General features: G+C 38.2%; 1 protein-coding gene across 3 annotated transcripts; it reads left to right on the plus strand.

Moving 5' to 3' along the window:
• The first annotated feature begins 1,583 nt into the window (after nucleotides 1-1,583).
• On the plus strand, nucleotides 1,584-48,436 carry MARCHF5 (membrane associated ring-CH-type finger 5). Of its 3 annotated transcripts, XM_081157531.1 has the most exons (7): nucleotides 1,744-2,104; nucleotides 16,340-16,542; nucleotides 22,671-22,748; nucleotides 36,694-36,824; nucleotides 44,794-44,977; nucleotides 45,104-45,270; nucleotides 45,708-47,221. In XM_081157531.1, the coding sequence occupies exons 1-7, from the start codon at nucleotides 2,070-2,072 to the stop codon at nucleotides 45,822-45,824; spliced, it is 915 nt and encodes a 304-aa protein (XP_081013657.1). In that variant the 5' UTR covers nucleotides 1,744-2,069; the 3' UTR covers nucleotides 45,825-47,221. The 3 variants fall into 3 exon arrangements, with proteins under 3 accessions (XP_081013655.1, XP_081013657.1, XP_081013656.1); XM_081157529.1 differs by lacking the exon at nucleotides 22,671-22,748 and having other exon boundaries at nucleotides 1,584-2,104; nucleotides 45,708-48,436; XM_081157530.1 differs by lacking the exons at nucleotides 1,744-2,104; nucleotides 16,340-16,542; nucleotides 22,671-22,748 and adding an exon at nucleotides 31,672-31,772 and having other exon boundaries at nucleotides 45,708-48,436.
• The last annotated feature ends 2,631 nt before the right edge of the window (nucleotides 48,437-51,067 follow it).

Raw genomic sequence — 51,067 nt, forward strand, 5'->3', positions numbered from 1 at the left:
ATAAAACTAAATGAAGTGTGCGCTGGCCTATTTAATTGGTAAGCTAGGATCAAATTCTATTTTTTGAGTGGAATGCATATATCCGTCTCCTGTGGCTGACAACTGCTTAAGAGAAAAATACACAGTGAGGGAAGGCGTACACCGTAGGCGACGCAAGAAATAGGAATTTAAAATATCAAACACCCTGATTAAATTACATACTTAGTCCTGGGACTGTGTCTCAGTTCATAAAAAAAAGGTGAAACCTGGCCAGCGTGGGCAGTGGTGGAGCATCGACCTAGGATCCAGGAGATCGCGGTTGGATTCCCCGTCAGGGCACATGCCCGGTTGGGGGCTCGATCCCCAGCAGGGGGCGTGCCGGAGGCAGCCGATCAATGACTCATCATTTACGTTTCTCTCTCTCCCTCTCCTTTCCTCTCTCTGAAATCAATAAAGATATATTTTTTAAAATAAAATATGGCAAGTGCAGATCTGCAGTTTAAAAAAGAAAAAGGCGAAGCACTAATTGTAAGTCATGTAAATTCCCAAAGCCTTTGATAAAAGCACCTTTCAGAAATTGGAGGCCTCATAAACTTCTGGTCACAAATTACATCTCCCCCCACCCCACCCCCCCGCAATGTACACTCTAGTTCAAAACATATTCAGGAAGGGTAACTTTAAACACAGAATTAAAAGCCGATTGTAAAATTCTACACAAAAGGGGGCTTAAAACACACTTTTTAATTTAAAGAAAAATGCAGTATCTTGCAGCAGAAATTAGGCGTAATCAAGGGAAAACTACCAGGCGTCCACCAATCGCGGCAGCAGGAACGCCACACGTCGTCCAAAGGACGCCTTCGTTTTAGCCAGCAGCCCTCTCCTCCCGCCAAAGCTGTCCCCAGAGCGTCAGGTAATAACCCAATCGGGGACTTACGAGTTCCCCCTTTTGGTCACCCCCACCCGACACGCACACACATCCACCTGCGTGGAGGTGTCAAGGCGACTGGAAATGGTTAACAGTGCCCAGCAGCGGCGAGGGAAACAAACGCCCCTGACAACCCACAGCTGAGTAAGCAAGAGCTGTTTATTCACGAGCGTGTTCCCTTTGGAGGCTGTCGGCCAGCCCCTGAAAGCCCGGGCACATCTGAGGAGGTTCGCAGGGAGGGAGAGATCATCTTCTCTCCCCACACCCACACCCAAGCACACACTCGCTCGGGTGGGAACCGGCGGGTCCGGGCGGCGGCTGCCCACCCGCCCCACACGAATAACATCAGCACTAGAGCATCCGACCCCTTGCGGGGGTTGTGTAACTCCCCCAAATGAGCTCAGACGCGGCAAGGGCTGGCCCCAGCGCCGAGGGCTTCAGAAGTCACTTGTGCCACCCCAACCCCTGCCACGATGACCGACGCAGCGGCCGGGGCTGGAGACCCGAGAAACGGCCCTTGAGTCCCCTCCCCTCACCTGGCTCGGTCCCACCTGAGGGCAAGAGCTGAGGAGGAAAGAAACGGGCTGGGAGGGCTGACCTTGTTGCTACTGACAGCGGAGCGGCACATCCTGCTGCTTCCTGGAAAGCGGCCCAAGGCACATTTTTCCCCCCGGGAGGAAGGAAACGGGAGGGCGCCGCCCGGGCGGCGACGGGCGCGGCGGCGGTGGTCCGCGCGGGCTGTGCAGCCTTTGGAGGGGACGGTCCGAGGACTACATCTCCCAGGCTGCTCTGGGCCGCCCCGCGTCGTGACCCCGGTGCGCACGGAGGCGGTGACTCTTACCTCACAGAGGTAGCTCCTCCGCCGGCAGCAACTCGGCGCCCGCGGTCCATGGACCGGAACCTCGGGCCCACGGGCAGGAACCCGGGCCGCGATCGTCGCCTCCCCGCCCCAGGCTCCTCCTCCTCGCTTCCCGCCGCCTCCTCCGGACGCCCGCAGGCCGCGCACCGCCGCTGCCGGGCTCCTGGAGCTGCCCCGAGAGGCTGGGTGGCGGGTTCGCGGCTGCCGCGGGACTGAGGCCTACTCCGCCGCCTCTCAGTGCTATTGTCCCTCTGCCCGGCCCTGACCGCGTCCACCGGAGAGGCGAGTGCTCCGGCTCCGCGGAAGATGCCGGACCAAGCGCTACAGCAGATGCTGGACAGGTATGGGCAGCTTTGGGGGGCGCGCGAGCCGCGGCTAGTCGCCCGGCCCTGCCCGCGCCGGCCTCGAGGCTCCTCGTCGGCGGAGCCGGGCGGGCGGGGAGGAGTTCCACGGCCGGGGGCCGGGTGAGGGGCAGAAAGTTTGGAGTCGGCACTTAGGGGAGGCCGGAGCCGGCGGCCTGGGTGCGCGGACCTAAAGCGAAACTTAATGAAGGAGTGGCGTCTAGTATTGTTGGAACGCTGTTTTTGAAATGGGAGGGACTCGCTTTTACCCACAGAATTAGTTTCTTTTTCTGCTTTTTTACTCTCCTCCTCCCCTCCCCCCAAACTGTGTTGTAACGTGTTTGTCAGCGATGTCACTGGCAAGAAGAACCAGACTGCCTTTCAAGGGAAGGATCTTCCTACCATTAACTTTAAGACTCTTTCCAAAAACCAAGGATAAGCAGTCTTTTGGAAAGCCTGATAGGCTGACTTCATCGCTCCTTTCCCCTCAACCCATCCCCACCCCCACACTGTAAGGTCAAGAGTATCCGCAAGGGAGCTTTAACGGTCAGACTGAAGGAGAGGTTATGGAAAACAGCCACGTGAGCCCAACACGGAACACTTACGGTATTTTACGGTTCGCTGAGTTCACGAGGAAGTTTCATCTCGATGTGGGGGCCACTTGCCCGTCCCTGGGGGGGCTCCAGTCCGTAAAACTTTTAGTGAAATCGGATGCATCGCCCTCTGCTGTTCAAATTCTAGTCCTTGCGTTCTACCTAGAGTTTTTAGAGCCTTAATCCGCAATTTCCCACTAGCCGGGTCTTAACTTCCTGGCATGGCCAGTGGTACAGGCTAATGCATAATGTTTCTGGTTGCTTACAACTCTCGGTGGACCACTTGCCGCCGAGTTCAGCAAGTAGTACTGCTCTCTGTGCTGAGCAGAGGTCCAGTTGTGTAAGGTGTTAAGTGAGAGGCCTCCCTTAGCTGAGATTATACCCCAGGTAAGCCCTGTTTGGATCTGCTACATCCAGAACACAAATCGCCCAAGAGTGCATCTCCTCCCAGAGCGAGACATTTCCTTTGGAGCTTAGATTTTTGAGACATCTAAATTAGTAGAAACCATGTTGCCAACTTTTTTCAGTTGGGATGACCCAGTGATTCATCCAGCTGCCCATGAATGAGGTCAGTATTCAGGTCAAGTGGTATTGACAACTCCTTTTTTTTCTGTAAGTAAGTAATCCACAAGTTCCAGGAAGGCAGAAACTTAGTCGTCATGATTTATTTTGGATCCTAGAACAGCCTTATTGTACTCTGCAGGTCATCAATAAATATTTGTTTTATAAACAAGTGCATGACTTTTTTAATCTTTTCCCCCAGCTGTCCAGGGGGTCTGATAATTTACCAGGTTTTGTTTGTTTTACAATTTAGAAAATGGCAAATTGCATAGGACTACTAAAATATGCCCAGAGGAGACCACAGCCGATTCCAATCAGATGATACACCATTCTGGTGCAGGGTATTTTGTAATTAAATATTTTTTTCCACCGAGGGCCTGCTACTTTCACTTTTCTGTGGGTGACTTTTAGAAAAGTTTGTGTGTCCAAAAGCTGACCTGGTTTTCATATGCTCTTTGGAGATTTCCATAAAAGTAAAAAGCCAAGGGATGCTAGTGAGGCATTTAAAATTCTCAACAGAAACTTGGAAATTCTGGCTGCATTTATAAAGCAGGTGAATGTAATACTGGCTTACCCTCATCTTTACCTTTTTGACATACCTCAAAGTAGATTCTTAAGATGGCATTCAAAGGCCTTTATTATCTGTTATTAATGAGTAGTTAGCAACCTGCCTCCAAATGAGAATCATCTGGGGAGCATTTTAAAGGATGGATGGATGGCTCAAGACCAATTAGATCATAAACTTCTGGAGGATGGGTCCTGAGCATTTATATTTTCAAAAGCTTTCCAGATGTTTCTGATGTGGTTGAAAAACACTACCTTAAACCCTAAAGGATTATTTCATGATAAGAGGTAGTACAGTTTAGTAAGAAAAGCTTGGGCTAATATAGAGACGGAAATCTTGAAATTCTCATTTTTCCACTTAATAGCTATGAGACTTTGGAGTTAAGGTCTGAGGCTATACATCCTCATAAAATGGGAATGTACTTTCTCATAGGATTATATCAAATGAGAACAGGTATAAGCACTTTATAAAACAATAAAATGTTATATATTAGACACACAGAAGTTACTTAAGATTCTAATGTAACAAACCAGTGTGGCAATTTTCTCCCCATTTCTCATAGTTACTATATTAATCTGGGCTGGCCCAATATGCAAGTTAAACACAAAGATACTTGATGGGGTTCATTTGAGGAATACTGACAGGCCCAACAGATTAAAATGTCAGCCTGTTGGGGCCCATAATTCTTGCTATGACTTTGGCTTCCCCCCAGCTTGGTCTTCGGATGGCAGTTTCTAAACATGTCCATATGTTGACTTCTTCAATGCAGGTTTTATTCTTGAGAAAACTAAGGAAATATATATAACTTTTGCCTCATATTGTTCTTTTGCCTCTAGGTTAAAAGTTAGGTGTTTATAGTGAATTAAACATTTGAATTTACTTAATAAATTTTGAGTGCCTACATATGCTTAGTATTCTAGGCCCTTGGTATGTGGTAGTGAACATGACCAAAAAATGCTCCTGTGGAGCTTAAATTCTAATGAGGTTTGTGTTCCATAAACTGTCAAATAAAATGAAGGTGGTGTTTAGTTGTAACATGAATGGTAGGTTTATTTTATACCACTTAGTCTTTCAGGGGTTTTAAACTAATGGCAACTTATATCTGAAGTTGAATTGCCATGTTTTTTGTGACAACTAAATTTAGTTTAGCAATTGCAGTATTTGTAGGTAGAGTGTGTGTGTGTGTGTGTGTGTGTGTGTAGATATTTTGCTTTTTTTTTGCCTTTCATTTTTATAAACAATAAGCAACTGTTTATGTAAGCTTATCTGAGCCTTTTAAATTGAGGATAGTGTGAAAAGGGGTGATTTTTAGTGTCGTGAATGATTTGGAGTTACAAATCATTGCCCTGAAAAAACATTTATAAACTCAGACCCTTTATATTAAGCTCTCTGAACCTTGGTCAGTTTTTCTTTCCTTCATTGCCACACTTTTTGAAGGAGGCATCTGTCATATGTTACTCTATCACCATCTGCTTTGTTTTATATTTCTCAAAATTAGAATTAAATGTAAAGAGAATACAAAGAATATGGTAGCAAACTGCAGGGATGGACCTCAGGTTGGAGATCTGGGCCTGCTTAGAAATGCTTCTGGAAACTTGACTTTGGTGTCCCCTGTCTCACAGTAAACACTCAGGAATGTGTTGCTGTTGTTTTGCATCACTGACTTGCACCTGGTGAGTAAGCAGGGTGTGTGGCCAGTGTCCCCAGAACAGTCAGATGAAGGAAAAGCCAGGAGAATAATCTGCTCCTTACCTGCCTCCTGCAGTACAAAGTGAATTAGAGTCTTCACTCTGTGAACGTGTTATCAACCACAGATGTACATTCCTTTGGAGAATATTCTGGTAGGATTGTGTGCCTATATTGTCTTGATTTATATAACCATCTTAGTTTCCATTAAAACAATTTCTCACTTTCTTTGTCAGTTTACGTCTTTTCCTCAGTCACCTCTATCCTATTTTGACAATTATAGAGCAATACCTGGAATTAAATCATTTAGTTACATTTGCTTCCATCTGTATGTAAAAAGTAGAAACTTTACAAAGTCCCCTTTGATCATTATCCCCAGTCCCACATCATCTCCCATCCCCACTGCACTGTCAGAAACAGGTTTATAGTCTTCCAGTCTTCTTTGTTTGCTTATATACCATATGTAATAAATAGTTTTGTTTTTGTTTCTAAAATTTAAATAAATCTACGCTTGCTTTTTAAATCTTGTTTTGAACCCTGTGTCATACAGCAATTAAAGAGAATATATATGTGTATGTGTGTGTGTGTGTGTGTGCGTGTGTGTGTGTGTATATATATATATATATATATATAATATTCATCTTAACATACCGCTCTTTCTTTTTAATTCATTCCTGTTTATGACATTTAGGTTTTTATTTTCTCTTTATTATCTCTCTTTATAATTTGACTTTCATTCCCCTTTCTTGTCCTTAACTCTACTAAAAGTATACTAAAGGTCAACAATAATTTCTTAATCAGTAAACCTAATGACTTTTTTTCTTGATCCTCATGTCCTTGACATATATGTAATGAAGATGAAACTGATCCACTACCCCCTAACTTCTTTAAACTGTGTTCTGTTATACTATATTACTTATCTTTTGCTTTTTTGTTCCTTATATATCATCTTTTTACTCCCTTCGATCACTTAAGTGTGGTTCAATCCTCAGCACTTATCTTTGAAAAGTCTACCACTTACTATCTCATTTTCACCTCTATTTGAGTGACTTTCAGATGTCTGTGTTTATTCCTGATCTCTCAGCATTTTAGTGTCTCATTTCTAGCTGCTTTGTAGACGTTTCCACTTGTGTATACTTGGTATTACTAGCACCTTAACCTATCTAATCTACTGATATTTCCCTGCCTTTTTACTTATCTTGACTTCCCAATGTTTGGTCTTTGATAAGACCATTCTTCTAGTCCACCAGCCATGAAACCTAAGTCTTTTTTCTTTTTTGCATCTTTCCCTTCAAATCCACTTGCTTATCAAATATTATGGATTCTACTTTCTCTGACTCTAGTTTTTCTCTTCTACTTTGACTTACAGAGTGGTACCAGAATAAGCCATGGCACAGTTATAATCATGTAATTTCCATACTTTAAAAATTGCCAGTCTTTACATTCACTGTAGGATAAAATCTAAACTTTCAGGACTCCAGTGAAGGGGTTTAGATCTACTAATAATCCAGCCCCAACCTCCTCTTCTGCATTACACCTCATTGTCCTTTGAATATATTCTGCTCTTTTATCTCCTTATTTTTGCTTTAGATTACTTCTTCCCTTTTAGCACCTGGCTAACTCTTACCCATCTTTATAATTAAGCTCATATGTCATCATGAAGCATTGCACAACTCCTTCAGACAGAGTGAGTTACTCCTTCTTGTGTTTCCACACAACCTTTTATGCATTCATTCTAGTATATCACATTGTATTATAAATTTTTGAGTGCACCTACTCTGTGTCTCAGACCCTTGTACACTCACCCTTTACCACCACCACCACCACCACCACCACCATGCACATTCAAGTGGAAGTTCATCGAAAACAAATTATTCCCTGTCCCATTTCTCCACAAGGACCTAGTACATTGGAAACATTGTTGAATCACAATGTCTTTTTCTCATTATTTAGGCCATATCTTGCTCAGAATAATCTTACAGACACCGTTTGAACCATCGTCTCATTTGCTCAGAACTGTCTGTGTTTTCTTGTTGCTTATTAAGCTGAAGTTCAAATTCTCGATCCTGGCCTTCAGAACCCTCTGTAATCACATTTATTGTGTTTGCTATTATGTTTAAGACACTGCGTATATGGCTGGCACCAGCTACCTTTTTTTTTTTTTTTTTTAAATATATCTTTTTTTATTTCGGAGAGAGAGAGAGATAGAAACATCAATGATGAGAGAGTCATTGATTGGCTGCAGCCTGCAACCCGGGCATGTGCCTGACCGGGAATCGAACCCTGATCTCCTGGATCCTAGGTTGATGCTCAGCTGCTGAGCCACGCCCGGCTGGGCACCAGCTACCTTTTTAAAGTGTTGCTTCTCTTTAAGAATGAGTACATAAGAAAAAAAATGAGTACATAAGTACATGTCTTTTGCCCAAGCCAAACTGATTTGTTCATTGTCCTAAGAACACAAGTTTTTCTTTTCAGCATTTTGTCTTTCAAAGTTCTATCTATTCTTCAAGACCCAGTTTAGATTCTGCCTCATTTATAAAACTTTTCTGGCCATTTTAGCCAGAAATATTTTTTACTTCTTATCCAGACTCATGTAGCAATTCTTTATTTGCCATACATGCCTCCCAACTCTTTACATACCATAATTTATAAGATGATGAGAGATGATAATATTTATACGGCCTATTGGAGTACATTAGAAGGGATTTAGATCTCTGGTGAAAGTTTCTTATGACTGCTTAAAAGTACCCTAGCAAAAATGAAATACAGCATTTCTTGTACTGGCTATAGTTTCCTAAGAAATGAGAAATGGAAATTTTTATCAGAGTACACTAAACATATGGCAGCATGGTGCATTTAAAAACACCCAGTGAATCAGGGCCTAGGTTGCATTAGTGCCCCTCTGCTTAACTGAAGCCTTGGGCAGATTACCTTTCTCGGCTTTTGTTTCCTTATTTAAGATGGAAATAATTATGCTTGCTAAGTTTATGAAGATCAGAGACAAAGGGCATGGGCATGAATATATGCTCAGTAAGTGACTGCTTTCATTGTGATGTATTTCTCTTCAGCTTTGCCCTTTGGTAACGTGTCATGATTGTGGTTATATCTCTTTGATGGGTCCAGATACTTTAAATTCCATCCCACTTGAGTGACAGACATAGAGATTTTTAGTCTTGTTGGTATAGTTTCTACTCCAGAATACATGGGATATGATGCTTTTTTAAACACATATATTTTTTATCGATTTCTGTTGATTTTTAGAGAAAGAGGAGGGAGAGGAAAGGAGATAGAAACATTGATAAAAGAGAAACATCAACAGCGAGCTATCAGCTGCCTCATGCATGCCCCCTGCTGGGGATCGAGCCCAGAACCTGGGCATGTGCCCCAACCAGGACTCAAACCGGTGACCTGGTGCATGGGATGATGCTCAACCACTGAGCTACACCAGCTGGGTGGAATATGTTGCTTTTAATCCTGACACAAAGCAAGCAGTCTGCAGTTTTTTCCATTGTCGAATGGGGCCTTCCTTGCATTAACCAGAGTATGGATCTCTAAGCTTATTCTGAATTAAAGAGTGCTTGTTCTCTTCCGTAAGACAGCCATGCATATACATTAAGGAACCATATATAATACAACATCAGCAATTTAAAGCTTGTTACATTGCTCTCTTTCCTATATCTTTGAATTTTTCAGTTCTGTTACACTCCAGTTTTCATCAGTGATTTCTAGGGCAGGAGTCTGATCTCTCAGATTTTTCTAATCCAAGGTAAACACCTGTCATTTGGGTCTGCAAAGATAGGCTTTACTGCCATCTGTTTTATTAGGTTCCCTATCTTGCTTAATTTATGTTCCAGTGAGAAACTATTTTATCGATACGTTTCCTCCCCTTCCCCCCCCCACATACTTTTTAAATAATTAACTTCATTAATCATATAAAGAGTGGATGACACAAATGAACCCTTTGAAGTGAGGTTATCTTGTTATATCTATGTCTTAAAACCTCTCTACTTCAACCAGTTTGGTCTTCTCATTGTCCATGACCATATGTTCATTTCCATCTCTAAACTTGTTTATGCTGCATTTCTTACTTCAGTTACCCTTATTCTTTATTCCCCAATCCAGCTTCAATTCTCATCTGTAATTCCTTTTGATGAAACCTCAGCGATTTCATACTGTTTCTTACTGTCATCATCACATTTCTATATTAAAGATAGTCTCTAGGATTAAAGATGGTAGTGGACTGAGTAGAAGCTACACTGATACTCTCCCGGCACCAAACTGGAATTACAACTAAAATAGAGAAAAACCACCCTGAATAATCAACTGCAACTGAGTATGAGCTGGAGGGCATCCTCATAACCAAGGAGGAAAAGTGGAAACCGCATAGAGACTGGTAGGAAGTGCGGAGGCACAAGAGGGCTGGCTGGGCTCCCACAGGCAGCATCTGAAGGTCCAGAAGGATTATCTCAGCTGTGGGGGATTCCCACTGAAGACTCTAGGGCCTAAACCCCAGGCTGGGCTTCCCAGACAAGAGCACCAGAACTGAGAAAGGTGCTCACATAAAATCTGGCTGTGAAAAGCAGCCGGGTTTCTGTCAGGGAGAGACGGCTGGAAATGTAGGCACCCTCTTAAAGAGCCAACACACAGAGTTTCGTGTGCAGCCACTCACCTTGGGCTACAGCAAAAGGAGGGCAGAGTGGACTGGAGCTGTGTGAGGAGAATCTAGGGTTGTGGGCTCTGGAGATGGAGCTCAGAGGGCACCCCTCTGGATTCCTGTGCCAAGACATACCCCCATACTGCAGAGGCAGATATCTGCCTTCCAAGCAGCTTTTGCCTGAGGGGGAAGCAATTGTACCATCCTGCTGGAAAACCTCTTGCCCTACCCAGAGGAGTGTCTACAGCCTGAGGCTCATTAAGAGACTGATAACAATCAGCTGCCCCACCCTGTGGAGTTTTTACAGCCTGAGGCTCATTGAGAGAATCTGATTAATCAGCCTGAAGGCAGAGGCAGACCTCAGAGTGCTTTGAGTCTTTACCTGATCTGCTTCTCGACCCAGGCCTTGGAAAAACAGACTTTATCCTGCATCTTGGTCTTGTCCAACCCCTAGACCCAGCAGAAGAGACCTCAAGTCGAGGGTTATTGATAGCTTCAAATAGGGTACTCAGGGCCAGTCACAAACTGCATCTGACATTGGCCTGCACCGGAGACCCTCCAAAAAGACTGAGAGTCCTAGCAGGTCTACCTAATACATAGAAACAAACCCAGTGAGCCAAAATGAGGAAACAAAAAAACAAGCCCCAAATGAAAGAACAAGAGAAATCTCCAGAAAAAGAGCTAAATAAAATGGAGATAAGCAGTCTGTCAGATACAGAGTTCAGGATACTGATTGTAAGGATGCTCAACAGCATGAAAAAAGATACGGAAACATTGGAAGGAATAAACAGCAGATTAGAGGAAGCAGAGGATCAGATCAGTGAATTAGAAGACAGGGTAGAAAAAAAGAGATCCAAAAATAAAATAAAATAAAAAACAGGAGGACATTTTAAAGGAGCTGTGGGACAACTTGAAACGTAACAATATTCGCATTATAGGAGTGCCAGAAGAAGTTGAAAGTAAGCAAGGGTTAGAGAACCTGTTTGAAGAAATAGTGGCAGAAAACTTCCCTAAGAAAGTCACACAAGTTCAGGAAGCACACACAGTCCCAAGCAAGAAGAATCCAAAGAGACCCATGTCCAGACACAGAATTCAAGACAAAGAAAGAATATTAAAGGCAGCAAGAGAAAAGCAATCTGTTACCTACAAAGGAGATCCCATAAGGCTGTCAGATGACTTCTCATCAGAAACTCTACAGGCCAGAAGGGAATGGCATGAAGTATTCAGGGTAATACAAAACATGGATCTGAAACCAAGAACTACTCTATCCAGCAAGATTTACATTCACGATAGATGGTGAAATAAAGAGCTTCCCAGACAAAAAAAAAAAGCTAAAGGAGTTTATCACCACCAAAGCAGCATTGCAGGAAATGTTAAAGAAACTGCTGTAATTAGAAGTAGAAATAGAAAGAGAAACATAGGCATAAAGAAGTAACATGGCAATAGATAAGTATCTGTATCAATAATAACCTTAAATGTAAATGGATTAAATGCTCCAATAAAGAGACATAAGGTGGCTGAATGGATAAGAAAACATGACCTAAATATATGCTTTCTACAAGAGACCCACCTCAAAACAAAAGACACACAGGGTGAGGGTGAAGGGATGGAAAAAAAATTTCCATGAAAATGAAAAAAAAAAGCTGAGGTAGCAATACTCATATTGGACAAAATAGACTTCAAAATGAAGACCATAACTAGAGACAAGAAAAGTCACTACATAATACCAAAGGGATTGATACGACAAGAGGATATAAACCTGCTAAACATATATGCACCCAATATAGGAGCACCTAAATTAAAAAAAAAAAACAAAAAACGTCTAGAGGACTTTAAGGGAGAGATTGACAACAAGACATTCATACTAGGGGTTTTCAACACCCCGCTGATTTCACTGGATAGGTCTTCCAGACAAAAATTCAACAAGGAAACAGTGACCCTAAATGACACATTAGATTAGATGGATTTAATTGACATTTACAGAACATTCCACCCCAAAGCTGCAGAATGTACATTGTTCTCAAGTGCACATCAGTAGATGAGTGCATAAAAAAGCAGTGGTACACTTACAGCATAGAATACTATGCAGCTGTAAAAAAGAAGGATCACTTATCCTTTGGGATAGCATGGAGGGAACTGTAGAGTACTGTGCTTGGTGAAATAAGCCAATCAGAGAAAGACAAGTACCACATGATTCACTCATATGTGGAATGTAATAAACTGATGAGCAGAATAGATCCAGAGACATAGAAGCATGGAACAGACTGAGGGATCTCAGGGGGAAGGAGGGGGTGGGGGAATGGGTGGGGAGAGATTAATCAAAGGATTTATATGTCTGTAAGCATAACCCATGGACACAGACGTTGTGGGGAAGGCCTGGGAGTGGGGTGGATGCGGGGTGGAGGGGATCAATGGGGGGAAAGGGGACATCTGTAATACTTTCAACAATAAAGATATATATTTTTTAAAATATATATCTTTATTGATTTCAGAGTGAGGAAAGGAGAGGGAGAGAGAGAGACAGAAACATCAATGATGAGAGAGTCATTGATCAAGCCCACAACTGGGCATGTGCCCTGACCGGGAATCGAACCCTGATCTCCTGGATCCCAGGTTGACGCTGAACCGCTGAGTCACGCCCGACCAGGCTTAAAAAATTTTTTAAAAATAAAATATAGTCTCTAACATTTTTTCTTGGTACTTAATGTTTTATGTGGTGGTTTTTAATGTATGCGTATATTGGTTCTTTGTGGCATCAAATAATGAATGTACTTATAGGTACTCAAACTGATTTAGGAGATCTTGGGTAATCTTAGATTTAAGGCAAACTAGCAATTCTTTGAACTGTTTATAAATTTTACTATTAGGAAAGATATTTAACTGGAAAAAGGTTATATTTAAATCATGTAGAATCAAGTGACTGATCTTATATAGAGTAGCTTGTTATACATGCAGTTTAGTGATGTGACCAATACCAGTAATACGGCATATTTATTTTAAGGAATAAGTAATATTCTTTAGATTTGTCTAGTTTAGTTCTGTTCTCTTGTCTTCACAATATAATAGTATTTTGTTCTTTGATCACTGAGCCAACCATAGTAATTTCCAGATCTCCCTTTACATTGTAAACTAATGTGCCCCAACTTGGCTGGTAGGAAGATGTGTAAATAGTGTGTACATCAGCAAGAAGGAGTCATTTAGAAAAGCTAGTGGAAGGACAATGAAGATGGAAGAAAATGAATTGAGAGGGTTTGAATGAATATCTTAAGCAGTGGTGGCCTGTTGAAAAAATGGGGAGCTGGGGAGGTAGGAAACCAGGACTTCTCTACTGAATACCAGGGTGCCAAGCAGAATATGCTATATGTGTTAATTTAGGTGAGGAAATACATTCATAAAATCTAGGCGTACATGTAAGGTTGACACCACCTTTTTATCTTTATCAATGTTAGTGTGTGTTTGGTGGTTATATATGTGCCAGGCAATTCTTAAGCACATTCATGATCACTTGTTTAATCCTTTATAATTTAATAGAGAATCTTAACAGAATCTTTTGTTATGCTAAGGACACCATTGGCAGCCTGGTTAAACCTGTGGAATCCTTCTCAGAATGTTTTGTTTTTTTGTTTTTGTTTTCTTTATATATCTTTATTGATTTCAGAGAGAGGAAGGGGGAGAGAGAGATAGAAACATCAATGATGAGAGAGTCATTGATCAGCTGCCTCCTGCACGCCCCCAACTGGGGATCGAGCCCGCAACCCAGGCAAGTGCCCTGACCAGGAATGGAACTGCGATCTGGATCCTAGGTTGATGCTAAGCCACGCCCGGCCAGGCCCGAATGTTTTGAAAGAATAAAACAAAATATATAGGATCAGAAATGAAACCAAGTATGTTGAAATACAGCTATTAAAATATTAAAAATCTGACATAGTAATATGAGCTTTAAAACATTAAAATATAAGGTCTATTGTTTATATGATTATTCTAGGGCCATCTCTTATATCCAGTTTCTCACACTCTATCAAAATTGTTTGGGTTAAACATGATGGGAAATCTGCCCCAAACTGGTTAATCTAAAAACAAACAAACTGTGGGTTTATGTATGTGAGCAGTGCAGAAGTATATTTAGTTTTAAGCACAGCTTGATTCGTGTCTCAAACAAAGCGATTAGTTTCCATCTTTCAGTTTCCTCTGGGTTCTTTAGGCTCTACATGGTGGCTCTCCTGGCAGCAGTAGCCTCACACCCTCATTTAGTCTCACACTTTTTCCTGCTTTCTACATAGTCTTCCTATATTTTGTTACCAAAATGATATATCTCATTTCCCAGATGTATACAGATATATTTACAAAATCACCTCAGTTGTGGGGGAAATATATAATAACACCTTAATTAACTGGCCTATTTATACTTGTCAGTTGAAATTTTATGCAAAAATTGTAGATTAAAACTCAAACCATGGATAGTGGTGATAGTTGCACAATGTCAGTGTACTTAATTCTACTTAATCATATTGTTCAAAATGGTTAAAGTAATACATTTTGTTATGTATATTTTACCACAATACAATTTTTAAAAAGAAAAAGGTGGTGGCATTTTGGGGATACCATAATAAGATAGTGTGAGGGTCCAGACAGTTTGGCTGAGGTGGGTTAGAGAGCCAGCATGCTAAACAGTGCTGCCTACCTCCCATTACCTAGTTCGTATGAAACTTGACTGAATTTGAAAACTGAGTAAAAATCATAATTTTGGATATATGTTATATGAATTCAGTTCCTTTTTTCCCCCCGTTTTAACTGGAGCACACAATTAAAATTCATGTTCTACAGTAACTGGAGACCTCACCCATCTATAGTACCTGACTATATAATCTTTCCTGTTGAGCATAGTTAAGCTAATTATTCTGACAGAAGTCACTTACCTAATTAAGTGAAAAATGCACAGTAGGTAAGAAGCTTTAATTAGCGGTTGTTTCCAATTGTACGTTCATACTCTATTGGTGGAGGGAGGGGTGGAGGGTGTGAATGGAGTCACTGAGTTAAATTGTATTTTCCCTAATGGAACTTGGTGTAAAAACTTGTGTGTTTATTGGGAGAAAAATAAGGAATTGCAACCTAATTCCACAAGAACAAATTAGATCTCCTGAAGTACCTATAAAAGTAAAATGGAAAAATGCTTTAAATTTAACCATCTCAGTAGAATTTTTTCTTAATATAAGAAGCATCCCAGACTTAAGACTTTGAGACTTCAAATGTAATAAATATTAACTCCCCAAAAAAGGAGCTCAGTGGTTAGAGCATCGGCTCTTGGACTGAAGGGTCCCGGGCTCGATTCTGGCCAAGGGCACGAACCTTGGTAACAGGCTCAGTACTCCCCCCCCCCCCCCCGCTTGGGGCTTGTGCAGGAGGCAACCAATCAATGTTTCTGTTTCTCTCTCGCCTCCTCCCTCCCTCCCTTCCTCCCTCCCTCCCTTCTTCTCTGAAAAGCAATGGAAAAAATATCCTCAAGTGAAGATTTTAAAAGGAAAAAAAAAAGGAAAACCGGTCATACCTATAATGGAATCATATAGGCCCAAATTGATCATTGTCATTATCCTAAAACAATTTATCCTGATGTCTTCATCTCTTCTTCCCTTTTGCTTTTTTTTTTTAATTTAATAATCTTTCTCTTTTCTTATAGTTATGCTTTACCAGAAAGAGAAATGGGCGGGGGTTTTCCCTCAGTTGAAAATTGAATGAGACCATGTGTGAAATCACTTGTGCAATACTTTAGTTTTCCAAGTTCAAGAGGTTAAAAGGTTAGTGTTAAAATGGGAGAAACACTGAATTTCACATATTTCTTTGCTTACCACTCCTCAAAGAATTATTAAGTCTTAAAAAACAAAAGCAGCCTGAGGCATTGCTTCCCTCTGGTTCATTATAAAAAGTAAATTACTAGAAAGATGGAGGAAATTACATAAAAACAAAATTCAGAAAAAAAAGATTTTGCAGATGACTACAAAGAAAAACAGAAGAAGAACTATTCTACTGGAAGTGTATTGGTTTTGTCTCCTTAGTCTTTTAGTGTAGAATAGAGGTTCTGTAATATACTATAGTAGGCTCATTCCATTAAGTGAGAGCTGCAGTGGAGAGAAGGATGGGGTCTTAAAAATAATGTCATTACTTTCTCTCTTAATTTACAGAAGTTGCTGGGTATGCTTTGCCACTGATGAAGATGATAGAACTGCTGAATGGGTGAGACCATGCAGGTGCAGAGGATCTACAAAATGGGTGCACCAGGCTTGTCTGCAGCGCTGGGTGGATGAAAAACAAAGAGGAAACAGTACAGCCAGAGTGGCATGTCCTCAGTGCAATGCTGAATACTTAATAGTTTTTCCAAAGTTGGGTAAGAAGATCCTTAAAAGCAACAAAGATATATGTGATGTTATTATCCATAACTCTGTAATCTCAGGTTTATTTTAAAGTGAGCCATCTCTGCTTTTTTGTGAATTTCTTACTCCCTTTCTGTTGTTTCCTCTAAATATCAGGCATTTATTTGTTTTGCTAACAGTTTACCTTATCATTAATATATCCCCAGATCCATCATTTGTCTGTGCATTAAATGTTTTCATTTGGTTGCGTGGATAGAGAACTTGAACCTCTAACCTTGTGTATAAAATCAAATAACAAAGCTATAATAAAAAGCTGACTAAAGAGCCTCATTCTCTGGAGACCATTGCTGTAGGAAAAAGAAAACAATAGTGTGTTCTTTCTAATACTTACCCTTAATTCAATATTAAGGAATAAAAGTAGGGAAATTAAAGATTTAGTAAAAGATTTAACAACGTTAAACTCATCTTTGGAATCCAATTTATGTGGTTATCTTGCAAGCAAACTGCTTTCCTTTTTCTGCGAATTGGTGAGCCAGGAACAACCAAAGGTCTTTCTAGCATTGAAAAAAAAGTATAGCAGACTTGAAAGGAAGCCATAACTAACACTGATACTTACTTAGCATGTTCCATTACAGGCCATGTGTTTATGAACTGGTGTCTTTCTCTTTGTTTGATGTTTATGCCAAGCCAGTTGTAAACATTTTTAATATTCTTGGCTGTAATCAAGAGGTATGTGAAGACAATTTGGGTTCTGAGAAGGAAGGAATGACTTTTGGGGCGAGTAGGTTCAAGGAGAAATTGGAAATAATTATTAGATATGCTGCTTTTTCTAGGTGCCATACTTATTGAAGTAAGGCCTATGTTTTTAAATGAGGCAACATAAATGTAGGTAATGAAGTGCTTTTGTAATGTGAGAAGATTAATAATGGCAAACAAAATTACCATGGTTGTCTGTATTTCTCTAGCTTAATGCATATGAAGAAAGGCTAGGTTCCTATATGAAAGGAAAGTAGCATAGTAGAGAAAGTAGTGTTTCTCAAACATTTAGGTGGGTCTTCATGCACACTACTGATTTTAGAGAAAGTAAACACAAAAGAGTGATCCAAAATTTTTTATCATAATATCAAAGCAGTATTTTATTTATTTATTCCTTTTTTAAATATATCTTTATTGATTTCAGAGAGAGGAAGGGAGAGAGAGAGAGAGAAACATCAATGATGAGAGAGTTGTCATTGATTGGCTGCCTCCTGCATGCCCCTGGCCAGGGATCGAGTCCACAACCCCGGGCATGTGCCCTGACCGGGAATCAAACCTCGATCTCCTGAATCCTAGGTCAATGCTCAACCTCTGAGCCATGTCCAGCCAGGCTCAAAGCAGTATTTTAAATAATTTAATGGGGAAACCATTACTGCTGCAATCTTTAACCACATTGATATCTGGCTCACTAAAGTCAAAGTTAAGATTTCGTATTTAAATGTTTCTTTCTCTTATTTCTACTAAATTAGATATCTTTAACTGTTTTGGTATTGGAGTAATACTGGCCTCAGAACAAGTTGGGAAGTGATCTCTTAAATTTTTTGTGAAGAGTTTGTGAAGGATTGGTGTTAATTCTTTACATGTTTGGCGACAGTGAAGCTGTCTGATCCAGGGCATTCTTTATAGGAAGTTTTTTATTACTAGTTTAATCTTTTTATTTATAGGTCTATTTAGATTTTCTATGTCTTCTTGAGTCAGTTTTGGTAGTTTGTGTCTTTCTAAGAATTTGTTCATTTCATTTAGATTATCTGATCTGTTGGAATATAATTGTTCATAGTATTCTTTTATAATCCTTTTTATTCCTGTAAGGTTGGTACTGTATTAATGTCCCCTCTTCGATTCGTGGTTTTAGGAATTTGAATCTTCTCGTTTTTCTTGGTCAATCTAGTTAGTTTTATCAGTTTTGTTGGTCTTTTCAAAGACTCAACTTTGGTTTCATTGATGTTTCTCTTTTTATTATTTTCTATTTTATTTATTTCCACTCTAGTCTTTATTATTTCCTTCCTTCTGCTTGGTTTGGGTTTAGTTTGCTTTTCTTTTTCTAGTTTTTTTAAAGTTGGAAGTTTAGATTATTTAATTTTTTTAATAGATTTTAATTTTAGAGCAATTTTAGGTTCACAGTAATTGAGAGGAAGATACAGAGAGAACTCATATACTCCCTGCTTCCTCCTCACATGCATAGTCTCCTCCATCACCAGAGTGCTATATTTGTTACAGCTGATAAACCTATATTGATATATCATTATTACCCAAAGTCCATGGTTTATATTAGGGTTCATTCTTGGTTTACATTCTATGGGTTTGGACACATGTGTAATGTTATGTATCTACTTTTAAAGTATAATACATAGTGTTTTCACTGTCTTCATATTTTTTACCTTTTTCAGAATGTCATAGAGTTGGACTCATACAGTATATATAGCCTTTCAGATTGGCTTCTTTCCATAAGTAATACATATTTAAAGTTTCTCCATGTCTTGATGGTTCATTTCTTTTTAACATTGAAAATATTCTATTATCTTGATGTACCCCAGTTTATCTATTTACCTACTGAAGGACAACTTGGTTGCTTACAAATTTTGACAGTTGCAAATAAAGCTGCAGTAAACATCTATGTGCAGGTTTTTGTGTGGACATAGTTTTCAACTTATTTAGGTAAATACCAAGGAGCATGATTGCTGGATCATATGGTAACAGTATGTTTAGTTTTGTAAGAAACTGCCAAGCTGTTTTTCAAAGTGGCTATATATTTTGCATTCCCATCAGCAAATGATTCCTGTTGCTTTATATATTTTTGTCAGCATTTGGTGGTGTCAGTGTTTTGGGTTTTACATGTTTAGTGATATTTGTCTTCTGTCTTCTTTGGAGAGGTGTCTGTTAAGTCTTTTGATTAATTTTAAAATCAGATTATTTTCTTGTTGAGGTTTAAGTATTCTTTGTGTATTTTGTATAAGTCTTTTTCAGGTATGTCTTCTGCAATTATTTTCTCTCAGTCTGTAGCTTCTCTCATTTTCTTGATCTTTTTTCAAAGAGAGTGGAAGGTGGGGGAGGGAGAGAAATATCAATGTAAGAGAGACACATCGATTGGCTGCCTCCTGCACGTGCCCCAACTAGGGCCGAGGATTGAGCCTGCAACCGAGGTATGTGCCCTTGACCGGAATCAAACTGAGACCCTTATGTCCGTGGGCCTATGCTCTAACCACTGAGCAAAACTGGCCAGGGCCCTTCTTTTTTAATGTAGTCATTTACAGTTCTGAATTTCTAAGGACTGCTTAAATCTTTTTTGACCTGTTGATTATTTAGGAGTGTGTTGCTTGATTTTCACATATTTGTAAATTTCCCAAATGTCTGTTATGGATTTCTAATTTCATTCCATTGTGATCAAAGAACATACTTGGCTTCTGTCCTTTTATGTGTATTACGGCTTGTTTTATGGTCCAACATGATTATCTTGGTGAATGTTCCATGTGCTCTTGAGAAGAAAGTGTATTCTGCTGTTGTTGTTTGGAGTGTTTTATAAATATCTAGTTGGTTCATAGTACTTTCTTTTTATTGTTGAAAGTATTACAGATGTCCCCTTTTTTTCTCACATTGATCCCCTCAACCCCACATCAGCCCCACCGCCGGGCCTTCCCCATACTATTGTCTGTGTCCATGGGTTATACATTTATGTATATAAGTTCTTTGATTAATCTCTCCCCACCCACTCTGCCACCACTGCCTTTCCTCAGATTCCTCAGTCTGTTCCATGCTTCTGTTTCTCTGGATCTGTTTTGTTCATCAGTTTATTTTGTGCATTATATTCCAGTGAGATCATGTGATACTTGTCTTTCTCTGACTGGCTTATTTCGCTTAGCATAATACTCTCCAGTTCCATCCATGCTGTCCCAAAGGATAAGAAATCCTTTCTTACAGCTGTATAGTATTCCATGGTATAAATGTACCACAGCTTTTTTATCCACTCGTCTACTGATGGGCATTTTGGCTGTTTCCAGATCTTAGCTAAATAGCTAGTTGGTTTATAGTATTTTCAAGTCCTCTATTTCTGTGTGGCTTTTTTACCAGTCCTTCATTGAAAGAGTGATAGTGAGGTCTTCCACTATTGTTAATTATCTATTTCTCCAGGTCTTTCTATTTTTACTTCGTTTACTTTGGGCTCTGTTGTTAGGTGCATATGTGTTCCTAATTGTTCTATCTTCTTGATTGATTGTCCATTTTACCATTATAAAATGTCCTTTGTTTCTACTAACAATTTTTGTCTTAAAGTCCATTTTAACTGTAAAGTCGACTTTAAAGTATAGGCACTCCCTTCCCTCTCTCATGCCTTAATAAGTTAGTAGTAAATTCATAGGTTACTTTCAAGTCAAATTTTTATTACAGTTTTGTTCTTATTTATTTTACTGTTCTCAACAGAACATCAATTTAAACTTATGTATAGAGTTGAAAATAACTAAAAATCACCCTCAAAAAATGGTTGTAAAATGTTATGTGGAGTGTAAAGCTTAGAAAGGAAAAAGATTTACTAGGGATAATGAGGGATGATTCCTAGGAGAAACCTTTATCTGAGAGAATTTAGCAAATAAAAATAATAGTTGGTTGGATCGTTGTCCTGTGGACCAAGGGGTTCCTGGTTCAATTTCTGGTCAGGACACATATCCAGGTTGCGGGTTCCATCCTCAGTTGGGGCTCATGCAGGAGACATTCGATTGATGTTTCTCTCTCACATCAATGCTTCTCTCTCTCTCTCTCCCCCTTCCACTCTAAAACCAATAAAAAATAATGACAACATTAACAGTGGTATTAATAGCTGTTATTTGCTAACAGTCCACTGACATTTGCCAGGAACTATGCTGGTCACTTTGCCTGTATTATTTTATTTAAGCCTCTCAAAAGCATAGTAGATATTGTTCTTATTTTACAGATAAGAAAACAGAGTCACCAAATTTATTTATTTAATGGAAGCCCATGGGCTTCTAGCAAGTAAGTGAAGGAGGCAGGGTTTTAAATTGCTAAATTTCTTGTTACCGTTACTCAGTGAAACAGCTACCAGGCCACATATGGATAAGAAGTAGTTTTATGTACCATAAAAGTAGGGAAGTAGGAAGTGTTAACTTGAATATATTTGAGATAGTATTAATGAATAACACGTATGGGTCTATTCTCCTTTTTCTTTATCTTGATATTTGCCCTGGTGGAAATAGAAAGGAATAACAAATTATGTGAAAGAAAAGATGCAGCAACTGCAATATCTCATGGGCAATATTTCCTGTGACTCTTTTAAATGTTTGAGTTTACTTTATGTATTTTCCCTCCAGATAATATATTCACATGGGCCAAAATTCAAAAATACAAAATTCAATGAAAATTCTTTTTACCATGCCTGCCAACCATGGTGCCAAATACTTTTCTTGTTACAAAGCTCTGGTGTTTCATTCTGGGGTGTTTCTCTTCTCTCTCTCTTTCTCCCTCTTTCCCCCTCAACACACACAATCTGCAAACATTAGGATAGAGTTAAAAGAACAAACAAGGGAGGGGGAAATACCAGGGATCAGCAATTATGGGGAAACCATTTCTACTCCTAGGCCTGAAAGTACAAGGAAATCAGAAACTAGAGGAGGGAAAGGTTGCCTGAAGATGCTATTTGTTTGTTCAGCCTCCCAGTGATTGAGGCAGGTTGGAGAAAAACGAGTAAATCTGGAGAGGCAAACAGAATATTGAGCACAATTAGGTTATATGTTAATATATCCTAGACTAGTATACTAGACATCCTGTTCTATACTTGCTTTTTTCTTAGCACTATATGGTAAATACCATTTATATTATATAAAAAGAGGGCTTTTTTTTTCTTTAGTTACATAGATGTATGGTTATTTATATAACCACTTTCCTGTTGACAGACATTTAGGCTGTTTCTAACCTTTACTAGTACAAACAGTCCTGTCATAAACCACTCTGTAAAATAATTGTATGCAGGTTTGCAAATATATCTGTAAGATAAATGACTAGAGTGGAATTGCTGGGTCAAAGGGTGTATGCATTTATAACACTAATAGATATCGTCAAGTTGGCTTTTGTAGAGATTATACCTATTTAATCTTCCCAACAGTATATTGGAGTGCCTGCTTTTCCATTGCCTATACTGCTGCCTTAGCATTGATCAAAGCTCAGCAGAATGTTCGCTCAGGTATTTTATTTTTCTTTTATTATGAAGTATTTCATTGGTTGAAATAGAATATATAACTGCATATGAGGAATAAGGACTAATAAACTGTGACCCATTTACTTTTCCCTCAGTTTTAGAAATAAAGTATCCTGGTGAGTTCAGTTTTTTATCACTAAATAATGACTTTCATCTATAATAATGCTTTTTTGTGTTAAACTTGTAATAATATATGGTAATATAGAATAGATATAATAATATAGCTACACCAGCTTTTTGAAAGATCAACTTTTTATCTTGCGACAATTTTTGACTTATAGAAAAATTATAAAGCTAGTACAGAGTGTTCCCATATATTCTATATCCAGTTTCCTCTTTTATTAACATCTTATTTTAGTATGGTACATTTGTTATAATTAATGAATAAATATTGATAATTATTATTAACTAAAATTCATACATTATTCATATTTTTAAAAATTTTTGCCTAATGTCTTTATTCTTTTCCAGAATATATTTAGTCATGTTTCCTTAGGCTCCTCTTGGCTGTAACAGTTTCTCAGACTTTCCTTGTTTTTGATGACCTTGACAGTTTTAAGGAGTACAGGTCAGATGTTTTGTAGAATGTCCCTCAATTGGGATTTGTCTGATGTTTTTCCCATTATCTCTTGGGGTCAGGAGTTGGGGGAGAGCAAGACCACCGAGGTAGAGTACCATTTTCATGTCACATCAAGGGCATATTACTTATTACTGGTGATAGTCACCTTGATCATCTGGCTAAGGTAGTGTCAAGTTTCTCTACTGTAAAGTTACTCTTTTTCCCCCCTTGTATACCAGTTTTAATGTTATCGTTGCATTTGCCCTGTTCAGCTTTTCTCATCCTTTTATTTTCAGTTCTTCTGAGTTCACTTTTACATTCATTGTGATAATGATATAGTTGGGTTTTTACTGTCAAATTTTGTGCATTCTATTTGTCCTACTTTTTAAATTTTTATACTTTATTTTCCTATTTAAGTGTATATTCTTGAAAAGTCTTAGCTTTTATCTCTTCAGATATTGCTTTTCCCCCATTTTCTCCATTCTTATCTTCTGTAACTTTGATTAGAGTTATGTTAGATATTTTAAGTTTATCTTTCATGTCTCTTCACTTTTATGTTTTTCATCATTTGGTCACTCTGTGCTACAGCATTATAATTTCTTCTTAACTGTTACCCAGTTCGCAAATTCTCTTCATCAGTGTCAATGTGCAGTTTTGGAGTTTTTCTTGTCTTTTGCTTTTTGTTTTTCTGTAAGTTCTAATTGTTTCTTAAATGTGCCTGGTCATTTTTTATACTCTCTTGCTTCTTGTTTATTTATAAATTATCTTGTATTTCATTCCATAATTTGTATGATCAGATTGGCAATCTCATTATCTGAAGTCTTTGGTAGCCTAAATCTCTTGTTTTGCTTCTGCCTCTTGCTCATCTCGTGGTGCTTTATTTCCCTTGAGTGTGGGGATTGTGTTCGTATTTGTAGGCTGTGGATATCCTTAAAGTGAAGGGACTCCAAAAAGGATTTGCAAGGTTGCTACTAGGCTGTAATTGCTATAATCTCTGGGCTTGAGATTTCTCCCGTAGCACAGATTTTGCCATGAAGTCAGCATGCTAGTTTACTCTATAGTTACTAATTATTAGAGGAAACTATCATCCTTGTCATTCTTTTCTTCTTGACAATAAGACAGTTTTCTTTGTTGCCTCACTTTATTGTCATTTGGTGTGTTTTTTTTCTAGTTTACCCTTTCAGGGTTCATATAACCCTTTTAAGGGTCTGCTTTGTATGGACCCAAGACAGTATCAAACAAACAAACAAACAGTATTTTAGCCTTTATCCTTATAATTTTTTGATTGGAGAGAAAGATCATTTGTCATCATAGAATATCCCATTTTCTGGATTTTATTATTACTCACACTGCAAGAATACTTAGGTAGTATGTTGCTCTATCTCTGTCCCTAGCGTATCTTATAAACTGCTGGTTAGATCTCATTGGTGAGGTTATGAATTGGTGGGGGTTTTTTGCAAGAATATTTCATAGATGGTTCTGTGTACTTCTTATTACATTACATGAAGAAATTAAAAATGTGAACAGACCAATAACAAATAAGAATATCATAAACCTCCCAACAATGAAAAGTCCAGGACCAGATGGTAAGAATAAATGCCAATCTTTCTCAAACTCTTTTAAAAATCGAAGAGGAAAGAATACTGCCAAACTTGTAAGTTCAGCATTACCCTGATAACCAGAAAGCCAGATAAAGGACACTACAAGAAAACTACATGCCAATATCCTTGATGAATATAGATAGAAAATTCTCAACAAAATACTAGCAAACCAAATTCAACAACACATTAAAAGGATCATACATCGTGGTCAAGAGGATGGTTTAACACCTGCAAATCAATGGATACACATTAATAGAATGAAAGATGACAATTATATGATCGTCGTATTAGATGCAGAAAAAGCAACAAATTGGGTACGAAAGGAATACTTCAACATGATGATGGCCATATATGACAAACCCATGGCTAATATCATACTTGGCAGTGAATGGTCAAAAGCTTCCCCATGAAGATCAACAAGACAAGGGCATCCATTTTTACCACTCCTGTAGTACTGGAAGTCCTAGCCAGAGCAACTTGGCAAGAAAAGGATATAAAAGGCATCCAGATCGGAAAGAAAGAAGTAAAATTGTCTTTGTTTGCAGATGATATGATCTCATATATAGAAAATCCTAGACTACACCAAAAAAAAAAGTCAGAGATAATAAACTAATTTAGTAAAGTTGCAAGATAAAAAAATCAACATACACAAATAACTTGTGTTTCTGTACACTAACAACAAACTGAAAAATAAAACAAGCTCATTTATAATATCAAAAATAGTAAAATGCTAGGAATAAAACTAAAATTTATAAGACATTGATGCAAGAAATTGAAGAAGACACAAATGAAAGATATCCCATTCATGGATTAGAAAAATTAATATTAAAATGTTCACTCTACCGAAAGTCATCTATAGATTCAATGCAACCCCTATCAAAATTCCAATGGTATTTTTCACAGAAATAGTAAAAATAATCCTAAAATTTATATGGAACCACAAAAGACCCCTACTAGCCCAACCAATCTTGAGAAAGAACAAAGCTGGAGGCACAACACTTTCTGATTTCAAACTATAAAACAATACTACAAAGCTCTGGTAATCAAAACAGTGTGGTACTGGCATAAAAACAGACACATAGGCCAATGGAGCAGTATCAAGAACCCAGAAATAAACCCATGAATATGCGTTCAGCTAATATTTGACAAGGGAGCCAGGAATACGCAGTAAGGAAAGAATAGTCTCTTCAATAAATGGTGTTAGGCAAACTGGATATTCACATACAAATGAATGAAATTGGACCCCTATCTTAAACCATTCATAAACATTAACTCAGAATGGATTAGAGATTTCAGTCTAAGACCTGAAACTATAAAACTTCTAGGAAAAACCATAGGGAAAAGCTCCTTGACACTGGCCTTAGTAATGAGTGCTTGGATATACACCAAAAGTACAAGCAGAAATAAACAAATGGGACTACATCAAACTAAAAAGCTTCTGCACAGCAAAAGAAACAACCAGCAAAATGAAAAAGCAACCTATGGAATAGGAAAAGATACTTGCAAACCATCTAAACAAGTTCTATAACTCAATAGCAAAAAAAAAAATCCGATGAAAAAATAGCCCAGCTGGGCATGGCTCAGCAGTTGAGCATCAACCTAGGATCCAGGAGATTGTGGTTCAGTTCCCGTATATATTTTTTAAAAATGGACAAAGGATTTGAATGGACATTTTTTCCAAAGAAGACATGCAAATGGCCAACAAATGCATGAAAAGATGCTTATACTAATCATCAGGAAAATGCAGATCAAAACCACAATGAGATACGACCTCACACCTGTTAGAATGGCTGTTATCAAAAAGACGAGACAAGTATTGGCAAGGCCGTGGAGAAAAGGAAACTCCTGTGCAGTGTTTTTTGTGGGTATGTAAATTGGTATTACCACTATGGAAAACAGTATGGAGATTCCTCAAAAAATTAAAAATAGAACTACTATATGATCCAGCAATCCCACTTCTGGGTAGATATCCGAAAGAAAGAAAGAGAGAGAGAGAGAGAGAGAGAGAGAAAGAGAAAGGAAGAGAGGGAGGGAGGGAGGGAGGGAGGGAGGGAGGGAGGGAGGGAGGGAGGGAGGGAGGGAGGGAGGGAGGGAGGGAGGGAGGGACTGTCTTGAAGAGATACCTGCACCCCCATATTCACTACAGCATCATTCACAATAGCCAAGACATGAAAACAACTTATGTGTCCATTGATGGATGAATGGGTAAATGAAATGTGACACACACAACACACACACACACTGGAAAATTTATTATAATATTAAATATTTTTTTAGACATAAGGAAATCCTGCTTTTTGCAACAACATGGGTGGATCTTAAGAACATTATGCTAAGTCACAGAGAAAGACAAATGTTGTATGTTCTCACTTATATGTAGAATCTAAAATAGCCAAACTCAAAGAAATAGTATGGCGATTGCCAGGGAGAGGGTGATATTAGGAGATGTTAGTCAAAGGATACAAACTTCCATCTAAAAGATGGATAAGGCCCAGCCAGGCATGGCTCGCTCAGCAGTTGAGCATTGACTTAGGGTCCAGAAGATCTCGATCCTCAGTAGGAGGCATGCAGGAGGCAGCTAATCAATGACTCTCTCATCATTGATGTTTCTATTTCTCTTCCCCTCTCCCTTCCTCTCTCTGAAATCAGTAAAGATATATTTTAAAAATAATAAAAAAATAAAATAAGTTCTGGGAATCTAATGGTGACTATAATTAACAATACTGTATTATATACATGAAAATTAAGAGAGTAGATCTTACGTGTTACCACAAAAAGTGGTAATAATGTGGGAGGATTGAGGTGTGAACTAAGCTTGTGGTAATCATTTCTCAGTATATGTGTATATTGAATCATATTGTACACCTTAAACTTACATGTGTTATATGTCAGTATCTCAGTAAAGTTGGGGAAAATGTGTAGTTTTTTTTTTTTATGATAAGAATGACCAGTGGATATAGGTATCACCAGCCTGGTGCATCCAATAAAGTTCCCTGTCAGTTTCCTCCTACTGGTTTTTAGCAGAAATTGATCATTTTCCTTCATTGCTTCTAGATCTATTATTTTATTAAGTAGTATAGAAGAAATAAATTGTAACTCTTTCATTCTTTCTGCATTTATTAGCTTCAAATATTTATGTAAAGATGAACTGAAAAGGGATTTCTGGGTCAGGGTGAATTGTACATATACTTTTGCTGGATATTGCCAAATTCGCCTTTATAGGCACTATACCTTGTGTATATCCAGCTTCAATGGATGAGTGTGCCTGTTTGTCGCAACTTTGCCAATAGAATTTGGCAAACTAAAATTTTAGCCAATCTGTTAGGTAAGAAAAGATAGCCCATTGTTTTAATTTATGAGTGAGGTTGTTAAACTGTTATAAAGCAAGTAACAGTGTTGTAGGATTGGAAAAGGATATTATAAAGTATTAAATATATTTTTCCCAAATTTAAAAAATACTTCTTTCATGGCTTCATGAAATTTTTATGGGATTTTTACATTTTTTATATTTTCTAAGCTATCAGCTATCATCTAAAAATAATCTGCATTGTGTTCCTCTAACTACATGGCCCTCTTATTACTTAAGAAATTCAACCTGTTACTTTTCTGACTGCTCTCATAAAATATATTGTTGGCTTATATAACTGCTTAAAGACGAGTATAGCCTTAAGAATTCAAGTGCTGCCATGGTCAGTGTCACAGGTTCTGTCAGTAAAAAAGCATACCATTGGATGAGGATTTAAAAAAATTCAAGTGCTTTCTACAGTTTATACTGAGCCATCAGAAGTATTTATTTTTACTTTGCTTTATATCTAGGGGTGATCAAGATGAATTTAAAAACCAAAATCCTATTCCATAGTGATTCCATCTTTAAATACCCTTCTGTTATCGAAGTTTGTAGTTAGACATCTCATTAGGTCTTCTTTGGCCCTCATTTATACACCTTCTAGTGAGGCAAATGACAGACTAGGATACTTACAAAATAAGGATTCTTGTGTTTATTGCTGGATCACTTCCAGTCTTGTTCACTAAGATTTAAAAGTAGATTGATTTTAAGAAATTTCTTCAATAGTGTGAGACTTTCTGGGTGCACACTATATGTAAATACAGATAGCTGAATTATAGGTCCAAAACATAATTAATTGCAGAATATTTTAAAAAGCAGTTGCTAATTACAGGTCTAAATTCTTAAGTCTGGTGTCTTTCTTCTCCCTCTTTAGTCCTAGATTTCCTGGTTCCAAGAATTTTCCTCCTCTTTCTTGTCCCAGAACTTTAAGCAAAATGGATCTATCTTTTATTTCTTATGTGAGAATTTCCTGAAAGTCTTGTTTTTATACCAGAGCCTTATACTGTAGATTTTCCCTCAAACATACCTGTTAGATTATACCTCCTATCCCAGATCTCTGTCATGTTTTACTTAATCGTTTTTGAAAGAACGGCTGATGTTGATTGTTACTGCATAACACTAAATACTATATTAAGAGCTTCATATACTTTATGTTAATTTTCACAAAAATTGAGGTAGATATCTTCGTTGAACAGATGCAGAAATTGAGGTCCAGAGATAGCAGTTTGTCCAGATTCACACAGCAGACCCTGCACAATCCTACCCACCTTATTATGTTGCCTTCTAAGGAACCTATTATAAGTTCATAAAAGGGGGGAAAGAAAATGAAACAGTAATGCCAGGTTGACTTTCCTTGGGGTTATGGTTACCTGGATTTTATAACCCTTTGTTATTCTCTAAAAAGTAGTTTTTCTTATTAAAAAAAGTAATTATATTCTTGTAATGGAAAATTTGAAAAATATAGGTATGTTTAAAGAAAATGTCTTAACAGTTTTTTAGTATATATGCAGTATGTTCATAATACTGCCATCTCTTTTGTATGTATTAATTAATGATAATTGAACTTGATGTTTCATCACACCTTAAACTTTCTCATCTTTTTATTTTGAAAATCAAAGAATTTGATACCTTAAGTATGGTCTTCTACAAAAAGCAGACAAAACTTGTCTTTTCCCTAATAAGTTTTAATGTTTCTTGATCCTTTCCTAACTTCACTCCTATATTAAGCTTCTCTAGATTGATACTACTGTCTCTTTCTTTGTACTCTCTTTGGATACAAAATCTTGTGGATTCTATTCTAGTTTATTCTGACTTTAAGATTAGTTTTCCCTAAATATCCTTTTCATATTGTGCCATGTTCTTAAAAAATCTGATCAAGATTTCTGTCAAATAAACCCCACCTCACTGGTATATCAGCTTTAAAAATATATATAAACCTTTTGAATAAAGTCTTTTATCTAGTTAAAAGGTCTTTTAGCATTCTCCCTTTTCAGATTATCAACTTGAAGTCGAGGTTAAGATTCACTTCCGTTAATTAGTAAATACATACAGCAATTAAAAAAGCTTTAGCCTGGCTGGTATGGCTCAGCGGCTGAGCATTGACCTAGGGTCCAGGAGATCACGGTTCGATTTGCAGTCAGGGCACATGCCCGGGTTGCGGGCTTAATCCTCAGAAGGGGGCTTGCGGGAGGCAGCCTCTCATCATTGATGTTTCTCTCTCTCTCGCTCTCCCCTCTCTCTGAAATCAATAAAGACATTTAGAAAATGGCTCTTTAATCTTTACTTAAAATTTCATTAACATGTATCTATATAGTTTGTATCATACTATCATACATTTATTAATTTTGCCTTAAAATTTTTCAGTTGTTTAATGTGTATGTATTTTTTGTCCCTAACTAGATTGTAGGCTCCTCGGAGGCAGAGGCTAGTGTGATAAATTTTATTTACCTTTATTTTAATGCACAGTAAAATGTTATCTGTACAATAGGTGCTTAATAAGTACTTAATAGTTTACCTTATAACCCACAAATATGCTATGGGTTATTCTATTCTTAGGATAAATTTAAGTTTTCCCTTGGCACAAACTATGTAATTATAAAGAACTACTATGATGATCTTTAGTTACTTTTCTTGGTGATATGCTATGTATGGAGGAATAGTACTCATTTGACTCTGGATCTTTTATTCTAGGTTGTTTGGGTTTTGTTTTGTTCAGGGAGTTTTTTGGTCAGTTATTACTTTGATTAAAAAAGTATCCAAGAGCATATCCTTTCTTCTCTGTTTACAGTTTAATGACTAGCTTTTTATTAAGCAATGTAACTTACAGCCTGAGTTTGCAGGATGTTTGTCCTTACATAAATAATGGTAAACTCTCAACCTACAAGTAGAGCAATCAAAGATTAAACTTACATAAGCTTGCCTGAGGCCTTTAGACCTCTCTTCCAAAGTCTAGTGTTTGAAAACAGTGCTGAATACTAGAAAGAGAGTTAAAACTCTTTACTGTCCCGTGAGGATTCCCACATACTTTTAACTCCTGAGTTGATTGTTGTGATATTATTTCATGTCCTCAATAAAATCTACATTTGTTGACTTGGGACCATATAATTAATAATTTTTTTTAAAAATTCTTTTTTAACAATGGATTGAGTCAGATACTTGCCAGAGTGCTACAGCTAGTTCCTGTGCCATTATATTCTGGTGCCCTATGAAACAGGCCAAAGTGCTTTGGTGTACTGCCAAGTACCATGTGCTGAGATAGCTGTGGCCTAGAGAGTCCCTGAGAGTGATGCCAATCATCATCAAAAAGCATTTTTTTAAGCACCTATCTGTACATGGTTCTATCCTAGGCACTGTACAAAACGAGTTAAACAGACATGACCCCTGCCCCCTGGGAGTTTTCAATCTAAGATGATGCTGACATGGACAGACATAAAGGATATTGAGACAACTGAACAAACATTGAACAAGAACATAAAGCACTAACATTATGCACAAGCAAAGGGGTAAGTGCATTTTGTGGGATAGTGTATAAAGGAAGCCTCTTGGGACATGAGCAGGGTGGGTAGAGCAATTAAGTCAACTTCTGTCAGGTTAGGTTAGTTTTCATTGGGTAGTTGGGTTTTCATACAGACTCAATAAAAATAGAGACAGGACATTCCAGAAACAGTGCAACAAAAAGAAGACTTGGAGCAAGAAGAGAACTTTAAAACTATATTGTTGGACTCTTGGTGACCTCCAAAACTTGCAGTTCTGGGTAGTTCAGAATCTGAAAGTGGAGTTGATGTTTTGACTTAACAAGTTGCCGTTTAAATTGGGTCTAGGGCAAAATAGTTCACTGCAAAGAAAAAACAAAAAACTTAGAAACTTGAGTAGTTTCTGCAAGCAATCTATTTGCTTGTTAATTCTCTTTTTATAAAGTATTGGCCGCTTAACAGAAACCTTGCAGTTCATGGGAGCTACAATCATCTTAGTTATCTTATGAATTACCTAAAAATGCTCATTAAATTATGTTTTGTGTTAGAAACTATAGCACTCGGTAACACAGAAATTATTTTTCAAGAATAGGTCAGGGTATTTTTGAGAATACCTTTCTATCCTTGAGAAAGGTCTTAGGAATTCCAGGTATTATTGTAAGCAGTGCCAGTAGATGTTGAATGCTAAGTATTGCCTGCCCCTCATTCATTAACTTATCTTTGGAGATATGCCTTGAACACCATTCATACATATAGACTTGAATTTAATATATATATATTTTAAATATATCTTGATTTCAGAGAGAGGAAAGGAGAGGGAGAGAGAGAGATAGAAACATCAGTGATGAGAGAGTCATTGATGGGCTGCCTCCTGCACGCCCTCAACGGGGGACCGAGACCACAACCCGGGCAAGTGCCCTGACCGGGAATCGAACCCCAATCGCCTGGATCCCAGGTCGATGCTCAACCGCTGGAGCCATGCCCGGCCGGGCTAGACTTGAATTTAAATCACAGCTGCAGCAAAATTTGAATTTACCCAAAATATTAGGGTGTAGTTATTTTTTTTACAAAAGTTTTTGGGTTTTTTTTAATCCTCACCCAAGGATTTTTTTTTTATTGATTTTAGAGTGAAAGGAAGGGAAAGAGAAACATTGATGTGACAGAGAAGCATCAATTGGTTGCCTCCCGTATGCTCCCCCACCAGGGATCGCACCCACAACCTATTGGTGCATGGAACAATGCTCCAACCAACTGAGCAACCCAGCCAGGGCCAAAAGCTTTTTTATTTTATGAAAGAATTCACAATAGATTTCCTTTTGTCATCCATATGTAAATACAATACTGTTGAAAACATAAGTGGTGAAGCCCACTGAGGCATTAAAAATTCAATAATGCCGTTTTAAAATATTGAATCCTTTTTATGCCCTTACATATTTAACTTGTAAAGTGCATTTTTTCATACTTCTCCCCATTAGAATTGATGTTTTCAAGGGCTGGAGTCTTGCATTTCTTCGCTTCCCATAACTCTTTGTGCTATAATCTGACAATAAGAACCTAGTGGCTATTAGTATTTTCCTTTTATAACCCCCAAGTCATGGGGTAGCAGCACATGATAAGCTTCCTGACAGGAAGGGTTTGGTTTAGTGACTGTCATCCAGAGGACTTCAGTGATTGTTCTTACTCACTAAATAACTTGCCTAGGTAATCTTGAGTTCTCAGAAATACCTCCTGTGGGTGGCAGCTTATAATTCTAATGGTATATTTACCACTAGACATTTAACCTCTTTTAATTATTGAACTAATCTTGGATTACTCTATCTGGAAGAGCCTTGAGAGCTTTAGACAAAATAAGCTTAAGACAAAAGCCTTAACAATTTTGTCAGAAAAACTGGAATTAGGGACCATAAAACACACCCAGTGTCTTCCTTTAATCCAGCGTATTTTTTGCATATGACCCAAAGGGTGAGTAGAAAATGAAGAGTGAGGATTTTGTTTATTTGTTTTTGCTTATACAGAAAGAGTTTGCACGCAATGATTCAGGAAGAAAATTGGAAATTGAGCTAATTTTGTTAGAATCTTCTGAGATCTTTAAAGGAAAGATAATTCAAACATCTCTAGATTGTCTGTGTGTGTGATAGATAAAGGTGATAGTGATGGATTACTTCCTTAGGAATTAAGTTTTTTGTACAAATGGTTGATAAGTTTTTTTAGGAATTAAATTGCTTTATTCTGCCAATAGATAGTTCCAAGTACCCTGTTAAAAAGAGGAAGGAAAGAAGTTACATTGGAAGCATGTAAAATACTGCTTTCCATATAAATTCTGGTTCTCACTGGGTAGGAAATAGTCTTGTAACTTGGGCTCTGTACAGAATAATGAAAAAGGAATACCTAGACATTTTCTTTTTGGAGCTTTTGTTCTAGTTCTGGAGTCAGTGAACTTTTATATATCTATCCATGCTCCAATACAACTTTATTTACAAAAACAGGCAGCCAGCTGGATTTGGCCTATGGGCCATAGTTTCCAACCCCTGTTCTACTATGTGGAAACAATAAGTACATTAGCGTATGTTAGGTGGTAAGTGCTTTGGGAAAAAGAAAACTAGAGCAGAGTAATCAAATAGGAAGTATAGTGAGGTGTAAGTTGGCATGGTGGGACTCTCTGAGATCAAGAAGAAGAGGAACCAGCAAAGGAGACTGAAAAGTTAGTGGCTAGTGAGATGGAAAGAAAACCAAGAGATGATGAGGCCCTGAAAATGGAATGAAGAACCATATAGCAGGAAGAAGGAGGGAATATCTGTGTCAGCTGTTGCCAAAATAAGAAAGCTAAGATTGGATTTAGCTATGCATAGGTTGTTAGTGACCTTGATGAGTAGTTTTGGTGGAGTGGGTTCAAGAGAGAATTGAGTAAGAGTGAAAACACACGTCTTTTGAGGAATTTTGTTGTAAAAGGAGCAAAGAAATGGAGCAATGGGGGAAGAAGGATCAAGTAAAGAGTTTCTTTAAGGTAGAAGAAATAATGGCATGTTTGTATGGAAATCATCCAGCCACGAGTAGGGGGAAAGGATGTGAGAGAGTAGGAGAGAATTGCTGGAGTTGTGGCTTTGCATTGGAGAGGGGATGGGATCTGGTGGATGAGTACATGTGCTGTAGAGTCTGTAGTTCTTATGTGGCTTCAGTTTTCTGATTTAAAAATTATCAGAGAATATGAAAGTTGAAGTGTTCTCTTTAATTTTTGGTACCAGCATTTGAGGGATCTTTGGTGACTCACTGAAATGACTTAAAATGCATATATATTTTATTGATTTTTAGAGAGAGAGGAAGGAGAGGGAGAGAGAAAGAGAAACATCACTGTGAAAGTGGAACATCTAGCTGCTGCCTCCTGCATACCCCCTACCGGGAGTTGAGCCCACAACCTGGGCTTGTGCCCTGACTGGGAATCAAACCAGCAACCTTTTGGTGCATGGGACAGTGCTCAACCAACTGAGCCACACCAGCCAGGGCTAAAATGACTTATATCGTGCCTTCTGAGGAGTTATAAACTTAACCCAGCAAATTTGCATATTTAAAGGATTAAACCCTACGTTATGAGATTAAATAATGATACATATAATGCCTGTGGCACAGCACCTGGAATCGTGCACACTCAAGAAATAATAACTATTAATAGAGGAGGTAGAGTCAGTGTCCACTGAATGCACTGAACTAGGCTTGCTTTATCTATTTGGTCCCAAAACATACCTTGTCATAGTTTTAAATGTTATCTAAGTTAGAATTTGACAATAGTAAGTAAATACGCTAAATTCAAATCATAGGTCCTTTGGTGTCTCTCCAGATGCTCTTTCTACTTCACAATGTGGTCTCTCTTTATACAGTGACATAGTGATATTATTGGCTCCCGCGATCAAGGGGAAGTATTATTCAGAGACTCTGAAGATAAATGCTTGTTGTTATAGTTTTAATTATTTTATCATATTACCATGTTAATTTCTTTGTACAATGAAAATAAATTGTTTTTGTGTATAGTATCCTCCTGTAGATTGTAAGTCCCCAGGGGTAGGTAATAACACTTGTACATTTCTAAGAAAATGTCTCAAGTAATAGATTCTTTGTAGAGGGTATTCAACAACTATTGTGAATACTAAACCACGGTTTCATGATCCTTTGATTAAACTTAGCTATTCAGTTCTTTAGGCCATGCTCTAATTTAGGCCTAAGACCCTTGCACTATTCTGGAAAATTCTGAAGCTAAATTATATTATTGGACTAAATGGCAGTTAATTAGAATACTTCCAAATGTAGCTATTCCAAATAAATTCCAGAGGGAGGTAGTAGCCAGATTTCACAGTTAAGCACATAATAATAGAAGCATAATTGGCACACACAGCTGTTGGAATGCCATAAAAACTGGTGTTATGATCATTAAAAGAAGCTATTAGAGAATAATACTCAACTAATTATAGCATATTGAAAATCAAAGTAAGATAGATTGGCTTGGTGTAACTATAAGAAAATAGCCTTGGTTACTTTCACACACTGTACCAAGGAAGTAATGAGTGAAGTCAAAGAAGTGATATTCTCACCAAGTACTAGAGAATCTAGTAGTGGCCAGAAGTTGTTTGGGAAGGGCAAGCTGAAACAGTAGCCAATGTGATTAAGAGAAGTGAGAAAACTACTTTTATAAGCAACTGTGTTTGAGGCTTTAATCATAGATTTACTGATAATGAACAAAATTTAGACTATTTTAATTTAGGAGGTAAAACTTAGCTATTCATGCAAATGACTGAGAGATTCTAGCCCTATACAAATCTAGGTTTCCATCACATAACAGTTATTTCTAAAGCATCAGAACAACCAACCTCATTAAAATATTTAAGATCTATAAAAAATATTGAACAAGTCATTTTTTAAAATCTCTCTTGTGTTGAAATGTTGCTTGTTTTCTTTGTATCAGGTCCAGTTGTGTACGTCTTGGATCTGGCAGATAGACTGATCTCAAAAGCCTGTCCATTTGCTGCAGCGGGAATAATGGTTGGCTCTATCTATTGGACAGCTGTGACTTACGGAGCAGTGACAGTAATGCAGGTTCACTATTTTACTTTATTCAATAATATTACTTTTGATGTGAAGATCTGTTGAATAGATTTTATTACGAGGGTTTTTTATTTTTAATATATATTTTTTCAATCCTCACCCAAGGATATGTTTATTTTTCATTTTAGAGAGAAGAAGGGAGAGAGAGAAACATCGATGTGAGGGCTGAGGGCAAGGAGCTTTAACAAGTAATAACTTTCTCATGACCTAAAAATAAGAAAATATATAAAAAGCTATATAGTGCCCTGGCCAGTGTGGCTCAGTTGGTTGGACCACCGTCCTGCACACCAGCAGGTGGCGGGTTCGATTTCCTTTCAAGGTGCATGCCTGGGTTATAGGTTCGATCCCCAGTTGGAGTGAGTACGGGAGACAATTGATCGATGTTTTTCTCTCTCTCCTCCTCTCTCCCTCCCCCCTTCCTCTCTCTCTCCCTTCCTCTCTCTAAAATTAATTCAAAGAAAAAAAATTTTAAGAGTTATTCAGTGAAAAGTATCCTTAGTCCTGTCCTTTATTTGCCCAGGTTCTCCTCACCTCCCTGGGTAGCCACTATTATTAATTTCATATATATTCTTCCAAACTTTCTTTGTGCATATGCAAGAAAAAATAAATATGTTCTCTCACACACACACATACACTTTTTTACCCTAAAGAAGCATATTGAAGCTGCATCCCTCTCTTCACAGTCAATTTTGGAGATCTTTTCATATAAGTGTACAGAAATCTGCTTGACATTCTATGTACAGAATTTGCAGCAGTTTATAGCCAGTCTCTTGTTGGTTAGAAAATTTGTTACTTCCAGTATATAATCAGTAACTGTTGATGAAGGTTAGAGACTTAATTTTAAAATCAGTCCCCCGCCCTTGACTCTTCTCTCTTTATATACCTCTTCCTTAAAGATTTTCAGCTATCATCTCTGCTTTTTGTGTTCCAATCTATGTCTTTTGCCCTAATCTTTCCTCAAATCCAGTTCTACAATAGCAGCTTGACCCTGCTCCTTAAATGACTTCTTGTGACTTCGTACTCAATATTATTGAAATCAAACTTATCTTTTTCTCAATTTGAAACCTAAATTTATTCATTATAATTTACCTATACTTTTGTTTTTTCACCTCCTCAATTTACAGCCTACATTCTTAGGATTACCTGTAACTTTCTACTACATAGCCCTATATGCAGTCCACCAACCAAGTCCAACCATTTTTCATTTTGATATGTCTTGGATCTATGGATTCCTTTCCACAGTCTTTACCTCATGATTTCTTGTTACTCCCCATCATAACCTGGATGGCTAACAGGGCCTCTTGATTGATTTTGCTAACTCCATTCTCTTCTATCAGTTTATCTATCCTTTCAAATGAATCTTCCTAAATAATGCCTCCAACATCTTACTTCAAGCTTACCATCTCCTGTGCCTTAAGTAGTTCTTCTCAAAAGCAGCACCTAGATTGGTTAAGCATTTCATAAGTAACTCAATAAACACAGTTAGGTTTATAAATGATATAACTTGCTTTTCTTTAATATAAATTAGTGCATGGAAGAAAAAGGGAGTTAAAAAGGAGGTTCTCAAGTAATGTTTCATTCAGCATCATTTTGTTATGTTGGTGAAATACTGTAGGAATTTAATTCTTGTTTATATCAATTAGCCTATGGTGAAATTAGTTTCATTATTCATCATTTCAATTAGAATCATAGAACCTGTTGACACCATTAAAGTGAGGACTTACTATAAATGTAACATTCCAAATTGCATATAACCTCTTTATGCCAGGGTGCATAGTAAGCAGCCTTTCTGGTTGCTCTGTTGATAGTTATGGTGAGACAGTTTATATAAAGCTTCTTCATAAAATGTGGATGACACCCAAAAATCTGGATATAGTCACTAGAGTGAATCACAAATAGTAAACTATCACTTGTCGTAAGTGTAGTGGATAAAGGTTGTGAACTACTGACTTGAAAAAGATCCCATTTCCTTAATCTGCTTTGTTATGCAGGGTCCTCCACCATCTTACTTAGTTCTGCTTTGAGAGCCTGTTGGACTGTCTCCTCCAACCCCTCTTTATATTGTTTAGTTTTTTTACCTCTGGCCTTTGGCTTTTGTCACCTCCCTGCCTAATACCTATGCTTCCAGTTCCCCCTCTACTAATCCAAATCTAAACCCTCCTTTCAGGCTCAGTTCAGCCACTTTTTCTTGCGTGAAACTTACCAGACAACTGGCCACTGTAATTTCTTCTTCCTCTGCATTGATGGCATTTTTATTCCTCAAATGTCAGCTAATTTTGTGCTGACCTACATATAATGTATATATTTCTTATATAGATTACCTAAGTTATTTAACTGTTCCTGTATTCAGGCCTTACTTTTCCTATTAGAAGGTAATCTGCTTGAAAGTAGAGACTATCGCCCAGCCGGGCATGGCTCAGCGGTTGAGCGTTGACCTGGGATCCAGGCAGTCAGGGTTCGATTCCCGGTCAGGGCACATGCCCGGTTGCGGGCTTGATCAATCACTCTCTCATCATTGATGTTTCTATCTCTCTCTCTCCCTGTCCTTTCCTCTCTCTGAAATCAATAAAGATATATTTTTTAAAAAAAAAAGGAAAGGCTTAATAGAACTTGTTAAAAAAAAAAAAGTAGAGACTATCTTATATCTGTGCATTCCTGTACAGCGTATACATAGAGACTAACACTTAAAAAGCTTTCATAAATACTGATTTTATTATTTTTTTTAATATGATCATTTCTATCAAGTGTAACAGGTTTGTTTGGTTGATTTGTTTGTTTTGTTTCGTTTTTTGTTAATCCTCACCAGAGGTAATTTTTTTCATTGATTTTTTTTAGAGAGAGTGGAAGGGAGGAGTGGGGAGAGAGAGAGAGAGAGAGAGAGAGAGAGAGAGAGAGAGAGAGAAACATCAGTGTGAAAGAGGCACATCAGTTGGTTGCCCTCCCCCATGCGCCCCAACCAGAACCTGCAACATAGGTACGTCCCCTTGACCAGGAATCGTACCTGTGACCCTTCAGTGCATGGGCCAGTGCTCTAACCACCGACCACCGACCCACACTGTCTAGGGCCAGTTGATTATTTTCTTTTTTCTTTTTTTTTTTAAATATATCTTTATTGATTTCAGAGAGAGGACAGGAGAGGGAGAGAGAGAGAGAGAAACATCAATGATGAGAGAGTCATTGATTGAACCCACAATCCGGGCATGTGCCCTGACTGGGAATCGAACCCTGATCACCTGGATCCTAGGTCGACACTCAACTGCTGAGCCACGCCCGGCCGGGCTGGTTGATTATTTTCTAAGCAATAATTTGTTTCACTGTAATAATGAGTGTCAGTACATCATTAGATCAAGGAAGTTCAGGACGATTCACTAGGACTCACAAAGACATGAAAACTTAGAGCAGATTATATACATTACTTAATGTACAGATACATTACAGGTGTATATTTGTTGCAGATGAGGAAACTAGGCCCTCTGAGACTGATTTCTCTTAAAACCTAATTAGACTATAAGAAATGGGATGGCTCTTTTTGAGGAAAAGACTTTAACTCAATTTTTAAAGAATTTTGATAATTAATGGGACACTTCAACAACACAGGAGCCTGTTAGAAATGTAGTTTGTATCCTCTAGAAAGGGATACCAGTTGTATCTTGGCATTTTGAACCATATTGGTAGGATTCATTCAAAAAGTTAACACTGAGCTGAGAGCTGCCTAAAATATAAAACACATTGAAAGCCCTGATTCCCAGCCTCAAGGAATGTAGACTAAGACGGAGTGTACATAAATGAATAACTGGAGAACAGTTATAAGGCTGTATAAATAAATGTGAAGAGAGTGTAGACTACATAAGCAATATTTTAATTCATTAAAAGTGAAAAATCATTTGAAGTTAGGAAAAAGGTAAGTCTTGAGCTGACCTTTGAAGGAAATAATTTGGATTGGTAGAGGGAAGAAATGATACAAGCAGGGAGATAAAAATGAACATGATGGTTAATGGTGGCAGTAAAAAAAAAACCTAAAATTATGGTAATACATATATATTAGGTGTTACCATTTAAAAATAACCTTTACATGTGCTGTCTCACGTGAAAAGATTTTTTTTTAGCTTAGAAGTGAGAGAGATTAGCTGTGGACATAGGTAGTTCTGTGCGGGATTTAAGAGTATTCAGAGCTTGAGCATATTTGTTAGGGAACACTTTACTGGTTCTTTCCTTTTGTTCTCTTATTACTCTGAAGTAAATCAGGTTAAGGAATCAGACTATTCTCTTCTCATTTGTTCCCATTTATTTTTTCATGAACCAGTCTTAGGTTCAATCTCTGTTAATTGTGAGGAACTTCTGCTTACATTTTTATTGAAAAGACAACACGATGGTTCACTCTTTTTTCTCCAGTGCTGAGCTGAAGACCTTTCAAGAACTGATGCATTTAATCCTTGCTACAATCTTGTGGCATAGATACTATCAGTTATTTAAAAGTTCAAAGAGTTTACATGTCCAGTACCACACAGCAAGGAAGAAGCATTAAGACTCCTGTCCCTAATCTTGGGCTCCTTAGGTGAAACCTGGCCCCAGAGGCAGCAGGAACATTTTATTCTGGAACAGTGGAACTTTAATATCCAGCCTATTTCCCCTTATGCATCTCAAGACAACCCCCATAAGTATTGTCCATTCTTAATTACACTACACTTAATTATCCTAAATTCTAACTAAGAAAACCAATTAATTCATCACTGTTCCATCCTCCCACTTAAAAGTAGGGTTCTAGTAGTCAGTGCTTTAAAAGATCAGGCCTTAATTAAAATTTGTAGGCTTTCGGCATTGGTGAACTGTAGGCCTAGCTGGATATGAAGATCTAGCTTTTAGCTCTTAAGCAGAAAAATAAACAAACCTTTCTCTAAACTTGCAATTCCATAGGCCTTTATTTTATATGTGGATAAACTCTTATAGAAATCATTCTGAATCTCACCCCAAAATTGAAGTCTTAAAAATATTCTGGTTTTGCCCTGGCGAGTGTGGCTCAGTTGGTTGGAACATCATCCTGTTCACTGAAGAGTCTCAGGTTCAATTCCACGGTCAGGGCACATACCTAGGTTGCAGGTTGGATCCCAGTTGGGGTAGGCATGGGAGGTAACTGATTGGTGTTTGTTTCTCTCTCTCCTGCCCTCACCCCTTCCTCTCCCTCTAAAATCAGTAAAAACATATCCTCTGGTAAGGATTTTTAAAAATAATAATAATCTTTTTATTTTTTAATTTTATTTTTTAATTCAATTTACGTTGTTATTTTTATTAGTTTCAGGTGTACAGCATAGTGGTTAGACAATCATACTTTACAGAGTACCCCCCCACACCCCCAATATTTTCAGTACCCACCCGGCACCATTCATGGTTATTACAATATTATTGACTATATTTCCTGTGCTATACTTTACATCCCCATGACTGTTTTGTAACTATCAAATTTGTACCTCTTAATCCCTTCACCCTTTTCACCCAATCTTCCTTCCCCCCTCCCCTCTGGCAGTCATCAGTCAGTACTGTATCTGTGAGTCTGTTTCAAAAAAATAATCTGTTTTTAGATCTTCCGGCATAAAACCAGAGTGTACATGATCTACACAAACTTTGCTGGTTTTGTATTAACCAAGTTAAATGAGCCCCATTGCTTAATTCACCTTTCATTTATTGCCCTTGGGTCTGACAGTAGCAGGTAGTGTTCTACAGGCATTACACTATTCTGTTTTCTTTACAGCATTTATACTTGCCCACTTGTTTGACTTGGTTGTCTCTCACCTCCAGAAGACATCATTTAGCTCACTATTTAACCCCTAGCACTGAGGCCTGTGTCTGGCACATAATCAGAGTTCAGTTAAATGAACGGATGCAAGTGTTCATGCATGGTGAGCCTTAGCTTGAGCACAAAGCATCTCTCTTCTCTTTAGCTGTATGTAACAAGTGGGATGGCGGGCCTTTGCTCACTGTTTGCCCTATTTCCTTTTTTGTTTCCTCATTCTTAGACACCTGGCTGTAAGATTTTAACTGCTACCCACAAGGAATAAACATACCTGAATATTCACTCTGCTTTGTATTTTTGAACTCTAAATTCTAAACAATACATAACCCAGTAAAGGAAATTTCAAATTTGTTTGCCAACATTTTCTGAGAGTATTTTAAATTACATTTAGTTATAAGTTTAAAGTGATCATTATATTGAAAATAATAAAAGATATAAAAAATGGGATGTCCAGAAAAGCATTATAGGTAAAGACGGTCTCTTGCCTAATCTACTTTGCTGCCAGTGTGGGATTAGGGTTTATGAAATACTGTGAGCCAGGCTATTTCACTTTAGGGCAACTCCAGATGATCACCCTTCATATGCAGGATGTGAAGTTGTTAAGTTTCTACCTGGAGACACTGAAGAGTATCAGGTACTGATGCCATGGTTTTTGACCATTTGGAAGAGGCTCTCCTCCTGCCCTTTAATATTACATCTTGGTTAGATAAGTTAACAGTGCAAGTCTGGGCTGTATCCCTGACTGAAATTTTAAAAGCACCCATTTTGGTTCTTTCCACATACTTTTATAAAATACTTTTACCTAGATCGAGTGTGTTTTCTATAATTTCAACTTGCCTTGATCATTCTCAGCTTGACCTTATTTCACATCTTGTAGTCCACCTAAAAAAAAATGCTATAATAGCTGACATAAAGGGCATCTCATTTGTGAAAAAAACCTGGTGAGCTTGCTTTTCTGAGTATATATTAACCCTGACAACTTCTAGTCCTCTCTACGTTCTTTCCTTTCCCTGCTTGCCTGCCCTTCTTTTTCCCTCCTGCCTATAAAAAATGTAGACAGTGTCCTTTGTAATCCTTTCTTCCTGGCTTATTTCTCAAGTGTGATCAGAAAAACTTACATAGTGAGTCCTTTACAGTAGTGTCCTGCTACCAGGCTGTTGCCTCACTGTGTGATACCTGGGTGGGCTTCCGAACTAGTTTCCTCCCCTTTTAACTGCCAAGAATAATCCCTCAGAGAAATATGTTTAATTTGTGAGCAATTGAAACTTTTGGCTAAAAGGGGGATCATTTGAGACCTTTGAAGAAGAATTTTCAGGGAAATCGTCTAGTTAAAAATAAGGAGCTCACCAACAAAGTGGTGGTGTTGAGAGAAGTGTAAGGCTGAGATTAAGTGGAAAGGATTCTGCTGGGAGGGGAAATATAGAGATTCACAAATACGAATTAATCGTGTACTTCTTGCCCTCTGGGATCTAAACCAATTGAGAAATAGCCCTAAGACCCAGATGAGAGGGGCGGGATTGTTTTAGATTCATTACACCAGAGACAGGACACTGGAGGGTTCCTAGATTGGAAAAAATGACTGGAACCTGTAGCCAAAACTCCTTAGAGCAGTCCCCCAAATATAGACCTTGGAATTGCATTTTAGGAAGTTAGGTGTGGAAAGCAGACCTTCATCCAACCAAAGTGATCTCACTATCCCAGACACTACTGAGTGAGGAGAAAGAGCCAAAGGGACGTGAGTTTTCAGGCCATCTCCTGAAGGCAGGTCCTGCCCCTTGGCTGGTTATGCTTACCTCCTATAGGAATAACAGGAAAACATGCTCTGCTAGAAGACAGATAAGACCTAAAATAGCCCAGGCGAACCAAATCAATTAGAAGGAATGGAAGCAAGAACCAGAAGTCTCCTCCTATTCAAATGTAATCAGTGTGGGTCACCGTTTTTAAAGCTTATGTTCTAATGTAATATGGTATCACTTGGGAGGTCCCCTCCTCCCCTTTGAGGGGCACTTATAAATAAATCAGGACTGCTGGCTTTCCAGCTTATTTTTTATACTTTTTATTTCTGTATTCTTTAGATATTTAGCATTTCCTCTAAAATGAATTGAGCTCGAGCATGCCACATCCCTTCATTAGATAAGGAAATGATTCTAGCAAATGCTGTCTGTTCCACAGGTTGTAGGCCATAAAGAAGGTCTGGATGTTATGGAGAGAGCTGATCCTTTATTCCTTTTAATTGGACTTCCTACTATTCCTGTCATGCTGATATTAGGCAAGATGATTCGCTGGGAGGATTATGTGCTTAGACTATGGCGCAAATACTCAAATAAACTACAAATTTTGAACAGTATATTTCCAGGTAAGGCCCTGAATTGTGGTTGTAACAAGCATGCCAAATTAATCCTGTGGAAGAATCCTTGCATAAAGAGATACTTTAGCAGTGCTACTTTATTAGCACTAATACCCTGCATTTTTTCCCCTATAGGGATTGGTTGTCCTGTTCCTCGAATTCCAGCTGAGGCTAATCCTTTGGCAGATCATGTCTCTGCCACCCGAATTTTATGTGGAGCCCTTGTCTTTCCTACTATTGCGACTATAGTTGGTAAACTGATGTTTAGTAGTGTCAACTCTAATTTACAAAGGACAATCTTGGTAAGATGGCTTTAATATTATTTTTTTCAAGTGACTGTACAAAAGAGAATGAATTGTATATTTGTTTCAAAAAAATGCAAAAAACCAATGGGACTGTATCAATATTCTGTGGCTCCTCCATTTGATCCTCACTGTCATCCAATAGCAAAAAGGGAAGGGTCCACTGCAGTAGCTCTGGCTTGTGGGTGATTTCTCTCTTGGAATATGCATGAATTATCACACCCATCCTCTTCCCAGCAAGGTTATAGTGAAGAGCTTCTGCTCTAGGGTCAGACTGCCTGGTTCAGACCCTATCACAGATACTGCCTTGCTGAGAAACTTAAATTTCTTGACGTCTGTGCCTGTAAAATGAAGATAGTAATGGTAGCTACCTCAGAAAACTTATTATGTTTCTCTAAATCCACATTACAAAAAGCTAATTTTCCTTTTTATTTTAGGGTGGAATTGCTTTTGTTGCCATTAAAGGAGCATTCAAGGTTTACTTCAAACAGCAGCAATATTTACGTCAGGCACACCGCAAAATTCTAAATTATCCAGAGCAAGAAGAAGCATAAAACTGTGACTTCCAGACGTTCTGCAGTCCTCATCCTTATGAGTCTGTTGTGTTGTTTTGATTCCATCATTAATGCACAGTAGTGGAGACTTGTGATAAGCTGATGCTCTCGTATTTTTAAGAAATATAATAAAGAAAGCACTTAGGGCCCGAGGAAATCCTCTCAGTAATCGCGGAGCCTAAGGATGTGATCTGTCCTCATTATTCTGTATGTACGTCTTCTATGGCAGTCATCTGAACCGTTATATTAGCATGGTGAACCTGGGCTTTGTTCATATTTTCTTCAGACAGAAATGTAAGGATCAGCCTGTGCAAATATTGAAAAATGCACATGTTTTATTCAAATGCCTTTTGTACATGTTCATGTTCAGTGTTTTCCTAGAATCAGCAACTCAATGAAGGTACTATGAGGATTTTTCTCACTGGCATAATTTGATTACATGTTAAACAGGAGTAAATGTTAATATGAGAAAATGTAAATTAAATTAGTTATAAATAAATAGCAAACCAAAAATGTATGTAAACATTCAAATGATTATCTGAACAAATGCGATTTTGTTGTTTTTCTTAACCCATGTGATGTCCTCCAAAACATGTAGGGTAAAAATTCACAGGGCTTCCAGATCACTTTTTCACTATTAAATATTATTTATATAATGTTGACATCTCAGTTCATAATGTAATTTTGACTTGTGCAGTCTTAATTATGTGTGTGTGTGTGTGTGTGTGTGTGTGTGTGTGTGTGTGTGTGTGTGAGAGAGAGAGAGAGAGAGAAAGAGAGAGAGACCGAGACCGAGACCCGTCAGGTCCTTCCATCATTGGAATAAGGTTTTTAAATCCGTATTTCTAGAAATTAAAGCTGCCAGATTATAGTAGTTTGAGCACAGAGAACGATTTGCAAAAATAAAAACATCAATAAAGTTATTTTACTCTTCTCTTTCATTGAGTCAGTTATTCAGGTATATGCTGATCACCTCCTTTAAGTCTTGAGTAAATATTGAGGTCATTGTTTTTGGCTTAAGACAGTTTACTATTAAAAAACCCAATACTAATGTTTATAGATTTTAATTGCTTGTCATATTGATGAGGGTAAGTACCTTAATCACTGTTAACTAGTTTTATATTCATTTTTAAAAAGCAATTATTTATTTTTAAGCCATTTTTAATATTGGCCCTTTTAATGTTGTTCAGCAATCTAAATGGTCTTGCAGTTACTTTCTTTAATTAAAGTTAAATTTTTAGAAGTTAGTTCCAAAAACCCTATTTATTTTCTTGCTTACAATACCTAATGCATGACAATAATAAACATTTCCCCTTACTGATAAGTGGCCACTTCTCTTTAGAGATGTAGCAAATATAGATTGAGCTTTGAGATTGCAATAAAGTATGTTAACTTGAGTAATTTAAGACTGGTATCTTTTTATAGTACAAATGTTTTAATTTTGAGTTATAACTTGAAGTTGATGTGAATGGCTGTTGAACATTCAAAGTTGTAATTATTTGGGGAGGAAGGGAATATTTGACAGTAGCCTTATTCAGAACACTGCTATAGTTCTGAAGGGAAATAAAAATCTATGATTATATATAAAAGTAGCTTAGGTTATATAGCTGTAATTATAAAATATATTGGCTTTTATTAATTTTTGAGAAGAAATGACAATATTTTCTGCATAATTGTGTTATATAGAACAGCTTTTAGGCAGCCTTTAGTAAAGTTATATAAGCACACAGTTCCCCTTTTACTACTTTAATGTCCAAGATGGGGAAGTAGCTGCTTGGATTTATTGGCATCAAGGCTTGTGAGGGCCAGAGAACTGACTAACCCTTTGGGGCAGGGGAGGGAATTGCAAGTGCCTGGGGACCAAGAATGGCCTCTAGCCACTCTTAAATCTAAAGAGCCTTATTAGCTCAAGAAGTACCATGTCCCAGTCTCTTTAGAAAGGTGGCCTGCACCACCATGAAGCAATGAGCATGAGCTGACTCATGTTGGGTAGACCTGGGTTCAAATGCTAATTCTGCTTTTAATAACCTGACCTTGGCCAAGTGGCTTAACTTTCTCTCAGCTATAGTTTTCTTCATCTCTGAAATGCAAGTAGTATTCAACCTCAGAAGATATTTCTAGGATTAAGTGAGAAATTAAAGGAACTGAGGCACTTTAGGCTCAAAATAGCCCCTACAGAGCAGTAGTTTCTTAATTGCTAAATAGTCTGTTCACACTAGGAAAAGGGAATAAAGAAGTAAAAGAAAGGCACTAGGGGACAGATTAAAGGGATGCTGTAGATTTTTGGGATGGGTGGGTATATTTTGTGTTTTTCAGTTTATTTCACATTGCTTTACTGTGTTATTTCTATAAAGTAATGTTTTAAACCTCTTATATGAAATTCAGTGACAACTGATAGAATTCCCTCTGCAGAAGTTAACATCTCCAAAATGGCTGAAAATATTATTCATCATTACATGATTATCAAATGACTGTGAAGAATATATAATTAAACTTGGTGACTTAGTCACTGCCTAGCTAACTGTGCTGTAATTTTTTTTAATGTCTTGTTTTTAATATAGCAGACTATCTCAATACTGGCTGGATTAGGATAAATAAAGAATTGTCATGTTCTCTAGGTGTACTTTGTCTGTTGAACAACTGCCAAAACATTAATTCTGTACCTATGTAATTCTTTTTTAAATCATAGTTATTGAGACAATAGTTAGATTTTTTTTTAGTCAAAATAATTGATTTTTTTTAATTAGAGGAATTTCTTAATTTTGTAATTAGCTTAAATTTTAAGTATATTCTAATTTTTTTTTTAAATATGTCTTTATTGATTTCAGGGACCAGCTATAGATTTATCACTACATTAAGGGAATGATGAAGATTAAAGTTTTGTAAGGCCTTGAATCCAGATGCCGAAGGACAAAGCAAGCAGCTGGCTTTGCCACCACAAGGGTTCTGGAGCAGAAAAAACAAGATGTGAGCACTGAAATGGCAAAAAAATTAAAAAATGGCAGCTTCCCATTCCTTAAGATGGTACTGCCTTGACAGGACTTTTACAGGGGAGCCCCTCTTTAGAGACTTTCTCCCCCATTTGGGGCCCTGCCGTTCTTGCTACCCAGGCCTGCATGAGCATTAGCAGGTCCATGACTGACTGCTATCCTTGGTCCTGAACAGTCCTTGTGAGGAGCAGCAGTAATTCACAGCTGGCTGCAAATCTGAGTCAATGGGGGAGCTTAATAAATATACTAGTTGCAAAGCCCTGTCCCCCAGATATGCTGATTCAGTAGGTCTCTGCATTTTTTTTTTTAAAGACCCTGTATGAATCTAGTAGCCCATGGTTTACAGTTGGAAATAACTCTACTAAGACCACTCCTAAGCCTATGCAGTGGACACCTCTTGCTTTTTTTCCAGTTGGCATCTACTTCCAAGTCGTCTGAAAATGCACCTTGGTTCTTATTAGGCTAGTCACTCCTTTCCACCTTCAGGTATGGGCAAGGCTGGCCCAGCTCCAGGCCATTCACTGTTCAACTTATCTCAACTTCCTGACCACAGTGACTGGCTCTGCGGTGACCCAATGTGAGCCAAGGATGGAGTTGGGAGGTGTGAGATAAGGCCTTTCGTTATAGTAGACCCAACCCAGAAGCAGGTAGAGCGGATGATGGAGAGATGCCAAGTCCAGAGGACCTTGTTTGAGCCTCTGAATCAAGTGGCCTAGAAGTCAGCAGTTCCCCAGGACTTTTCAGATAAAAGCTAGTATGTCCCTTGCTTAAACCAGTTCAGGTCGATTTGTCATTTGCAACCAAATAGGACTATTATGTTCTGGGACACTGATGACTCATGCTTTCTGTCCTAAGAATTCTATGAACTCTGAACCATGTGAGAGAAGCAGCAGCATGGAGAAGAGCTGGGGCCAGGGAGTTAAGTAAAAGAAGCTGAGGTTACCAAGGAGAAACCAGAATGACCCCAGTTTGGACACTTCAAACAATCAGTTACCAAGGATGAAACCTCAACCAACCATGGCCCAAAGATGACTAGACTGAAGGAGAGTCCAAAGCATAGGGTGCCCAGGGGGCCAATGGTATCTTATGTTGACTCACCAAAATGTTCTCAGATTTCGCTTTTGTTTTCTATCTCAATGAAAAGTTACTTTGACGCTGTCTTTGATATCTTTGATTTATGCTACATGGTTTCTGTGGTTGATCTCAGTGCTGCTTTGTGTCTGACATTTACAATGTCCTCTGAGGAGCGGGGCAGCACGATCGTCTTCAGCATGCTGGGCTCACTGCTCTCGCCCTCCGCACTGTGGGCAGACATGTATATTACACTCCCAGGAGGACTGAACCCGTAACAAAAAATACTGAAAGATCAAAAGGTCTCAGGACCTCAGGGAATAACCCACAGTGATAATTTCAGAACATGATTTCTTCAAGTAGGAGATACAGGTGGGAGTAAGGAAGCATGACAAATGCCTGTACCCTCTCCCTGTGGTTTTGAGAGTATCCCTGTCTAGCTCAGGTAGGAAAAAGTTCTAATTAGTGGAGGTTGAAGTGGGTTAATGTTTGCATTACAGGAGAAGGGAGACTTGCCTGGCAGAGATTCTGGGACAGGTAATTAGGAGGCGAAGCCCAGATGAGGGACCTCTGGGGACATCTGAAAATCCAGGGTAAAACATAAAAGGAAGCTATTTTTAGAGATGCAAGATCAGATTGCAGGACATGGGGATCCGGGCATTGGGAATGGTCATTAGAAACGGCTTGAAAGCCAGTGAGCCTGAGGGAAAGAGTGTTTGGGCAGAGTTACTGGCATTTAAATGACTGTCAAGAGATGTGTGATTTTTAACAAATTGGGGGGGGGGGGTCAGATGCCTCTCAGCTATGTGCAAAAGCCCAGGAAAAAGAACTGTCCCTCTTGGACAAAGGTTGCTCCTCTAGTATGGTACAAGGCCATTAGATGATGAAATCATAACACTGACCTTTTAAAATGCAGTGAAAGTTTGGAGGAGGGAGGAAACAGTGGGTTCTGGGCGCTGGCTTATTTATCTGTTTGCTTGGGAAGTGGTTGTAAGAGAGCTCACCTATGATGATTTGTTAAGTTATACATTGGTGTTATTTGGACTTGTTTATATATTTCACAATAAAACAGTAAAAAAGTTATCCAAGCGCTCAGAACAATATTCTGAGTCATTGAAAGTGGATGGGAATCCAGGAGGAGGGGGCATCCTCTAGGGGGTTATGTGGCCATTAGGAATGTCT

Source organism: Miniopterus schreibersii (genome assembly GCF_964146895.1).
Source record: "Miniopterus schreibersii genome assembly, chromosome: 14".
Classification (NCBI taxonomy): Eukaryota; Metazoa; Chordata; class Mammalia; order Chiroptera; family Miniopteridae; genus Miniopterus; species Miniopterus schreibersii.

What these genes read in the sequence shown, in the direction of transcription:
- MARCHF5 (XM_081157531.1), top strand. Translation starts at nt 2,070, where the DNA reads ATGCCGGACCAAGCGCTACAGCAGATGCTGGACAG. An exon ending in TTTGAACAGTATATTTCCAG is followed by an intron (nt 44,978 to 45,103) that starts GTAAGGCCCTGA and finishes TTTCCCCTATAG; the next exon opens with GGATTGGTTGTCCTGTTCCT. An exon ending in ATTTACAAAGGACAATCTTG is followed by an intron (nt 45,271 to 45,707) that starts GTAAGATGGCTT and finishes TTTTTATTTTAG; the next exon opens with GGTGGAATTGCTTTTGTTGC.